This window comes from Jaculus jaculus, chromosome 9 (assembly GCF_020740685.1).
Source record: "Jaculus jaculus isolate mJacJac1 chromosome 9, mJacJac1.mat.Y.cur, whole genome shotgun sequence".
Taxonomy (NCBI): domain Eukaryota; kingdom Metazoa; phylum Chordata; class Mammalia; order Rodentia; family Dipodidae; genus Jaculus; species Jaculus jaculus.
In genome coordinates this window covers 13,082,456-13,154,544 of record NC_059110.1, presented here as the reverse complement: position 1 = coordinate 13,154,544, position 72,089 = coordinate 13,082,456, and positions in this window count along the sequence as shown.

Genomic DNA, 72,089 nt, shown 5'->3' with positions numbered 1-72,089 from the left:
CATATTAACCAATAAAACTAAAAACAAAACGAACAAGAAGCCTTCTCCACAGTTTCAGTTAGAATTGATCGAGGATAACTCAATGAATAGAGAGAGGGAGATTATTTTGTGCATTTGGCTTTACATGGGTGCTGGGGAATTGAACCCCAACCAGCAGGCTTTGCAAGTAAGCAACTTTAACCATTGAGCAATCTCCCCAGCCCATACCCAGAATTATTCTTTTTTTTTTTTTTTTTCCCTTAGGCAAGCCCAACACACTGGCCTGGCCTTTTGTTTTACTGACAGAGAGAAAGAAAGAGAATTGATGCGCCGGGGCTTTCGGCTATTGCAATGGAACTCCAGACACCTGTGTCCCCTTGTGCACATGCACGATCTTGCGTCCTTGCATCACCTTGTGCATCTGGGAGCTAGAGAGTCGAACAGGAATCCTTAGACTTCCCAGTTGAGGCCCTTAGCTGCTACGTCATCTCTCCAGCTCCATACCCAGGATTTTTAAGTGGGTTCTAGTAACTGAACTCAGGTCTTCTGGGTTATAAAGCAAGTAATTTACTGAGAGAAGAGCTGTCTTCCTAATCCCCCTTAACTGTTTTTTTTTTTTTTTTTTTTTTTTTTTTAGGTAGGATCTCACTAGTCAAGGTTGCCATGAAATTCACTCTGTATTTTCAGGCTGGCCTTGAATTCATATAAATCTTCCTCCCTCTACCTCCCAAATGCTGGGATTAAAGGCGTGCACCACCATACCTGGCTCAAATGTGTTTTTAATATAATGAGATGTATGTTTATATTTAGTTTGTGAATATGGAGCATGAATTAATAAGTTTTCAGTTGGATAAATTTTTCATTATTATAATAAATTGAACTTGATCATGATTAATTTGACAATGTTATTGAATTTGTTAATATTGAACATTCTTTAATAAGTTTATCCTTCTTTTTGGAATGATGCTTGATATTATTTAGCACTTATAAAACCGTTTGTCTGGTTATGTGGTAATTGTTATATTTGTGTTGTAATCTGAAAGCATTTTCTCTTTCTCCCAGGGAGTTTTGTGAGGTTTGCTTTTCCCTGAACACTTGGCAGAGCTCAAGGTCAGAGCTTGTGGTCCCCATGAGGTGGCTCTCTTTGGTCATCCGTCTCACTTGCCTGCCACACGCTCAGCCATCTCAGGTGTCCCACACATGGCTAAGCGCAGGAAGGCAGAGAGCAGCAGGAAAGATGCCCTCCCCCCAAAAAACGTAGAATAGAGTGAAGGTCCGAAAATGGCAAAAGATGAAGAAGCCAGTGCTATTCCCCAGAAGAAAAGGCAGGAAGGCTGCTTTGGGTCCAGAAGCAAAAGTGATGTTTTCCCAAGAACAAAAAGCCAGAGTTACAACCACTGTAGAGAGTGAAGTTGTTGCCCCTGATGAAAGGGTGGACCTCGCGTATGTCAAGAGGACCCTATCCATGAATTTCTCTTTACTCCTCTTGGCTCTTTCTTGTTCATTTCATTTATTTCCTTTCTGTCCTTCATGTTCGTGGGTGTGCCTTCCTGTGGTAACTGTTCTCACCGGGGCTGCTTATAATTTAACTTTCATTTCTGGAACATTCTCCGTTTCTTCTCTTTATCCTTTCCTGAGTTCCCTTAGTTCCCACTCGTCTCATGGTTCTGCTAGACCTTCGGGCACTTTAATGATCTTCTGTGAATGTGCCTTCTAATGTCTGCGTGGTGATGTTCGTCCAAATATGCAATTGCTCTGTTAGAATGATTGACAGTTTTGTTGAGATATAATTGCTATGCAAAGTGTCTGTGCCTAATGTATGCAATATCAGGAGTGGATATATATGTAAATCTAGGATGCTAACATTACAATTCCTGCAATAAACATCTCCAAGCCCTCTCAACTGTTTCCTGTGACCCTTTGCATAGTGTGTGTGTGCACAAAAATACTTACATTATGTTAATGAGCTTAGTATTACCCAGGACTTGTGTTTAGGTAACAGAAGACAGGGTGGGGGCAGGCATGCAGGCGCACGTCGTGTCTGGAAGATAGCCTTCCCAAGTACTCCTCCTTGTCCTCTCGTTGTCCCATCTTTCTGTCACCTTTTCCCCAGTGGTCCCTGAGCTTCATTCAGAGGGTATGAGAGAGATGTCTCATTTAGTGCTAAGCACTCCACTGCCAATCCTCAGCACTTTGGCTAGTTTTGAGTCCTTCCATTAATCACCACCATCTGAAGAGACACTTCCCTGACCAAAAATGAGAGCAGCATTAGTAGATGGGTACAAACAACAACATAAAGTCATCAGTTTGGTTGGCAAAATATATCCATTTATCCAAACAACAATAGTAATTTCCCCCTAGGGTTTGCGTCCCTCCCAGCCATAGGCAGTTGGCTAGGTTTTTCAGTATCAAGAATGAATTCTCTCCCATGGAACCCCAACTCCAATTAGTGAGCAGCTGGTTACCCCCACATACCTGCCACTATGCACTAATGAGACCATCTTGTCTGGCTCGCCTGTTGTTTGCTTGCCGGGGTCACTGCTATTTCAGGCTGTTGCTGACTTTTCTCCCCACATAGCACATAGCAACCATTCAGCAGGGAGGGGGCTTCCAGCTCAGTTCTAGCTTGCTTTTTCAGTGTCCAGCAATGAAAGCATGTGGTCTTGACACATTTTTAAAACACTTTTATTTATTTATTTGGGAGGGAAGGGGCGAGCCAGGGCCTCTAGCTACTGCAAACAAGCTCTAGACGCATGTGCCACATTATGCATCTGACTTACATGGGTCCTGGGGAATTGAACTAGGGTTCTTTGGCTTTGCAGGCAAGTGCCTTAACTGTCAATCCATCTCTACAGCCCTTGACACAATTTTAAGAGCACAAGGCCACAGTCACCAGAGGCTTTGTGTTGTATAACAGATCTCTTTTATATTACATGTTGCATTATAACCTTTCTTGTGATGAAACATTTAGGATGAATTTGATTCAGCTTTTCTTTATGACTTTCATGGCACAAATGGTCCAGTGGTTTTTTTTTTTTTCCCTCTGTTATCTATGTTTAAATGAGTTGGATTTTCTAATATAGCTATTAGTGGAGGATTTCTGCAAAAGCAGAAGTAGGGAACTATATCGGTTTCCTGGGGCTTACATAGCAGATTGCCCCAAATGTGGTGTCTTAAAACACCACTGATTTATTATCTAAGTTATAGAGATTAGACAGTTGAAATCAAGGTGTCATCAAGGATATGTTCTGTCTACATGTTCTGGGCCAACAGTCTTTCTTTCCTCTCCTGTTCTAGAACTTACTGTGGCTTGCATATATGATATGCTAATATCTACTTCCATAGTCACCTGGCCTTCTCTAAATCATGTGTCTCAGTCTTTACCCAAATACGCTTCTTATTATCTGCAAACTAGTTACACTGCACTTAAGGATCAATTGACACATTTTAAATTATGGCACCTGTGAAGAATCGGTTTAAAAATCAGATCATAATCCATGAGTTACAGTTAGATCTCCATACATGGCATTTGAGGGGGACACAATTCATTCCACAATAGAGATTTTCATTGTTCCTTCAGTTTTAAGGAACCCTATATGTGGATACAGTGATGGTTTCTTTATGATAACTTTTGTGGCCAGATTACCCATGAAGTTTCTGTATTGTTTCAGATTGGCTTCTACTGATTCTATTTACCCTAGCTTACTGCCTTCTTAGAATAGTCTCTGTCATCCATCTTCAATGTTGGAGTAGTCTCTGTTATCCATGTTTGATCTTGGAATCATCTCTCTCATCTATCATTTCATCTCTTCTAGAACAGGTGCTGACTTTGATCTGTCACCTCTCTCACCTGTATGCTCCCCTGTCTTCTCGAAAATCCTGTTGATTACCTTTTCTCTAACCCAATCATTTTCAGACATCAAATGTAATCCAGGCTAAGGGATTTACTGGTAGTGGGGTTAGTTAGGCAAAATGCCAGAGATGAGGAAACCAAGAAAATTATAGTAGCTATATCTCCCAACACTTAAAATGATCCTGTGTGGTTAAAAATCTAGAAGGGTTGGTTGAGTTCTCCATGCTATATCAGGAACTGAGGCACCAGGGCACATGCCTAGCTATGGTGAATACACACTGTGGAAATGTATGTCCTCAAAGATCTAGGTTTTAATAGACTATCATTAGCATTGCCATTTTGACACCTCATATGGAATTAGAAAAATATTGTTTATTTGGAGAGAGTGAGAGAAAAAATGGGTGTACCAGGGCCTTCAACCACTTCAAAGAACTCCAGACATGTGTGTTCCCTTGCACACAAGTGCAATATTGCACACTTGCCTGACAGTGCATCTGGCTATGTGGGACCTGGAGATTTGAACATGAGTTCTTAGGCTTTGAAGACAAGCACTTTAACTTTTAAGCCATCTCTCCAGCCCTCATATGGAATTTTAAAGAGGATTATGGGAAGAAGTGTCCTGGAAAGAAAGTCTGGTCCACCATGATTTGGGAGGGAGAAAGGGTCACCAGTCTTATGAATATGCCACTCATCTCATTGAATATATAAACATATTCCTATAAATATAACAAATGTGAGACCTCCTGAAGGTGCACAGTTGTCAGGTTAACCCACTTCTGTATCTTTGGACTGTATTTGCACTGACTGTGATAAATTTGGTTGCTAAGATCTCCTTGGTATCTGTTGTTGAATTCTTTGATTGGAAGACAAAATCTTGTAGGGCAGGTTAGCATGTGCATTCTCTTGGTCCTGTGTCTCTAACATGACTACCTGCAAAGGAAAAGAGCTTTCTTCCTACCCCCTGTCATCAGGATCAATAGAATTCATTGGCCTAGGGTTAATGGACAGAGAAACTCATCAGCAAGACTGGGCTGTCTCCCTCACAAAAAGAAAGTGAGGGCTTTAAGGCTGGTATTTCAGGCTTTTCTTGTTGTCTTTATGGACTACTGCTAGCTCACTTTCCTTGACACTATGGAGTATACACTCTTTCTCACAAGTAGCAAAGGGACAAGGTCATGGAGGATAACCTGAAGTTTCTCTTCTCCCCCATGGTGCCCACTTATTCTTGTCTCCCCTAGGATGACTCCCTTACACGATCCATTAGTCTGATCATGACTGAATTCAACCATCCCTCGCATATATTGCAACTCTCAGTGTAACTGTATCCTGAGATGAGCTCTGAAAGATGTCATTGAAGTTAAGTGAGATCATAAAGGTAGAGCCTCAATAAAAAAAAAAAAAAAGGCCTGGCGTGTTTACAGAAGGGACACTGGAGAGCTCAAGTTCTCTTTCCTTCAGTGTGTACAGAGAAAGATCATGTGAGGACATGAATATAATGGAGCTGTCTAAAAGCTAGAAAGACAAACTATAGGCACCTTGGTCTTGAGCTTTTGGCTTCTAGAGCTCTAAGAAATAAATTTCTATTATTTGAGCTACTTAGTCTGCTATTTTGTTGTGATAGACAAAACATGCATTCTAATACAGAGGCCAGTATTTAGAGAAGTATGATTGTTTATAGGTGCAGAGAAAAATCAATAGTCTGTAATGAGAATTAGGATCATCTCTAGGTTCTTTTTACCAGGCTGCAAAAGATTCCACTTTATTTTTAAAATTACTTTTATTGTTGATTTTTAGTTATTATAGCAAAAATCACAAAGATAATTGCCTTTTAGAGAGGGTAGGCTTATTTTGGCTCATTATTTTGGAGCTTAAAAAAAATTTTTTTTTGAGGCAAGCCCAACAAACTGGCCTTATTTTATGCATGAGAGAAAGAGAGAGAGAGAGAGAGAGAGAGAGAGAGAGAAAGAGAATTGGTAAACCAGGGCCTCCAGCCACTGCAATCAAACTCCAGATACATGTGCGGCCTTACAAGCTTGCCTCCCTTGTGCATCTGGTTTGAGTGGGACCTGGAGAGATTTGAGCATACGTCCTTAGGCTTCATTGGCAACTGCCTTAAGAGCTAAGCCATTTCCCCAGCCAGTATTTTAGAGATTTAAGTCCAAGGCCCGTTGGTTTCGTTACTGGAGAGTGCAGTGGGAAATTATAGCAGTGGAAGGCAATTCACTTCAGGGTACAAAACAGAAAAAAGCAGCATCCGACATTCCTTTGCAGGATATGCCTCCAAAGACCTAAGACCTCCCATTGACCACTTCTATCCCTTCCAATAGTACCAAGCAGGAGACAAAGCCGTTAAGCCATAAGCCTTTGGAGGGCATTCCAGATTCAGACTGTGTCTCTATGTCAATCAGTGGAAGATATTAAATGCATGTTGGCCTGCAGGTGTGTTGTATACTGACAGGATTTGCTGCTTTTGAAAGAAATTCTACTGACTGCTTGCAAATGAAACTCCAGTTATTTCTTTATGTCTATAGGCTTGCCACTTGAATTTTGGTCCTCCAGTAAGCTCTGACTGTAGCAAAACAGGGGCAATGTAAGGTGCATAAAATAGCATGACCAGTGTTGGGGTTCTTCACTTACCTTTGCATATGCTCTGTGACAAAGCCTTAGCTAATAAGGTGAAAAGCAGAGCAGTGTTGAACCTGTATTGTCTGCAAGAAGGCTGCATATTAAGAAAGCACTAAGTCCGAACCATATCCAAACATGAGCCCACTCTTCATTATCAAGCAACCACCAATCATGGGCTACAAGAGGGCCTACACCTATTAAATTCTCTATTAAAAAGAAATAAGGGTCATCCCATTTGTCTGGTGCTAACTGTACTCTCCATTGGAGAATCTGCTTCTCTTTTTCAGATAGACGCAGATCCTAAGTAGAGAGCCACCCCATCATACCTTGAAAGGGCCCCAGCTGAAACTAAGAACAATGGGTGAAACAAGCAAGGGTGCTGTTATCATGGTGAACCAGGTACCAGCACAAGGGTGAAGGAGATTGACATAGAGAACAATCAACTCCTACCAAGTCAGAGATCCAGAGACCCAGAGGCCCCCAACACCTCATCACTGAAGCAAACCAAAAATGAACCCAACATGGCTCAGGGAAATTTTGCGAAAGAGGGGGCAGAAAGAATGTTAGAGCCCCATGTTGGGTCATGATATGCAGAGACATTTATCCTACCCATAACTGTGGGCCAACTCCACAGTGCATGACCCATATACCTCAAGAAGGAGGGGTCAGGGGGATGGGGTAGGACATGGATGAGCCTAACAATGGTACCAACTTGACTGTATTCACTGAGTACAAACCTATTTAATAAAAAAAGAAAATGTAAAGAAGCTATTAAAATTACATATTACTATAAAAAAACAAAGCACTTATATCTAAGACACACAAGTTGCTTGCTGTTAGATACACATTCCTACCATTCCGTGTTGCCTTTGAAATCCTTTTGTCATTGTACGCGGAACAATTTTAAGTCCTATTGGCCCTCTGTGGGATTTTCACCTGACATGTTTTATGTGAGATAGTGCAGCCACATCTCTGCTACTGAAAATTATATACAGAGGCTGATCTTTGCCCTAAAGAGTTCCAGAGATCCATACCTGAGGATAGAGTCACATCGTGTGTGTGGAAATAAGAAGGTTTGAACATTGCTGTCGTTTTTTTTTTTCTTCAATTCTTGTTATAAAAATTGAAGAGCGATGAAGCAACATGGGAAATAAAACCAAGATGAACTCAGTGAAATATAAGATAATAAAAGGTGACCGAAGCCTCGCACTGTCTGGGTCTTACACACTGTTTCTAGTCCCATGCACTACCCTTTCCCTGTGCACTTCTCTTTCCTATATCATAGTGACCTTGGACTTTTTGTCATTCCCGACATGTGAAGCTCTAGTTAGGAAGCTGTGCTATTGCATTTACTTAGATTTCTTTTCCTGTTTTTTTTTTTTTTGGTCCTCCTCCATTCATATAGCTTAACCATTCTCATGTGTCATCACATATTGTATTTAATTTTAAAGTGTGTGGTAAAACCATATTTGAGTCATGTCATAATAGCTAGATAAATCATATCATAACATTTTGTGCAAAATGCCACTTTTGTTTTCTTTCTCATATGTATAAATCAGTTACAATGAACTTTTAATTGATGAGGTTTTGCAAAACAGAGAGATAAACGGATTTAAAAATAATGAAACAGGGCAGGAGACATGGCTTAGCAGTTAAGGCACTAGCCTGTGAAGCCTAAGGACCCAGGTTCAATTTCCCAGTATCTATGTAAGCCAGATGCACCAGGGGACTCATACATCTGGAGTTTGTTTGCATTGGCTGGGTGCCCTGGTGCACCCATTCTCTCTTTCTCTCTGTGTCTGCTTCTTTTCTGTCTCTCTTTCTGAAATAACTAAATAAAACAAAAGAATTGCTAAGATAGCAATGTAGATTATCAGAACATTTTCTGCAATAAAGTATTAATTTTTATTAATTTAACCCCAGGAGCCACATAAGCCAGATGTACAAGGTTGTGCATGCTTCTGGAGTTCATTTGCAGTGACTGGAGGCCCTGGTGTGATCTCCCCCCCACCCTCTCTCTCTCTCTCTCTCTCTCTCTCTCTCTCTCTATATATATATATATATATATATATATATATATATACATACATACATACATACATACATACATACATACATATATATTTGCCCCTCTATCTCTCAAATCAGTAAATCAATAAATTTAGAAACTACTTTTAAAAGGTAGTGAATTTGAAAACTTTATCTTCAACACTTTGGAGGAAGTGAGAAGGACTAGTATTAATTCTTAAGCTTTTGACAGAGTTGAGGACTTTCACGCAAGATGTTTTTGATTATTGTTTATTTTCCTTACTTATTCATGATGTGTTTAGATTTCTATTCTTCGTGATTAAGTTTGGCAGTCTCCTTTGTCTAGAAATCGATCTATTTCTTCGGTTGTTCAGTGTCCTGGTGTTTAATTGCTCAGAGCTGTCTCTTATACACACCCTTTCCATTATGCAGCGTCAGTTGCCAGGTCTCTTGAGTCAGCTTCTTGAGACTCTCTGAGTCGTTGTATCCTTTGGCTCCAGAAATTCTGTTTGGTTCTGGTTATCTTTTCTACCACCACTTTGCTTAACTCATACTTTGGTTCATGGTTTGCATTCCTATGTTTATTTTCTTATCTATTGTGTTTCTCATAGCTCACTGCATGACTTTAAGAAAATACTTTGAATTCTTTGCAAATACTTCATGAAATTCTTTTTTTTCTATGGCTGGCTAATAATTTTTAAACATTTTTTCTATGTGTCACATGTTGACAATTATTTGACTCCCTGCAGCCATATGTTTCTTATATAATTTTTTTAAAATTTTATTTATTTATTGTAATCTCCATACACAAATTCCTAGATTCCCCTTTTCATGTGTTTGTATCGTGTAATACTTCTTTTTTGTTGTTGTTGTTCATTTTTTATTTATTTATTTGAGAGCGACAGACATAGGGAGAAAGACAGATAGAGGGAGAAAGAGAGAATGGGCGCGCCAGGGCTTCCAGCCACTGCAAACGAACTCCAGATGCGTGCGCCCCCTTGTGCATCTGGCTAACGTGGGACCTGGGGAACCGAGCCTCGAACCGGGGTCCATAGGCTTCACAGCCAAGCGTTTAACCGCTAAGCCATCTCTCCAGCCCTCTTATTTAATTTAATTTTAATTTAATTGATTAGTTTATTTATTTATTATGTATTTTATGTTTTTTCTAGATAGGATCTTTACCCTAGGCTGACCTGGAATTCATGTGTAGTCTCAGGCTGGCCTTGAACTCCCAGCAATCCTCCTACCTCTGCCTCCTGAGTGTTGGGATTTGTCACCTCTAGCCATGTTTTTATTTTCAGAGTGAAAAAAATCTTGCTCCTATTCTTGCCTTGGCAGACTGGTTTCAACAGTAAAGCCATTTGCTATACAGTAAGTCTACAGATCTATCTGTCAGCAAAGATCCAGAGATGTAAGGCATCGAGTGAGGTCTTAAGGACATTTTGTGACTTCTGTTTGTTAGGTGATTCCTGGGCCCAGGAAAAACCTGGGGTTGTGGAGGCTGGATCTGAAATGGCTAACCTGGTACCTAAAGCCATTATCACAACATAGTTCAGTTATTGAGACTGTTGGTGTACTTTTATTGGTTCTTTATAACATTTATGACTCAGTAGTAAATTGGCACATATAAAACTTTATAATTTACATTAGGAAATCATGAGTTGTTATAGATGACTTCCCGATAGGGATAGCTCCATGGATCCAAATACTTCCTGGGAGAAAGAATTGATAGCTATTCCCCTTAGTACCAAGTACACAAACAAAACTGTAGCCCAGCTCTGAATCTCTCCATTCCCTTCCTCTGCTAAGCCTGTGGAAGATGAGCACCTGTTTTACAAAGCAAGACATCACAGAAAGTCTATGTGAGGAAGTAGCAATAAATGATGTCCTTGTTCCAGATTCTTCTGTGGTAAGCTTTGAGCTGAATAAGATATTTGATATAGATGCAACGGGGCATTTTCATATCTGAAAGTGAAATTGTTCATTAGCATCTCTCTATCTTGTAGTGTCTGTAAGCCTGAATATTATACATATATATATCTTGCCATGATCTAATTAACCAGTTTACTATGTTTTTTTTAAAAAATCAATCACTTTAGCATTTAATAGTTTAGCATTTAATTATTATTGACAGTTTTGCAAGACTCATTGTTCTTATTACTAGAAAAAAATTACAACCTCTGCTGTACCTTCTACGTCTCCATGAAAACCCACCCCCCACAAAAAGCCCAAGATGACATACATGTAATATGGACAAAAAATGGCATAGAAATGAAGCTTCAATAGCGGTGTACAAAGAAAGAGACCATTGAACTTCCTACCAGATCTAAGAGGACATCTAAGAGACTGGCGGTTAATGGGTCACAAGCATTTTTCCATCTGCAACACACAGCTTGAAAAAGGTCAAAAAACAGCTGGGCCTTTCTCCTACTGTTTACCTAATGGCTTAGAGAGCCAAAGGCATGGATGTCATCTCTAGGATTTGTTTTATGAAGTGGCCAGAGTTTGGCTTTTGATTTCTTTGCCAGTTTCCTGATCCATACCTCATTTTTAGAATGCAGTAAGGGATGATGACTCCAGAAAAAAAACTTGGGAAAATCATGCTCTAATTTTTAAAAATATTATTTCTTATAAAAGAGGAGAAAGATAGAAACACAAACAGATACATACCAGGGATTCAAACAGCCTCCAGAGACACGTGCCACTTGGTTTATAATTTACATTAGGAAATCATGAGTTGTTATAGATGACTTCCCGATAGGGATAGCACCATGGATCCAAATACTTCCTGGGAGAAAGAATTGATAGCTATTCCCCTTAGTACCAAGTACACAAACAAAACTGTAGCCCAGCTCTGAATCTCTCCATTCCCTTCCTCTGGCTTTATGTGATGCTGGGAAATTAAGCCCTGGCTGGTAGGTTTTGCAAACAAATGCCTTAGGCAGCTGAGCCATCTCTCTAGCTAATTCTTGAAAATTATCTATAGTAGCATTATTTGAGAGGAAGTGATTTCTAAAGAGACTTATGGAAGTATATCTAGCCACACACACACACACACACACACACACACACACACACATGCACACACTATATATATTTTTATATGCACTTTGAGATAGGCTATTTGTAGGACTGATATCTAAACAAGAATTTGAATCCAATCTCATTTTACATGCTATTTTCTATTTGCAATCATTAGTAAGCACACTGTATTTCTCTGCTCTGTTATCAGCATTTTATCAAGTGAAATCTGTTTACCACAACACATAGACACATGAGCAGATATAAATTGTATATTATTCTATGAGACATAGAATTTGTAACACATAGGCTGAAGAGGTGACTCAACAGTTAAAGGCATTTGCTTGCAAAGCTTAAAATCTAGGTTGGATTCCTCAGTACCCACAGAAAGCCAGATGCACAAAGAGGTGCATGAAAATGGAGTTTGTTTACAGTGGCAGAAGACCCCCACACCCATATTTTATGTCTCTCTCTCTCTCTGTCACACACACACATTATATCACATGACGGAAAAACATATTCTATTGCCTATTGTTTTGATCCATATATTCATATTAAAATTGCTTGCATTACTTATTAGTAAAGTATGGATTCTCAATCACTTGGAAGTCATTGTTGAATGGTTTTAAAGAATTCTAAATTTTACATATGGTTTTTAGTTACAAAGCCTAAACATTTTTCTCACCAATTTTGTTGCTTAATTTTCTTAACCAGCCAAATACACCTGTTTTATGCAGAACAAACAAGAAATATTAGTAAATTACCTTAGAACCTTCTCCATAACATTTTAAATTTACAATTCCCAATATTAATGTTCTCTCAAATGAATGCAAGCTTCTTAAGATGTAGTGGGATGACAGAAAATTAGAAGTCTAAGGCATTATTATTATTAATTAAATTATTAATGAAATAGTGATGATGGTAGGTAAACAGAACCAGTAATTGCCAGTGAATCATTAAAATCTATTTACACAACATGTAATGTTATGATGGACCATTGGTGAGAGGGATAATTTCATGAGGTCTATGTCTTGCTTTGAGACTAAGATTTTTTTATGAAGAGATATAGAGACATAGAGAGATTGAGATGGAGAGACAGAGTCAGAGAGGGGAAGCATAGAGCTAGAGCTTTGGAAGGAAATATCTGGAAGTATAAATTGTAGGCAAAATTCACAGGATAGTGAACCAAAGCAATTCTATTTGTGAAAATGAGCATTTTGACAGAAAGTGGCTATAGTACCAGCCAAAAAGAAAGGAAAGCTTTCATCATAATTGCTCTTAGGAAGAAGGATCAAAGATGACACCATAGTGGTAGGTCTGGAGGATTTGCAGAATAACGAAGCCACGCGTTGGTCCAAAAGAACATGAAAATATTACATAACCTACCGACTCTCAGCAGTCCTACAGTCACAGTCAGATTTTCATGTAGCCATCTTTTAAACCAACAGATGGCTTCCACAAGTATACTGAAAGACGCCAGGGAAGTGTGTGAATGGGGGAGTCGTGGAGAAATGTCCATCTGCAAGGCTGAAAGGAGGCCTCTGAAGAAACAGCCCAGTTGCTGCCTTGGCTTGGACTTCTAATTTCTAGAACTATGAGAAAAAACAACCAACCCTTTTCTGTTGTTGAAGTCAGTCTATGAGAAAAAACAACCAACCCTTTTCTGTTGTTGAAGTCAGTCTTTGCTGTTTGTCATGCAAGTCATAGAAAGCGCCTTGTAAGCCAAGTGAGTGGGGTTCCTTAGGATGCCTTCATTGTGCAAAGTCGGACACGTGCAATTATTTAGTTGTTAAGCCTATGTATTCTGCATCCTGTTCCCACTAGAATTTGTGAGGTAGAGTCGCATCTCTCCATAAAATTTCTAGCCCCAGCAAACACGACCTCTATACAGTAGAAAGCAGTGTTCTATTGTGGGTGAGAGGGTAGAAAGATTGCAAGAGACACACAGCAGAATACCGTGAGGCTCAGCTCCCCACAGAGAGTGACTAAGGCCTTCTTAACCCCACATACTAACCACTCCCCTGAGGAGGCCTTAAGGGAAAGGGGGTGAAGGTGAAGGGATATGGAGTTTAACCTTTCATAAAAACAAAAATAAGGGCTGGAGAGATGGCTCAGCAGCTAAGGTGCTTGCCTGGAAAGCCTGAGGACCTGGGTTTGATTCCTCAGTACCCACGTAAAGCCAGATGGACAGAGTGGCCCATGCATCTGGAGTTCATTTGCAGAGGCTGGAGGCCGTAGTATGCCCATTCTGTCTGTCTGTCTTTCTTCTCTCTCTCTTTCTCTGTTTGCAAACAAGTAATAAAATATATTTTTTATAAGAAATAAAAATAATAAGTGAGGTTTTTTTCTGAATAAATACGTATAAGCAAATTGCAAAGCAGTGGGTCAGAAATGTTAGAAGAATGGAATAGCTTTTGAATAATAAAAGAGTCAAACCATCCGCCAGCACAAAGAAAGCCTTGTCGGCAGTACCTAGACGTTAAAGAATCATGGATTGACATTGGAGCTGAATGACAGAGTTCTGTGATTTTTAAATTGCCTTACACACAAGCATTTGTATGTGTGTGCATGTGTGTTTGTGCATGTAAATACATGCATGAGGAGCCAAGAAGGTAACCTTAGGTATAGAACTTCTAATACTGTCGAACTTTTATAAGACATGGTCTCTTATTTGCTTGGAAGTCACCAGTTAGGCTAGATTAGGTAGCCAGAAAGCTCCAGGGATCTATCTACCATAGAACTGGCTTTACATCCAGCTTTTATTTTTTATTTTTATTTTTATTTTTATTTTTTTTAGATTCTGGGGATTAAACTCAGGTCCTCATGCTTGCACCTTTGCTGAGAGAACTATCTCCTAGCCCAACAAAAAATAATTTCTCAATAAAAAATTTTATTTCTGGGCTGGAGAGATGGCTTAGCGGTTAAGCGCTTGCCTGTGAAGGCTAAGGACCCCGGTTCGAGGCTCGGTTCCCCAGGTCCCACGTTAGCCAGATGCACAAGAGGGCGCGCGCGTCTGGAGTTCGTTTGCAGAGGCTGGAAGCCCTGGCGCGCCCATTCTCTCTCTCTTCCTCTATCTGTCTTTCTCTCTGTGTCTGTCGCTCTCAAATAAATAAATAAAATTAAAAAAAAAAATTTATTTCTCTCCAAGGGCTTCATGCTCCCTGGTTATCTACTGGTTAGTATTTCTCTCTCTCTCTCTCTCTCCAAGAATTTGTGCTCCCATTAAAACTTCTAAAATTTAAGAATACATTACAATGAATAATTTAGACTCAGTATTTTAATAAAATGATGCTTCATTAGGTTTTAATATAAGGAGATAAAGTTCAACTCTTCTCTATTCCTTCTAAAGTGAGTCTTCTATAATGAAAATCCATGAAGCTGTCATTGCAGAAAACGAATAATGAAAATTTTAAGTAATATTCATAGCAATTGCTTGTGGCATCATTATGAATTTTCCCATCCTGTCTATCATTCATGAACTAGGATATTTAGATTTAAGTACATTTTAATGGCATTAATTTTTATCACAGACATCCCAGTATAAGCAACAAAGAAATATATTCTTTGTCATACATAAATAGTGAAATTAAGCCAAAACCTCAGCGTTTTCTTGCTTGTTTGCAGGGAGGCATGCAATTCTACTACATATGAAATAAAATCTTTTTGTTCCATGAAAATTTTAATGATAACAAATGGAAAAGAAGCCATCTTTTTTAAAACCAAAAATCTCAACTTAAGCATTTAAAGTATTATGCTTTGCCTCTTTGATAAATATAATGTCCCTGGAACTAAAACGTTTCAGCATTATGAATTTTAATTATATTCTCTAATAACTCAATTTTATTTGTAGAAGTAATTGCAAAATTACATGTTTGTCTTACATAATTGGTATGAGGATAATAGAAATAATAAACGTTACTCATAAAACCATATCCTGGAGGCTGAGGAGATGACTGTCTGTCAAGTGCTTGTCTTCCAAGCATGAGGTCCTGACTTTGGTCCCCTGAACTCATGTAAAAATGCCAGGCTTAGTGGCATGTACCTAGAATCCCAGGCCAGAGGAGGGGACAACTGGATCCCCCAGCTCCCTGGCCATATGGTATAATCCACTGTGTAAGCACCAGACTGGCCATTGACTCTCTCCCAACGAAAGGTGGCGAGCGCCTGAGAGGAATGACATCCAAATTGTCTTTTGTCCGCAGCGCTCTCTCTCTCTCTCTCTCTCTCTCTCTCTCTCTCTCACACACACACACACATTTCAATGTGGCTCTAGATAAGAAATACATAGAAACCCACCACTGTGATATTTACACAACTTTACTGTACCAATTTTACCAACATAATCTACAAAAAATACCCCAGAACTAATAAATGAGTACCAGGACAACCGTAGGTAGATTCCATTCCTCTCAGATGCCATAACTCTTATTTTCAGACAGGGTCTCTCATTAGCTTGGAATTTTCCAAGTGAGCTAGCTAGCCTGGCTGATTAACAGGCCCATGGATCATCTTGTGTCTGCCTTACCACTCACAGCATTTAAAAATATATATATAATTTATTTACTTGCGAGAGACAGAGAGAGAAGGAGGCAGATAGAGAGAAAGAATGAATGGGCATGCCAGGGCCTCCAGCCACTGCAAAAAACTCCAGACACATGCCCCCCTTGTGCATCTGGCTTATGTGGGTCCTGGGGAAACTGAACCTGGGTCCTTAGGCTTCGCAGGTAAAAAACCACCTTAGCCACTAAGCCATTTCCCCAGCATACTCCCAGGATTGTAAATGAGGGGTCTGAGGATCAAACTCAGGTCCTCATGCTTAGAAGATAAGCACTAGTGACTTAACTATTTCCTGGTCCCAATAAACATTTAGTAACTTAAATTTGGATCCAAATCTATAAATTAGATTAACAGGGTTATGCTCATAGATTTCAAACCAAATTGACATCAAAATTAAAAAAAATAAAAAAGTTTATTAATCTTTCTTTCTCCATCAATTTGTTTTTCTTCCTTTTTTTTTTTTTTAAGAGAGAGAGAATTGGCATGTAAAAACATTTTATAGGCAGGGGAGAGGGCTCAGTGGCTAAGGAACTTGCCTGCAAAGCCTAACGATGGGGGTTCAATTCTCCTGTACCAAAGTCAAGCCAGATGCACAGGGCACATACATCTGATGTGCATTTGCAGTGGCTGAAGGCCCCAGAACACTCATTCTCTATTTCTCTACTTGCAAATAAAAATAAAAATATTTTTAAAAATAAAATAAATATTTTAAAAATATTGTATTTACTTAAGAGAGAGAAACTGAGACAGAGGAAGTAAGTATGAGTTCAGCAGGTCCTCTTGCCACTGCAAAGGAACTCCAGATGTGCTCACCACTTTGTGCAGCTGTCACTGTGTGTGGGTATTGGGGGATTGAACGTGGGCCTTCGGGCTTTGCAAGCAAGCTCCTTGAATCTCTGAGCCATCTCTCTAGCCCCCATCTATCTGTTCTTCATTCTAGAACTTTACCTAGTGTAGACTTCACTTCTACCCTGCTATGTTTTCATTGATTGATTGCTTGACTGGTTCATCCAATGATTGAAGTAAAATAACATTTTTCTTTTTTTGTAAGTACCATCAATCTCCTACTAAATGTTAGGACCATGTTAGACAATAGCTCTGTGAAGGCAAGTAACACAGGATCCCATCCCCAGAGAAGACACCAAGACGCTGATGATTAAGCCAGCGAATACGGAGAGTCACTCTGTGTGCCACGGGCGTGCATATAAGCAAAATCCACCCCAGGGATGCTGGAGTCAGGAACCGTGATGCTTGAGCAGGCTTGGTAGACAAGGAAGAGGTTAATCCGGTGAAGAAAATGGGAAAGCTCTAGTGGGGATGGTGGCTTGTTCTTCAAGAAGGTGGAAAGAGGAAGGAACAGGAAGTACCTGGAGAACACAAAGCAACCAGTGAGGTAGATAGGGCGCCAAGAAAGGAAATGGAGGTGACACACCAGGGCCAAACGTGGGGCTCACAAAAAAACCTTTGTTTTAAGCAGTATGAAATCAAACTAACCTAGATGGTAATAACTGATTATCAAACCTAAAGCAGAATAGCCGGTGTTCACAAGTTTCTAGGATAGAAACCAGCATGGCTTTGGTGGAAATATACTGGCTCAAGATCCTTTACTACTTGAGATGAAAAATTAGCTATGCAATCTAAGCCCTTTTCTAAATGGAAAAATGGCATTTATTTATTTATTTATTTATTTATGTATGTATGTATTTATTTATTTTTTGAGGTAGGGTCTCACTCTGGTCCAGGCTGACCTGGAATTAACTATGTAGTCTCAGGGTGGCCTGGAACTCTTGGTGATCCTCTTACCTCTGCCTCCCAAGTGCTGGGATTAAAGGCATGCACCACCACATCCAGCTACAATGGCATATTTTTTTAAGCTGGTGTTTTCGTTCTTTTTCCTTTTCCATTTTTATTCAAGCAGTATTATTGTTATTATCCTCTTTCACCTGATTCACCGGTTAATGAGATTGTGCAGTATTGTGCTTTAGCAAACGGTTGGAAGGATTTAAATCAAGACGTGAACTACACGGCTCCTCAAAAATAGGGCATGGGAAACAAGGAAAGGTTTTCAAGTTATGGGACACAGTTTGGGTGGTGATGCCTATACATCATTAATAAAAATGCATGTATAGGGCTGGAGCTACGGCTTAGTGAATAAGGCACTTGCCCGTGAAGCCTGAGGACCAATGTTCTACTCTCCAGATAACCACATTAGCCAGACCCACAAAGGTGAGGCAAGTGCAAGGTCGCACATTCCCACTAGGTGGTGCAAGTGTCTGGAGTTTGATTTCAGTGGTCAAGGCCCTGGTGTGCCAATTATCTCTCTCTCTCTTTTCTCTCTCTCTCTAAAAATAAAATAAAATAAATTAAAAATGCATGTGTGTTTGTGTGTGTGTGTGTGTGAGAGAGAGAGAGAGAGAGAGAGAGAGAGAGAGAGAGAGAGAGAGAGAAAGAGAGAGAGAGAGAGAGGGAGAGAGAGAGAGAGAAGAGAGCAACACATGAAGAGAAATCTGGAACACAGTACCTTACCCAGTATCCAAAATGAAATTATCATCATTTTATTGGATCTTATGGGGTAGTAGGTGAAACACCACATTCTTCCATTAATGCAGTTGGTTCTCTTCATATGCAGCTTGTGTTTGGAAGTACTTGCTGGGTAATACCCTCACCACGAACAGCTGCCACGCTGTGCTGTCGTTGGCGGTCATGTGTATGCGCACACTCCGAGCTGTTGTCTGAAGAGCATAGCTCCTGACAGGAATCCTGTGTCTGCTGTCATACTGAGAACAAATGTCCCTGGTCAGTTTAGTTTAGTGTCACAATTTGGACATTTTTGTGCCATTATGTGTTTTTTTTTTCCCCCCAGTTTTGTTCTTTAGGGTAGCCTTTAAATTTCATGTTGAATTGTCCCGTGATATTCTTAAGCAAGGGGAGGCTGCCTGGAGAATACAAGAGTATTCATTGTTTCATGCAGGCATAATTTATAGTGTTGTTGGCTATGGTTATAAGCCACTAGTCAGCAGTCGCGCTAGAGAAGGGATTTGGTGGTGGTCTGACTATAAATGCTGTCCCACCCAGCCTTTGTTTGTTTTTGCAATGGCCTGTATTATTTTGGAAACTTTTTATCTCCCTGACCAACAGCTCACTGTGGGGAGGAACCCAGATCTGGCCCTGGGAATTACCAGCCTCCATTGTTTATGCTTAGCCTTCTTTCTTGGTCCCTAGCAGGCAGAGCCCTGCTGAAGGAGGTGTGTCACCAGGGGCCTGATCTTGAGTCTAGCCTAGTGTGGGTTCAGAGCCAGTTGGGCTGCTCTTCTCTCCCTGCTGATGCGTGATATTGTCAGCCAGTTGCTTTTGTTTGCCATGGTGAAGCTTCCTTAGAAACCATTAAGTCTGAAATAAATCCTTTCCTCCTACAAGCTGCTTCTGGTCAGTTGTTTTGGCCCAGCAAGATGAAACTAACTTCTACAATCACTAAACAAAAGGAAGTGACGCATAGGCCTTGATGGATGGACGGATGCAAATGCTGCTCCCACAGCCTCCCAGGAACCCAAGCCTGTTTCTTGTGGAAGCAACGATCTATTAGTTCAGTGGTCAAGGACACTGAGAAAATAACCGCTGTGAGTGGTGAGTCATAGCGAGCATGATACAGTGGCAGTGAGGATTGTGAGAGGCTATAGAGCATGTACATAAGCGCAGAAGCGGTAAATTCTGGGGCTAGGAAGATGGCTTGGTAATTACTGAAGCTTGCTTGCAAAGCCTGCTGGTTGGGAGTTCAACACCCACTGCCAACATACAGCCAACTGCACAAAGTGGCACATGAGTCTGTATCGTATCTGCAGCGTCAAGAAGTCTGACGTTCCACACTCTCAATCTCTCTTAAAATATTGTTTAAAAAGTTTACAGGGCTGGAAAGTGGCTTAGTGGTTAAGGCACTTGCCTGTGAAGCCTAAAGACCCATGTTAAACTCTCCAGATCCCACGTTAGCCTTACACAGAAAGTGACACAAGCGAGCAAGGTCACACATGTGCACAAGGGGGCACACGCACCTGGAGTTCGATCACAGTGGCTGGATGCCCTGGTGCACCAATTCTCTCTTTCTCCATTCTGTCTCTCTCTCTCTTGCTCTCACTTTCTTACACAAAATAAAAGGTCAGTCTGTTGGGCTTGCCTCAATTAATTTTTAAAGATTTAGTTCAATAGAATAGTGTGCATGCTGGGGGGGGGGGCAGGGACTAAATTTGAGAGTAATTTATTATTTTATGAATAAGTAGAAGAGAGATGCTTAGAAGCTTCAAATAGTAATGAGATGACAAATTTAAATACCCCAATTGCTCAGTACGTATTATACACATATTCAAAATAGCCCAGTTTTGCCATGTTTTAAATTACTGATATTCATCCAAAAGCTTAAAAATGTTTAAGAACATAGAAACATCAACCATCTTTATTTGAATATGTATATATTGCATGTAGTTGCTGAATTATTACACTGTATGCCATAAATTTGTCCAATTAAAATAGTGTTTAAAAGGATCTAGGTTATGCATTTTATTTGGTTCGACTCGCTGTGGCTCAGGACAGAAAAAAGAGCATTAATTATATCTGAGAGCTGTTGACTATGAGTAACAAAGTGATCTGCAATTCTAACATGAATGACAAGAGTAAACAAAGGTCACATGTAATTTTTAAAATTTATTTGGTTAAAAGCATCTACTTTGTATTCAGAATATAAGAGCTCATTTGCCAGGAGAGAAATAAGCGGTAAGCCACAGGAGAGCAGTCACGGTCTTGTGGCAGACATAATCACCTCCCTTCCATGAGTTAGCACATCATTCAACGCAAGCGGTTTTTAATTCTGAAAAATTGAAAACTTTTATTTTGTTTGCCTAACTGTGGGGGTTGGAGCACTTGTCACCTAAAGGAAGGAGCTACATGAAGCCCAAAGAAATGAAGGGGGTTTGACGGGGGGAGTTTGTGACCTCCCTTGGACCAGCGCGTTTCCACACGGCATAACCTTGTGTTCTCTTCTGGGGCTTCTTGAGTAGCTATACAACCTCCCTGGCAGGAAGCCCAGGCTTTTGCTTCTGAAACAAGAGCTTGTCCTCTGTGATGGATGGTTAAGCAGCTGCCCTAGCGAGAGTCACGAGTGTCATCCTCTCACGAAGCCAGGAGGACCCCTTGTTGACTTTCCACTCTGCGAGGTCCAGACTTAACTGTATGCAATGCTTACACAGGCCGGGAAGGGATCTGAGAACTGTTAAACTGAGCCACAGACTAAACAAGTACAAGAGGCCATTCATCATCTTTGTACCATGAAACCTCAAAATGTTTAAAATTTCTGCTTCTACAAGCCTCTGTGTTTTAAATATCACCCATTACCCTCAGCAATGTTAAAAAAAAAAAAAAAACCTGAGAAAGAAGGCAATATCTTGTGTCATGTCATAATGGATGGTGATTCTCCAGAGTATAGAAGGTGACATTTCTGGGAGATGAGGCAATTATCTGCATAATGCTCCTCACCAAGCACTCTGTCCTCCTTTGAGATGAAACGTTTCAAATGAAGTACAATGAACTGCTTTCCACACTTGTGTGATATGATTCACCCCCTCTGAAAGGAGCTGTAACAAGGACAAGCAAAGAATGTCTCAAGTAATCCATGAGTTTGGAGTGCAATGGGAAATTCAAATATCACTTCCCAAATGAGAAGCATCTAACCCTTATAAAATGCCTAAGTAGGTGTGTGTGTATGGAGGGGGTGTTATTTAAAAAGAAAATGAAAGCAAGAGAAAGGAGAGAAGCCTGTAGTTTTCTTTGAGATTACAGATGGCACTGTTACATGCAAAGTTACTTAGTTCCAATTGTTTTTCAGAAAATTTTCATATCAATACTTAGAAACACCTTGAATTTTAGTTAGAGAGAAAGAGAATTTGGTGGAGTGGCCACAGAGTTCAGAAACTTCCAGTTTCATTTATGGTTTTTCTTTGGTGGTTGTACTTATCAAATTATAGCCTTTCTTCTCAGTGGCCTTTAAACCTCTACATTACTAGTGTCTTCATCTTGTTCTATTAATGTTATCTCTGAAACTCGCTCCTCACATGCTTTCGAAGTGCACGTCCACCTCTGTGGCTTCATCGCACAGGACTACAAAATCTACGAAATTCTCGCATCTTCCAGTTAGGTCTGGAATGCTAGGCCACACAGATATCTGTAAATACATTTTTTTTTTTTTATGTGCTTGCTTTTGGACACAGGGTCTCATGCATCCCAGACTGACTTGGAGTTTGCTGTGTACCTAAGAATGACCTTGAACTTCTGATCCTCCTATAGACTGCTACCTCCCCAGCGCGGAGACGACTCAGGTTAACCATCACACCTGGTTTTAGTGGTTCTGGGGATGGGAGCCAGGGGTTTGGTTTGAACATGCCAGAAAAGTAGTGTACTCCAACTGAGGGAAAGAATTCTTTTTAAGTTAAAGACATTTTATGCAGGTCCCATAGAAATCCTTTCAAGAAGGGAGTGTGTTAATCACCACGTCAATAATGCCTGACTAGACGTGCATGCATGAGCTCATCTTTGAGCAGACATCATAGACAAAAGATACTAAACTGCTGAGAAACTGTTTTCTCCCCAGAAGCCATGACTTCCATTCACCTTACTAGAATTATCAGTCCTAATGGCAGCAGCGGTGCACCGTCTTTTTATCCCCACTCATTTCGGAATATGGCTTGTTAAAAAAAAAATCAGTGTGTGATTTGTTTGTAAATATGATGTCTACTCGTTAGCAGTGAAGTAACTACGTAGAATCACTTGGTGTGGCTTTTGTCACTGAGCTTAACTGCAATGACAAAAACATTTATATGCTGCACAGCCCATTTCCTTTTCTAGTTCTTGAAAAGGGGTATAATTGCTTAACCTGTATGAGTGGTATGTTTGTATGTGAGTGTGTGGGGTGCCATGACACATGTATGTGAAAGTGTGCATGAAGACCAGAGGACAACCTTAGATGTTATCTCCAGAAACACATCCACCCTGCTTTTATTTTTAATTTTGAAACTTATTACAGATGAGAGAGGAAGAGAGAGAAAGAGACAGAGAAAGAAAAAGAAAAAGAATGGGCACACCAGGGCCTTTGGCCACTGCAAACAACTCCAGATGCATGTGCCACAATGTGCACCTAGGTTATGTGGGACCCGGAGAATCAAACCTGTGTCCTTAGTTTCACAGGCATGCGCCTTAACCGCTAAGCCATCTCTCCAGCCCACATCCACCCTCTTTGAGAAGGGGTCTCTCTCTGTTCTGAAGCTCACTCTTTAGGCTACCCTAGCCAGCCAAGGAAGGCAGCTCAGAAGATGCCCCTCCCGCAGCACTGAGACTACAGATGTGCATCACCATAACCAACATTCTATGACTGAGTTCAGACCTGGAGACTGAACTCAGGTCCTCATGTTTGCTAGGCAAGTCTTTACCTCTGAGATGTCACCCCAGCTTTTACTGTGAGAGTTTTGTTTATAATTTATGATTTCTGCTTATAAAAAGGTTGTACCCATAGACCCCTCTTTTTCCCCACCCCAACTTTGCTGAGGGTCTTCACTGGGGTTATTGGTCTTCGTTGTGGGAACAAAGAGGCCTCAGTCCCTGCAGGGATGGGGGAAACATGGTGTCTCGGGCTACTCCAGCCCACCCTTAGGCTTTTACAATCTTTCTGCCCTCTCTTCTACAACATTCAATATTTTGTTCATGTGTTTATTTATTAGGGAGAGAGAGAGAACAAGAATGGGTATGCCGGGGTCTCTAGGCACTGCAAACAAACTCCAGGTATGTATGTGCTGCCTTGCACATCTGACTTATGTAGGTACTGAGCAATCAAACCTGGGTCCTTATGCTTTCCAGGCAAATGCCTTAACTACTAAGCCATGTTTCCAGCCCCCACCCCATTAACATTTTGATTTGAGTTCTATCATTTCTGAAGAAGCCCAGGGACTTTAATCCCCAAGTATGCCAATATGATATGCCGATCTTTTAAAATTAAAACCCATAGAGCTCAGCCAGTGTTAGAAGCTTCACTCTGATATTCCCCTTGCCTGCCTAGAGACTGTGCCCAGCAAAGCTGAAAAGCAGTCTCTTCATGCTCTCAGACCTGAGTTTCCTTAACAAGACCCATAACTCAGGAAGGAAGACTGAGGAATATCAGCTCTCTTCTGCAGACTGTGGTAAACTACTTCCTGTTTCCCATAACCAAAAGGAATCATTTGGAATGGAAGCTACTTTTGGTTCTCTGGGTCCCCTGTTTCACATATCAATCACAGGCCACACTGAACTCACCTCCATCCCTCCGCCTCCCCCGAGTATCTTGGGCGCGTGAGCCTTTGAGCCTTTCTGAGGGTTAGGAAGCCATGCGCCTGTGATTTCCCCTTTGTGTCTTAATCTATCTGCACACTTTGTTTTCCCAGCTACTAGTCCACGTTCCTCCATTTCAGTGAAGCCATTTTTCCACGTGTACCTACATTGCCACTTCTGTCACTCTGACTTTACTTTTTCTGAGATCTAGGGTTCTCGTTTCTTCAATGTAGGTAGTGAAGCACAGCACTGATATATAATAGATCTCCCTGCCCAGAATGAAGAGCAGAAAGACTGTAGCCTAAGAAAGTGAGGCTTTGGAACGTGGAATTTTAACTCAGGCTCTCAGGCACCCTGCAAGAGGAGGGTGTCAGAGCAATTAGTATTTGTTGCCAAGAGATGAAATATTTATAATTTTGTTTTTTCTTCTTCTTCTCTAGGTGGGAATATGTACTGATGTTTTATAATTTTCCCTCTGTTGTTTGTGTATTTATAGGATGCTTAGATTTATCCTTGGACTAAAAAAAAAAAAAATAACACATGGTTATTAGCTGCTCGAGTTGTTTCCTCACAGGCTCATGAATCTGGACTGGAATGCACTATCACAATCCCGTACACCAGCATCTTTCCTGTTCTACCCCAAAATAGGAGCTAATCTGAGCATGAGTGCTTCTTCAGAGAAACCGGGTAACACGAATTCAACAGTGACATCCCTGCAGACCTGAAGAGGATGGGCATGTGTTTGAATCCTTTCCTCAAGCTACCCGAGCGTGATAAGTGTCATTGTGAATTCTAACAACGTTTACTAACAGGCAATTGTCTAATGAAAATACGTTCCACGGCCTCCTTAAATCCTCACCATAATCCTGCATGCTGTGCACTGTTTTATTCCCACCTTATGGTGATCTGAAAGTAACATGTCCTCCATCGTCTCATGTGTTTGTAATTAAGCACCCTGCTTAATCTCCAGCCAGTGAAACCTTTGGGAGGTGGAGCCTTGCTGGAGGAGGCTCTGGGAACAGCTTTGGAATTTAACAGTCCTGCCTATACAGCGAGCTCACGCCCGCCGCGTCTTCCCAGCACGATAAGATAGGATGCTCTGCTGCCTGGTCTTACTATGATGAGACCGCCCCTAAAAATCGTAAGACATATAAACCCCTCTCTTCCATACGTACTTCTGGCCAGATGTTTTTTGTCCCAGCAAAAAGAAGAAAATTGCAACCCATTTTATGCTTAAGAGCTTGAGACACAGATAACTTGCCCAAGGTTTCATTGAAAGTTCCAAAACCAGGGACCTCCTGCCAGACTGAAGACCAGTCTGTCTTCAGAGTGGATCCTTTTAGTCTTCCGTAAATTCTCATACCATTCCTGTTTCTCATCTGCAGCTCTTTTTAATGTATGCCTTGAAAATGTGAACATCTTTTCATGCCGGCAAAGCCTCTTATAGCGCATTATACAGATATCTGGGATTGTAATAAATCGCATTGAGGCATATATTTTATGCCCATTTAAAATATATTACTAAAGTTCATTATAACTAAATGAATTTATTAATGAATAAACTTATTTGCCACTATTAAATTTCTGGGGGGGGGGTCTCATTTGGTCTTTTTGTACTCTACTTTTAATCAATACTACATTCTGTTTGCCAAAGTGTTCCTTAGACTGTTGCCTACATTTTTCCCACTGACATTGAGGGGTTTTTTTTTTTGTTGTTGTTTGTTTGTTTTGTTTTTTTGAGGTGGGGTCTCATTCTGGCCCAGATGACCTGTAATTCACTGTGTAATCTCAGGGTGGCCTTGAACTCACAGGCATCATTCTACCTCTGCCTCCCAAGTGCTGGGATTAAAGATGTGTGCCACCATACCTGGCAAGTTTTCTTTTTATATTATCTTTTTTTCATGCATATGGTCTTGAAAATGCATGGGTGTGCATGTGGAAGACAGAGGACAAGCTTAGTTAACATCCTAAGGAACATAATACACTTTGTTTTCTTAAGACAGAGTAAGAACAGAGAGAGAGAGAGAGAGAGAGAGAGAGAGAGAGAGAGGCAGAATTAGTGCACCAGGGCCTCAGCCACTGCAATCGAATTTCAGACTCTTGTGCCATGTAGTAGACATTGCTCTTGCCTACTTTTGTGCATGTGGCTTATGTGGGATCTGGAGAGTTGAACATGGGTTCTTAGGTTTTGCAGGCTAGTGCTTTAACTGCTAAGCCATCTCTCCAGCCCTATACTTTAGTTTTAAAACCTCTTTTGAGACAGTCACTCAAGCATGAGGACCTGAGGAGGCTTGAGAGACGGCTCAAGTTCAGTTCATAGAACCCCCATTAATGTCTGATGCTTGCCGTGCACATCTGGACCCCTGGTCTTATGGGGAACAGAGATGGGAGAAGTGCCAGGAATTGTGAAAAAACAAAAGGCAAGGCCCAGGATCAGTCAGCATCTGTGGCCCAAGTGAGAGGAAGATGATGGAGGGGACACCGGGCTTTCCCTTCCTGCCACTACAGGAAAGCTCACAGAACATGGCATGGGCACGTGTGTGCATACACCATAGCACACCGCATTACAAGCTCAAATTAAGAAAATTTAAAATTTAAGGGCTGGGGAGATGGCTCAGAGGTAGAAAGCATTTGCTGGTAAAGCCTGTTGGTCTGAATTCAATTGCCCAGTACCCACATAAAACTTGACACAAAGTGACACATGTGTCTGGAATTTGTTTACAGTGCCATAAGCCCTGCCAAGCCCATTCTTTCTTCTCTCTCTCTTGTTCTCTAATATATAAATAAAATATTTACAAAATACAATGTAGGGATTCCATTTTTGATGCATCATTATGATGGCAATGTGCAAACCAAGGTGGATTACTCTGGAAGTCTCGATGGGTCTACTGAAAAGCAAATTTAGGCAGGGTGGGAGAGAAGGAAGGAGAAGAAATGCGGCCGTCAGTGGCAGCTGGAGCTTTGATCTTGCGGAGCTCATCTTGCTCACGAGCTGCTGGTCCTAACTGTCTGCTTTGTGAATTTCAGACTCACTCATTCAGCACAGCTGCACATTAATTCCATTTTATCTAAATTTCTCTATTCTACTAATCCTGTTTCTCATATTAAAACCATCCTATTTCATTAACATTTCCTTTAAAACCTTGCTGTCTACTCCCATTTACATTTTTTTCTCCTATATTTTTTCTAGAAACTTTATACTTTTAGCCAACACACTTACGTTCATAACCAACTTTGACCAATTTTCATTTATGTTGTGGTAATACCTGCTGTAAGCTGGATGTGGTTTATATGTTGAACATGTGGGAATGTGAGAGGTGGTGGGAGATTTAAGAGATGGAGTCTGCTGGGAAGTTTCTGTAAGTGATTCCCGTGGGAGGGATTGACATAATTCTCATGGATCTTCCCCAGTTCCGTTGAGAACTGTTGTAAAGAAAAAGATCTGGCTGGCCAGGTTTGGCGGTGCACGCCTTTAATCCCAGCACTCGGGAGGCAGAGATAGGAGGATGGCCGTGAGTTCAAGGCCACCCTGAGATTCCATAGTGAATTCCAGGTCAGCCTGGGCTAGAGTGAGACCCTACCTCGAAAAACTGAATAAAAAAGAAAAGAAAAGAAAAGAAAAAGACCTGGCCATCCTGTGCTCATTTATTTCTTCTTTCATCATGATGCCATGTTCCAGTGTGTGATGGTTTTAGAGTTTGTGTCATCTTTTCTCCTCTAAAACTGTAAGCTGCATTACAGACCAGGAAAACAGGTATTAAATATTTTTCTTTTTAAAAAATTTTTAAAAATTTATTTATTTATGGAAGAGACAGAGAGAGAAGGGGCGGGGAAGAATGGGCACACCAGGGCCTTCAGCCACTGCAAACAAACTCCAGATGCATGCGCCACCTTGTGCATCTGGCTTACATGGGTACTGGGGAGTTGAACCTGGGTCCTTAGGCTTCGCAGGCATATGTCTTAACCGCTAAGCCACCTCTCCAGTCCTAAAAATCTTTTTCTATTAGTGAACTTCCTTGTCACCTTTATTAAAACTTAATCAATTATGCAAGTTTTCACGTGGAGACACTTCTTTTGTTCTCTTTTTTCAGACTTTAATCCCATTTGTGTCACCATATTTACTACAGCCTTAGTTTATATCTTTTAACCATTAGGTTTAAGTCCTTCAATTTTGCTTTTTATTTTTATTTCTTCGAAATATTTTTATGATGTACATGTAAGGAGAGAGAGAAAAAGAAAGGGAGAATTAATGAGAGAATGCATGCACCAGAGCATTTTGCCCCTGCAAATGAATCCAGGATGCATGCACCACCTTATGCATCTGGCTTTATGTGGGTCCTGAGGAAACAAACCTAGGACATCAGGCTTTGTAAGCAAGTGCCTTTAACCACTGAGCCATCTCTCTAGCCCAATTTTGAGTTTTATAATCATTAACTTATTGGGCATTTTAGGTGTTTTGAATTTCTATGTAAACTTTAGAAACTGACAAATTGCACCATGCCCATATTTAAGTTACCTCATGCAAGTTTATAAAACAAATATTCTCATGAATAATTTCATAACTTTAATATAAGCTACTCCATGAAACATTACTCTATGATTTGATAATAAGTTATGTCAATTTCCAATACCTTGTGGAATATTTACTAAGCATCACAAACTTGCATAGGTCCCTGACTCATAAAATTCATCTATATGTTAATGGCTTTCATTACGGTGACACTGAAGTTAGGAATGAAGCATTTATTTTAGGCTGGTGCTAGGCAACCACCTGGTACCAGCTTTCTTCCTGGACTTGCACCTTTGATATTTTTAAAGTACTTATTTTCCTGCAACGTGCCTTTTAAATTAAGTCCTCTTCAGTGCTGGAGAAATGGCTTAGTGGTTAAGGGTGCGTGTTTGCAAAGCCTACTGGCCTGGGTTCCATCCCCATGCACCTACATAATGTCAGATGAAAAAAGTGGCACAAAAATCTGGTGTTCATTTACAGTGGGGTGTGTGTACACGTGTACACTCATAGGCATGTCAATAAATAAAATATTAAAACATAGAAATTAAATTAACTAAGTACGAATTTTTATGTTGAGCCTCAGTTACCATTTCCTTGACTTTAAAATGTTTTCCACTTGGATGTCCTTGAGAACCTGCTCTGAAAGGAACCTATTAAGGAAAATGTACAAAACAGCATCATGAATTTTACTCAGACACATTTTGCTACATAAGAAGAAGAATAGACTTTAAAATGACTGCAACTTACAAAATAATCATTTTGAAAATCTATCACTGCAATGTTTAACAGTTAAGAAGCTTCACATGAGGTCACATTTTATTAGTTTTATCTACTCATTACAAATTCCTCACTCTATTCTTGACACATCCAAGCATAAACAGTTGTGTTATAAATGAATGAACTGTACCTGAGTTAACTTTAAAAATATTGTTAAGGGCTGGAGAGATGGCTTAGCGGTTAAGCGCTTGCCTGTGAAGCCTAAGGACCCTGGTTCGAGGCTCGGTTCCCCAGGTCCCACGTTAGCCAGATGCACAAGGGGGCGCACGCGTCTGGAGTTCGTTTGCAGAGGCTGGAAGCCCTGGCGCGCCCATTCTCTCTCTCTCCCTCTATCTGTCTTTCTCTCTGTGTCGCTCTCAAATAAATAAATAATAATAAAAAAATATTTAAAAAAATAAATAAATAAAAATAAAAATATTGTTAATTAATTGGAGAGAGAGAAAGTGAAAGAAAGAGAGGGAGAGAGAGGTAGGTATGCCAGGGCCTCTAGTTATTGAAAAATGAACTCCAGACACAGGGACCTCCCTGTGCATCTGGCTTACGTGGGTCCTGGGGAATTGAACCTGGGTCCTTTGGCTTTGGAGGCAAGCACTTAAAGCATTAAGTCATCTCTCAAGCCCCCAAGTTCACTTTTAAATCTTCTTTTTAGATTTTATTTTTATTTTTATTTATTTATTTGAGAGTGACAGACAGAGAGAAAAAGAGGCAGAGCGAGAGAGAGCGAGCGCCAGGGTCTCCAGCCGCTGCAAGTGAACTCCAGACGCGTGCGCCCCCTTGTGCATCTGGCTACATGGCTCCTGGGGAATTGAGCCTTGAACTGGGGTCCTTAGGCCTCACAGGCAAGTGCTTAACAGCAAGCCATCTCTCCAGCCCCCAAGTTCACTTTTAATTGTAAACATTTTAGTAAAATTATGTTGTTATTCCATCAAAAGAAAATTTTCTGTAAATTTTATGCAACCATTTGTTCAAGAAAGTGCAAAAATCGTTTAACTGACAATCCTTTCTCTTACTGTTCCTCGGGCTCAGAGCTACACTGATTTCTAATCTTTTCCTTCTGTTGGACACCCTAGTATAACTTATCTCTGGCCAAAGTAATGTATTTGCTGATAAATTATCTTTAAGACTGACAATATGGTCTTCTGATCTTGTTCTTCTCAGCATTCAAGGAACATAAATCATAATTCTGACTGTAGAAATAATATGCTGAAGATTATAAGCTTGAGCCACTGAATGAAGAATTGAGTAAGCATGGTGCATAAGACCTTTTGACCTCCATCCATCACATTTGGCTCACTTTATGTGTCATGAATGGAGTCATGGAAGGTATCATGGAGAGAGTCATGAAGGGAGAACACAGATTAAACACTCAAGGATATGAGAATAGTGGCTAAATGCCACTAAATTTTCTTCTAAACTCACCAGAGGGTCTTGAGAGATGGCTCAGTGGTTAAGTTACTTGCTTGCAAAGCCAAAGGACCCTGGCTCAATTTCCGAGTACCCACATAAAGCCTGATTTACAAGGTAATACAAGCTTCTGGAGTTTACAATAGTCCCTGGCGTACCCATTCTCTTTCTCTGATTCTCCTTCTCTCTCTCAACTTGCCTCTTTATCTTTATCTCTCAAAAATAAATAAGTAAATAAATAAAATATTATATTTTTAAAGTCACATGGTAGACAAAATAAACTGATCCTTAATGTGAACAGTGGACTCTGGATGACACTGGTGTCTGGATATTTCTAACGTAGGATCCACAGTCTCGGCCAACACCCCACTCTGATGTGAGTTGTTCGTGGTGAGGAAGATGGTTCCCAAGGGGGGAACAACGGGCATATGAGGAATTTTGTAATTGCTGCAATGTTCATCTGAGAACCTAAAACTACTCTAAAAAGATAAAGCTTATTTATAAAGTTAGGAAAAGTCATACATTGCGATGCAAAAATGTTCCAAAACTGTTAGTTTTGACAACACAGAGAGCCAGATATTACTGTAATAATTCTTTCCCAGCCCCTCTGAAGTTTCATATGTCTACATAACTAAATCTTGGCCACTTCCATGCTTGGGCAGTAAAATCGTGTGTAAGATCTTTTATCTTTTACGTTTCTATTTTGGGTGTAGGTGTCCAGCATTTGAATGTCATGTCACAGATATCCATGTGTCTATCCGTCTGAGTACCTGAAGTGCTTCAGCTGACTCCTGTCCCCTAATTCTAACTAGCGTTCTGTAAGTGAAAGATACACTATCTTTGTCACCATACTGGATATAGATGATTATGTAATACAGTAGTTCGTACTGTTAATGAATGCAAGAGTCTTTTATATATTGTGTGTTTGCTGACTTATCTGATAAACAGAACACAAGAAATTAATCTGGGTGTAAATCACTTATATGAGAGGTTGTTATGAGATCATATGGTGGTGAGGGCATGAGTCTATTAAGGTAAAAAGGCAAATTAGTTAATATCCTATTTATAAGGTCATTGGTCCAGGATCAGTACTAACCTCTAGTATCTGCCAAGGCTGCAGAACTTCTCAGAGCCCAGGTTGATCTGGAATTCACTATTTAGCCTGAGAATGACCTCAAACTCATGGCATTCCTCCTACCATTGCCTCTCAAATGCTGGGATTAAAGGGGTGCTCCACCATGCCAGGCTTTTTTAAAAATAAAATATTTATTACAGAGAAAGAGAGAGAGAATGAGAATGGCCATGCCAAGGTCTCTAGCCACTGCAAACAAACTCTAGACACATGTGCCACCTTGTGCATCTGGCTTTACATGGGTATGGGTCTTTGAGCTTTGCAGCAAGTGTATGAAGTGGTAAGACATCTCTCCAGACCCAGTTGTCATTTTAGATGAAGTCTTATTCTGGAGATTTCAACCCACTGACCATTTCTTTCTGTGTTTATTTGTCCAAGTGCTGCTATGGGATGACATGCCCTCCTCCTCTTTCATATGCTGAAGGCCTGAAAAATCCATTTGAAAGCTGAGAAGAAAGGCCTTGAATATGCAACTTCTAGAATTCTGCGAAAATAAATCTGTACTGTTAAAGCCATCCATCGTGTGCTATTTGTTATGGTAGCTCACCGGATTACATGCATAATCACAAGGAAATGTGCCAAGCAATGCAGGTCCTTACGGAAAGGACCAGGTCCATGAACAGAGATGGGTGAGGTCATGAGGGCTCCTTAGCATCCCCATGAGTCGCTCATACAAATTTAGTCTGTCCTGATGTTGGCATTTCACGATTGTGACTTTTCACAATCCTCAAATCTTAAAAGCAAGTGAAGAAAACTGTTTCCATTTTGGCATTTGTTCCTGAGCACCATCTCTTTGCCTTACTTTCATTCCAGATTCTCCTTAACCTCACCCAGGGGCCATGCTTCAGCAGTGGGTCAGAGAGACAGCTTACCAGGCCTTCGTCACGTCATGGCTGCTTCTATTGCTCGTGCGCTCTGTCTCCATGCAGAGACATCGCGGTCAATAACCAGAGTTCCACACCAGCTCCCCATTCCTTCTCTGTAAAATTGTTCCTTTTTCTTTGCTCATGACAGCAAGGTCACATTACCTCAGCCATTCTTAGTTCCTCTTTGCTGATCTACTGGGATAAGTAGTCCAAAGCAACATGACGCCAGCACAGTTATAACTGCCATTCACTCCCAGAATCAAACACACCAAAGGTGTTGGGACCAAAAATAGTATCCTAGATTATCACTGGAAATTAAAAGGACAAAAGGCAATTCTCCCCCTTCCCTTTCAGTTCCTGATCCATCTGCAATTCATGGCTCACCTACATGAAAGAGACCAAACAGGCTCTGTTTATGCATACACACAAGCATCAACAGAGTTGGGCAGCCTGAGGAGTGAGGAAATTTTAGTAGGAAAGCGGAAGCTTTCAGGTACTCTGATAAAAGACTGTTTACCTTGGTGAATGAGAGGTGGGGTAGCTGGAATCTCATGTGGTTGGGATAGTGAGCAAAAATTTGCTTTCTCTGCTTAGTTCGACATTGGGAGAAGGGATTTGGGAAGCTGGAAATTGTTCAACTATCCACTAAGTCCTAACTGTGTTAGCTAGAGACTTCAGTTTGGCTTCTGGTCATGGGTTCACAATTCTACTTTGACATATCACCCAGATCTTGTTCTTCTGTTCCTGTAGTCTGGTTAGAAGGGACAAAATCCACCATGTAACTACTCATCCAAAGTATATCAAATGCATCTGTGAGGACAGAATACAAACCATAACATCCCATGCCCAACTTAGAATGATAGCTTTGTTTATGAAAGATCAGAAAGTGTACAGGCGAAATGGTTCTGGTTCCTATGGCATATGAATGGCTCCCACAACCGCTGCTATATCCACTGCTGTTCCCTTTATCAGAAAGGGGGTCATTTTGGTGAACTCAGAATCCCCAGCTCTGTAGAATTTTGTAATTTTAAGCCAAATATTCTGTGAGTACTAGAATACTTCTACTGCTCCCAAAGATGTTGCCTGAGAAACTATTCTGTATGCCTGGATTTCAGTATGGAAACATTTTTACTCTATATATCAAAAATGTGTCAACCATGGGCTGGAGAGATGGCTTAGCGGTTAAGCGCTTGCCTGTGAAGCCTAAGGACCCCGGTTCAAGGTTTGATTCCTCAGGACCCACATTACTCTGATGCACAAGGGGATGCATGCATCTGGAGGTTGTTTGCAGTGGCTGGAGGACCTGGAGTTGCCATTCTCTTTCTCTCTCTCCCTCTCCCTCTTTCTCTCTCTGTCACTCTCAAATAAATACAGAAAAAATTTTAAAATGTGCCAACCATTAAGAAAATGAAAGCTTAGAAAATGAGCTGGGTTATGTATATTAACTGTTCCATGAAAACTTATTTAATTAAAATCAGTGGACAGAATATTAATTGAATAAGACAATGTGGGCTCATATTAATGAAAACAGTAAAACATTTCACTGGTTGATTAATGTATGAAATTATCATCACTGTATTACTATAGAATGTTGAAACTGAAATTTCTGAAATTAAGTCAGAGGGAAAAGATTATTTTTTTCACTTTATTAATAATTTTTTAAATTCATGATACAAAACAACTTACACATATAATTGTTAAAAACAAAACATAGTTCAGCAGAGGGTTTTATTTTAAATTTTTCAAGGTAGGGTTTCACTTTAGTTCAGGCTGACCTAGAACTCACTATGCAGTCTCAGGGTGGCCTTGAATTCACAGCGATCTTCCTACCTCTTCCTCCCAAGTGCTGGGATTAAAGGCATGTGCCACCATGCCTGGCTCAGCAGATTTTTTAAAAATATCTTATTTATATGTTATTTGAGAGAGAAAGAGGGAGAGAGATAAAGAGAAAGATAGAGAAAAACTGGGAACTCTAACTGGGAACTCTAGTGCCTCATGCCACTGCAAACAAATTCCAGATACATGTGCATCTGGCTTACTTGGATACTGGGGAATTGAACTAGATTCTGAGGCTTCACAGGTAAGTGCCTTACCCACTAAGCAGAGAGTTTCTTAATCACATGTTATGTTAGCAAAAGTAATTCACTTTCAGTAGAGCATTTCACAACTTCTTAATTCCACATAGTTATTCTGATATTAATTTGTCCAAAATATTTAAGGTATTACAAGTATATGCATTTTCTTGAAGTATATGTAACAGAGAATCACTGACTTTGAAATATAGCCAAGAAATATTTATCTAATGTAGCCTGTCGGTTAATATAAAAATTTATGTATCTTTTGTTCTTTGATGTTACATAAGAAAATTGCTTACACTCTGTGTGTTTTGCCTAAGTCATTAAGAAATAGTTGAATGCATTCATTGTGAAGGGAAATAGTATTAAAAGTTTTCATTCATCAAAGCACAGAATACAAAATAATCGCAGACAGCGGGCGGGTGGGAGTGCGCACTTAGAGCACAGTTCCTGCTGCGAGGGTTCATCCTACTCCTGAGTTACAAGATTGTGAATAAGAAATTTCCAAAAAAAGAGCAATGCAGTGCAGATCACAGGCACTTGACAAACGTCTGATAAATCTGAAAATCCATAAAGGCCTATACAATAGACAGCTTCCCTGCTAATTCTGGAAAAAGAAAATCTGTCATTAGCCAGGGACATGGATCATGTGTACACCACATGCCACTACCTTGTTCTGTGATGCTTATCTCAAGGGATGATCGCACATCCCAGTGAGGACACACATGGACATGTGTGCCACGTCAGTTTCCCTAGATAATCACGTGCCTACCTGCCTATGGCTGCAGTAATAAGATATCTCACACTGTATGGCCCCAACCACAGATATCTTCTGTCTCATGGTTCCAGAGACTGAACATGGGACATCACAGAGTCCAAAGGGCTGACGGTTCCTTCTGAGGGCTGCCAAGGAGAACCTTCTGTGCCTCCCTTCAAGCTTCTGGTGTTTTACCTTCAGCCTTTGACGTCTGACTGACATGTCTGTCACTCTGTCCCCTTCTATCTTCATAACCAGGTCTTTCCGGATCTTTGTGTCAAAATGTCCTCTTTTAACAAAGGCTATAAACAGACTATATAAACAGACTATATTAGGCCCCACCCTAATGATCTCATCTTAACTCAAGTCTCCAGCAACCCTGTTTCCAAATAAGGTAACAGTCAGTGACACTAGAGATGAGGATTTCAATGGCCTTTTATGAGACACAAGCACTGTGACGTGTGACGTAAGAGATATAAGTGGCTCAGATGAAGGAGTGCTAGTGTGAGTCAAAAATATGACATTGAGAGCTGGAGAGATGGCTTAGCGGTTAAGCGCTTGCCTGGGAAGACTAAGGACCCCCGTTCAAGGCTCGATTCCCCAGGACCCACATTAGCCAGATGCACAAGGGGGCGCACACGTCTGGAGTTAGTTCGCAGTGCCTGGAGGCCCTGGTGCATCCATTCTCTCTCTGTCTCTATCTGTCTCTTTCTCTCTCTGTCACTCTCAAATAAATAAATTTTAAAAAATGAACAATTTTTTTTAAAAAAATATGACATTGAGTTTAACATGCTTAAAATTACCAACAGTTTATTATGATTTAAAGTAATAACTTCAAAATACACAAAAAATGTACTTCTTCGTTTATAAGTATTCATGTCGTTTTTATGACAATATGCATGTGCCAGAAAACTTTGAGGATGCATATGGGCAGTAGAAAGGAGTGTGTTCTGAGACTAGGACAATAGAATGAAGCACATCGAACTGAATTCTTAAATAAAGTCATAAATGAGTCTTTCATAATGGGTTATAACTGCCAATCATGTACTGAGTGACATTAGTAACTTAACCTTATGGTCATGAATTGTAAAATATAAACCAAATACATTGCTTTCCTTTGCTAGAAAAGTTCAAATCCAGCCTTCTTAATATGTATTCTTTTAAAAAACTTCTTTTTTTTTAAAGGTAGGTGCTCACTCTAGATGATCTGGTATGCATTATGTAGTCTTAATCTGGCCTTGAAATCACAGTAATCCTCCTACTTTTGCCTTCTGCAGGCTGGGATTAAAGGCATGCACCATCAAACCCAGGGATAGAGAAAGAGAGAGCAAAAGAGCAAGAGAGAGAGAGAGAGGGAGAAGTAACAGAGCATGGGCATGCAAGGGCCTCCCACCAATGAAAGTGAACCTAACGGGAGTGAACTTCAGATGCATGTCTGGACCTGGCACTAGGGAATTGAACCTGGACTGAAAGGCTTTGAAAGCAAGTGCTTTTAATCACCAAGCCATTCCTCCACCACTCTGTATTCTGACTCTGTATTCTTCTGTAGCCTGGAGCGCTATTCCTAAGTATGTCTATGAAAATGGAGTGCTATGGCATTCAACTGGTCTTCACTTCTGTTGTCAGGTGAGCTCCTGTCAGAATTCAACGTTGCTTGTTGTTATGTGTCTAGGAGAACACTATTTCTTTTTCAAGGTAGGGTCTCACTCTAGCCCAGGCTGACCTGGAATTCACTATATGCTCTCAGGGTGGCCTCCTCCCTTCACCTCCCAAGTGCTGGGATTAAAGGTGTGCGCCACCAAGCCTGGCTTAGGAGAACCCTATTAATCAATGTCTATGAATAGATAAGAATCATAACCCTGACTAGAATGCAATGCTTTTCTCTGCATTTTTGTACACAAGACTTCAGCAGGTTACTTTAATCGATTCTTCAACATCTTGGCTTCGATCTCACTGCTCACCTCGCTATTGTCTCCGGTTTGAAGTTCATGAATGATCGAACTCCTTGGCTTCAGATGTTTATTTAATGTTCACACTATCTTCTGCTTCCCATACTGAGGACATATCAGGTGGCTATGAGAGCTAGAGCTATGATAAATAATACTCTTATTTTATAATATAATACTTTTGCTTATTTTGTATAATGCATTTTTTTTCCTGGTCAGTAAAACCTAACCATTGCAGTTAAATTCTTGTTGCTGGGACAAAGTACCTGAACAAAAGCAGTTAAAGGGAAGAAAAGGCTCATTCCCACTTATAGTCTTGAGGGGAGGCTTCACCATGGAAGGGCACTGAGAACAGGGAGCTGGACTATATCTGGGTGGAAGGAGCCTGAAGGGAGCTAATGGCAATGGCAAGCTGGGCTAATAAGCCCCAAGGTTTCCTCCCTAGTGACACACATCCTCCAGCAAGGTTCCACCTCCCAAGTTGCCACCAACTGAGCACCAGATGACCAAGATGCATGAGGTCTTTGGGGGACATCTCATTCAAACCATTATACCAATCTTCTCTGACCATCAGGCAGTTTTAAATTCTGTAAACTCACATTCAAATAAAAATGCTTTGAGGGCTGGAGAGATGGCATAGCAGTTAAGGCAGTTGCCTGCGAAGACTAAGGACCCAGATTTGACTCCCCAGATCCCACATAAGCCAGATGCACAGGGTGACACCTGCTTAAGGTCATGCATGTGCACAAGGTGGTGCGCGTATCTGGAGTTCAATTGCAGTGGTTGGAGGCGCAGGTGCACCAGTTCCCTCTCTCTCTCTCTCCCTCCCTCCCTCTCTCTCTCTCTCTCATTAAAAACAGTGCTTTCACTCTCTTGTCATGTACCCCTGGGGAATATCTGTACTACTTGAAACTGCTACCAGCAGTAAAGGAAAGTGTCTATTCTCTTTCACTTCCTCTTCTGATTTGTACTTCCTTTAAGTTTTTACTTTTAAAATGACATAAATCATCTACTCATCCCAATAATTGTTGCAAGTAAATGTAACACACATACATTCTTCACATTGGGAATTCTTGGCAAACTTTCTTGATACAGAACTTTTCATTTTGTACACTGTTGAATTTGATTTATCGGAAGCACTCATAAGAGACCTGGGGATTGTTACATAAATGCTATCTCATTAGCAGGTCAGCTCTCTTTGGATTTTGTGAAAGCCAGAAAAAGAAGCCTTTAGGCTTATTACTTTGAGGGTGATTTAACCAAAATTGCCTATCTTCTGCTAGAGATGAGTGGTGACTCATAGAGGTGATATAATTCAAATCCCACTAAAGTAGAGTCACATACTTTTATATTTAGAAGTAAATGAATCACTAAGAAAAGGAAAGCTAACATATAAGGGGAAAAAAAGAGACACGAGAACGAAGGATTCTTTTTCCTTCTTTCAGTGAGGACAAAATTCAAACTACATTCCTTTCAAATAACTTCACTGTTGAATTACCTTTATTTACAAGCAGAATTACAAGTAATGTACATAATTATGAATTTGGTAGAGTAAGTAAGTAATGAATGTGTATTTTCAACATAGCAAAGAACATTCCTTCCAGTTGTTGACTTGACTTTTTAAAAGTATGTTATTTATTTGCAAGCAGAGAAAGATAGAAGAGAGACAGTCAGAGAGATGGGCATGGCAGCACCCACAGCCACTGCAAATGGACTCCAGATGCCTGTGCCACTTGGCGCATTTGGTTTTACTTGGGAACTGGGGAACTGAATTCCTGTCATTAGGCTCTGAAGGCAAGCACCTTCACTGCTGAGCCATCTCTTCAGCCTAGATTACCTTTGAGAAATGACAGTGCTTTCATTTTAGTAAAAGACCTGAAACCTGTACAAAATATGAAGCTTCCTTCCAAGTTCGGAGAGTTCACTGGTAGGGTGCGAGCGAGTCCTCATGGTGTGCTTATGTATATGGACTCTTCTCCGAGTCTCGAGGAGAGCAGCCATGGCCCTTGACTCCTCTCGCCTGCTCTCCAACCAAGCAGAGCCATTCCTCAAGTCTGCACAGTGGGGAAGAGTTACACAACCTTGCCTCCCCCCACCAGCATGCCCCCAGTGGCTGCTGGAGATAGTAAGGAACCCAGTACATTTTCCAGATCTGTGCATCCAGTACATCTGAAGAGAAAAAAGGAAAAAAAAAAAGAAAAACCTTATACTTATTTTATACCACTGGCACTTGGGGGCTGTATGCTTTTTAGCTTTGGGCTAGAGTCTACAACCCAGGTTTGGTTACTGAACTTTCCAGTTTTTTGCTAGCTGCATGACAGAAGGTCATTACATATCACCCGTCTTTTCTTCATCTTAGAAATATAATACTGTATTATATTTGACTATTATTATTTCTGAACCATTACTTCTGCTTCCCTCTTAGGGACACACAGATGTATTGATATGGAATTTCATTATTTTTATTCTTGTTTTTCGTTCTCATCACTAGTCACATTTTAGCCGACATTCTGAGTGTTTCTTAGGTATTACTCAATATCATTGACTCAGTTTTCATTATGTCTTTGTTTTCCTTTTCTCAGTGCATTATTTAATAGTTAAAATTATTTGTCATTTTTATTTTCCTCTATTTTTGAACTGAGAATACAAACTATTCCATACATAAGATGTTCTGCTTAAAAAAAAAAAAAAAACAAGTTTTAGGAGATGGACTAATTGTTTGTTTGGGGATTGAATCCAGGGCCTTGCATACACTAGGCAAATGGCTTGCCAAGAAGCTTTCTGTATAGATCAAAACAAATTCTTATTGGTACTCTGTATTATTCTAAATGTGCTCATTTAAGTTGCTCTCACATATACTTCCTACAGTACTTTTAAATAAAAGTTTATGAGTTTTTGTCCTTGTATTTACTTCTGTGGTATACTTTTTTTTCACCACTATGGATTGATCCCGGTGTTTCATACAGGCTAGGCAAGGGCTTTATCATAGAGCCACATTCTAAGACCTTTGATGTATTTTTAATTCATTGTTGTAATATAAGATCAGAGAAAGATTATATTTTATTTTTTGCCTATGGATGCCTGGTCGCTGTAGTACGACTTACTGAAAGTCTATTTTTTTTTCCTTATTGGATTAGCTTGGCATATGTTTCTAAAATATGTGGCCATATATGTGTGGCCGCATTACTGTACTTACTCTAAATGTCCACTCGTATCCAACACCAGATGTCTTCACTGTTACAGGAAACTATTTTCCTGATTCTACTTAATTTCATGTCCACATTTTCCCATGTGCTTATTAGCTCTTTATTGTTCCGTTTTTGCTTTATAAAAAGGTAATCTATTTTATCTGGGAAGGTTAATGCTTTTCTTCTTATTGTATATGAATATTCTTTCTGTATTTTTCCTGTTTGCAGTTGTGTCAAATATTGTTTCTGGTCTTTTATAATTAATGTGGAAGCTTTAGAAATACTTTCTGTATTTTTTAATTACTTGTATGCTTAGGTAAACCTTTCCAAACACGAGCTTGAGCACTGTGCATCTACATTCCTCTGAATAAGTATTTCTAGTGAAATAACCTCTTTTTCACTTTTCTATATCACTTCCTAAAGTTTTAAAATTTTGTCAGTCTTGTGTGCATATGGCCTACGTTTTGTCCATGAACATTCTTTCCAGAATTTTTTTTCCAAACATAACTCTAAAGTTCTCTCTCGCCCACCGCTTTAGTGGCCAAGGTTTATCACAGAGCGCACAATAGCTTTTCTCAACACATGAAAAAATCCATTAGAGAAAGATGCTCAGGTATTCACAAGAGTCACCTCTAATGATCACTGTCTAAAGCTTTGAGTATAAAATGGATCACATAGTCCTATGCATGACTCCATAATAAGTCTCCTATCTTATTCTGATGTGACTCCGTAAGAGTCCCTAGGTTCAATCCTAAGCACCAGATGCTTATTTTTCCTCATAAACTGCAGTGTCTACAAGCTGGGACATGAATATATCTTCCCCGTTTTGGTGGAACATTAAAGTGTGTTTTTTGCCACTTGAACTCAAGCTTGCTTAGGGTATACATCTCTTTCTTACAATTATTTTGCATAAATAAATAACTTTGTTTTACTTTACCTAGGGTTGGAGAGATGGCATAGTGGTTATGGCACTTGCCTGTAAAGCCTAAGGACCCAGGTTCAATTGCCCTGTACCCATGTAAGCCAGATGCACATGTGTCTGGAACTTGTTTGCAGTAGCTGGAGCCCATGATGTGCCCATTCTCTCTCTCTCTCTCTCTCTCTCTCTCTCACACACACACACACACACACACACACACACACACACACACAGACACATAAAAACAAATAAAATACTTTTTAAAAGCATTATCTAACCATGGGAGGTTTCAGGGGATAAACTGTGCATTGTCCATGTCTGAACTCTGGACTTTGGAGAAGATGGGTCCAAGTTTTGACATCTCGTCGACCAATCCATTGTGCCTGTAGTGAAATAAAGGAAATGGACTTCCCTCTCTAATGCATGACTGTTTACTTGGACCATCAGGGTTCATGGAAAACAGCCTTTTCCATGTGTGTGGCCTGCATAACGCTTGTGTGCTCTACTCTGCTTTAGCAAGTACTTTTGTGGGACACATTTTCTAAAATGCAGTGCCGTACGCTATTAGTTATCTCCTGCCCTGCGCCCTTTCTTGCCTTTGTGTTTTCTGGTACTTTGAGACTATCTGTTGATGCTAAAGAGGTTGGCTGGGAGGACGAAGCAGAAGAGCAGAGTGCTCCTAGAGAAGAGCATCCATCACGTTGAGCCCAGGCACAGTGAGCTGCTAAGCTGGTTAGTGCAGATTATGGCAGGAAGCTCCTGTGGTGGAGGTTTATTTTTTGTTTTGTTCTGGCCCAGGCTGACCTGGAATTCACTATGTAGTCTCGGGGTGGCCTCAAACTGACATCTGCCTCCCAAGGGCTGGGATTAAAGGCGTGCGCCACCACGCCCAGCTCTGTGGCAGAGTTTTACTTAGGAGCAGATGTCTCATTCTGCCACAAGTCATGTCAGAGCTATATTCTGCCCGGCTTCCCTTCATTCACCATGTTCCGCGTACTGTAAGAGGCCCTGTGGAGTAAACGTCACATGAAAAGCCTCGCCTGTATCCACTGTTCCCACCAGGCTCACTGATTAGAACTTCCACGACTATGAGAGTTGGAGTACTGGACGTCCAGAGCCAAAACATGTTGGGGTATCTTTAGCCCCCTTACTAGCCATTTGTTGCCCGTTTCTGTGTGCAATCTAACATTCACCTTTGTGATGACTATGTAAATCCTTTTGAAATGTGCAAACATATTCCTAGCATCCAGCAACCCAAAGGTTAATTCTGTCTTCATAAAACATCTGCAGCCTGTAACAGAGACTTTCCTCACTTTGTCATGACCCACCAATGTATTTAAAAAGTGCCCTGGCAGAAGCCTGTCTTGTTTCTGGTACTGCGGGTTCTGTCAAAACACTTGATTATTCACCTGAGGAAAAGGTAAGACCCTATCGCTGCTGACACCATAGGCTGCTAGCGCAGAGCTTGGAGAGACCTGGCTGGAATTCAGAAGAAAGCCAGTCCCCAGACAGTTAGCCTGTCTAGTGCTGGAAAGCACTACATGAGTTACTGGGAAGTGGCTGAGATCTCAAAGCTACTCAGAAGCAAACACCTTGACACGATGTACACGCCAGTGCAATAGGGGCACATAGCCTCGGTGGGTGACCAGTAGCTTTCTGACAGGCTGAGATCTGCTCAGTATAAAGGAACCCATATCTGGAATTGGAAGCCAAATCAGAATCCTACGGAGATAAAAGATTATGCTCTCCAGGGTTAAGCTCTCATTAGTCTTTGGCTAAAAGAAGGGTTACATACATCAAATTCTCCCTAAATTAATAATGCTTATCCCATTTAAACTACGCTGACTTCACTCTCCATTGGAGAATCTGTTCTTCTTTTGCAGAAGGTAGTGAAACTCAAGGAGATAAACTACCTCTTACACTTCAGCCAAGCTGCAGTTGAATCCACAGAGGAACGGGAAGATGAGCAAGAGTTCTGCTTCCTTAGTGAACCTGACAATCAGTGCCAGGGTGTAGGGGACAGACCCCGAGGATGCTCAACACCTACCAAAGCAGAGATCCAGAAGCTCCTAAGGGCTCATACTGAAGTAGACTTCAAACTCACCCACCATGACTGAGGGAATTTTGCAGAAGATGGGGCAAAAAGATTGTCAGAGCCATAGGTTGAGATATCATGCCCAGAGGCATTCCCTCCATCTCCCCCCTCCAAAATAACTGAGTGCTGCTTCCACAATGCATAACCCAAAATGCCATGGGGAATACTTGCAACCCCACTGAGAAGTGCTCCCAACAGAATGGGGCCAGTTTAGGAGGGAAAAGAGCTTACCAACGCATGATGCATCTGTACAAAATATGTTAATAATAATAAATTTGAAGAAAAGTGACTTGGTTTATGACTTTCTTCAGTTCTGTTACTATAAAGACTTCATAGGTTGGAGAAATGGCTTAGTGGTTAAAGTGCTTACCTAGGAAGTTTGAGGACCCAGGTTACATGAACCATGACCCACGTAAGACAGATGCAGACCATGGCACATGCATCTGGAGTTCGTTTGCAGTGGCTGGAGGCCCTGGCACACCCTTTCTCTCTCTCTTTCTCTCCTCTCTCATAAAAAAGAAAAATATAAAAGCAACTTTACACAAAGTGAGGATTTGAGATGAGCTGAATCCATGTTCCTGGGATTGGCCACTCATATATGGTTTTAGAATGGACGCTCTTATTCCCTTTAAGGGGAGAGCTGTGTCTTTGCACTGCCTTGAAAACGAGAAGGAATGATTCTCTGTGGAAGGTTTCTGAACATTTGGTATCTAGTTACTAGGGTGCCTAAAGCCTAGTGACAAGGACACCATAAGAAAGGCAAGAGACTTGGTTCAGGAAACAGAGGAAGCCATTTTACCACAAAACAAAGCATCCATGATGGCAATGCACAGGGTCCAAGGGTCCATTGCTGTGTGTCACTAGGAGGCATGGGGCCTGCAGATCCCTCAGGATACACTCTCTTTAAAAAAAAATATTTTGGCTTATTTATTTATTTATTAGAGGGAGAAAAAGGGGGATAGACAGGAAGATGCAAGCATATATAAAGACTGGGTGAACTAGGGCCTCCAGTCACTGAGAAGGAATTCCAGATGCATGTGCCACCTTGTGCACCTGGCTCATGTGGCTACTGGGTCCTTAGGCTTTGCAGGCAAGTGCTTTAACCGTTAAGCAATCTCTCCAGCCCTTCTTTTCTTTTTTCGTTCTTTTTTTAATTTTAATTCTTCTACTTACAATTCTTTCCAGAAGTCAATGTATTGTTTTCAATTCCATGTTTTAATGTAAAATGTTAATGTGAAGGTTTGAAAGACATGTGATTTACAGGTCTTGTATTTAGATTATTCACAGTGAAAAATCTGCAGGATATTACTTTATGATGATTAAATGCTTTCCATTGTGCACATCCCTAAGAGGCTTCCATGGAAGTGAAGCTCTTGTCTTAGAAAGTAAAGCAACAGATCGCAGTGAGGTTTTCTGTGTTCCAAACCATAAGCACTCACTAGGCACATTAAATCAGTTGGTCACAACTTTTTGTTCTTGTTTCGTTTTTTCTAGGTAGGGTCTCGCTCTAGCCCAGGCTGACCTGGAATTCACCGCGTAGTCCTAAGATAGCTTTGAACTCATGGAGATCCTCCCACCTCTGCCTCCTGAGTGCTGTGATTAAAGGCATGCACCACCACGCCCGGCAAGTACTCTTGAAGTATATTTTTAAAATATTTTGTTTTTATTTATTTATTTGAGAGAAAGAGAAAGGCAGAGAGAGAGAGAGAGAGAATGGGCATGCCAGGGCCTCCAGCTGCTACAAACGAGCTCTAGATGCATGTGTCACCTTGTGTACCTGGTTTACATGGGTCCTGGGGAATCGAACCTGGGTCCTTAGGTTTTGCAGGCAAGCATCTTAACTGATAAGCCCTCTCTCCAGCCCAAGAAATAGATTTTCAATTATATTTTTATTTTGCCTTTTATATTCCCACAATACAAATTTATGACATTTATTGGTTCTTAAAAGGTAGAGCTAATATGTCAGAATCATTTTTTTTCCTAATAGGTACATTCCAAACAAAATCAAGAAAGGTGGTTTTATTTCTTTCATTACTTTTTAATACTGTATTTTAAAGATATTGGAGGTATGTTCAGAAAGTCTTCATTTCTTAATTGGCATACAAATGTGGGAAAGATGTCTTTATTAAGTTTGAGAAATTTAGAGGTAAAGACCCTGTCTCTTCCTCGAGGCTGAAACACTCCACCGCCTTCTGTCATGGAAGACCTGTAGAAAATGCTGGCTGTACTTTTAACTTTCGTTGTTATTCATCATTCAGAAAAACACTTCCTCAAATAACTATGCTAGAAATAGAAGCTTATATTTTATAAATTATTTATCCCACAAGTCACCTTTCTGTCACTGTGACAATGTAGCCAAGACCATCAATATGTAAGGAGAAAAGCTGATTTTTGTCTCTCAGTTTTAGGGGTTCCAGTCCTTATTGAGTTGACCCCATGGATGCTCAGATTCAGTGAGTCAGCCCAGCACCATATCAGCATGCGGCAGTGCAAAGCTGCTCACTGCATGGCTAGGAAGCAGAACCAGAAAGAGAGAAAGAGGAACGAGCTCGGTTTCCACTGAACTAAGGACCTCCCTGACTAAGCCCCATCTCTTCAATGTTCCACCATCTGCCCAGTAGCACTCTCCTGAGAAGCAAAGGTCTATCACAATAGTCTTTGGGGACAATCATGACCCCGTCTAACATGTAAACAAATGAGAATAACTTACTGTCTGTCACAAAGGTAACTGCGCGGTGATTATCACCATTCACCCCATAGTTCATTAATATCCAACTTCCCTTCCGCTCAGTACATACAGCAATAAGGCTGTGGCCAACTAAGCCAAGCTAATCCAATAAGAAAAGACATAGCCTTTCAATAAGTTATACTACAATACAGACAAAAAAATAAAATGCAATCTTTTTGTCAGATCTTATATTCAACAATGAGCTTAAAATACATCAAAGGGCTTGGAATGTGGCTCAGCGGTAGAGCCCTTGCCTAGCCTATATGAAATGCTGGGATCAATCCCTAGAACTGAAAAAAAAAATAGATCAAAGAAGCAAATACAAGGACAAAACCATACAATCTTATTTCAAAGTACTGTAAGAAGTATTTGTGATAACAAATTGGATTAGGACATTTTAGGACACACAGAGCTTGGGCATTAAAAAAAAATGTAGGTTTGGGCTGGAGAGATGGCTTAGTGGTTAAGTGCTTGCCTGTGAAGCCTAAAGACCCTGGTTCGAGGGTTGATTCCCCAGGACCCACATAAGCCAGATGCACAAGAGGGTGCATGCGTGTGGTGTTTGTTTCCAGGGGCTGGAGGCCCTGGTGTGCCCATTCTCTCTCTCTCTCTGTCGCTCTCTCTATCTGCCTTTCTCTCTCTGTCACTCTCAAATAAATAAATAATAAACAAAAATTTTTTCAATGTAGTTTTAAGCTTCATTAAAATATTATTTCTTCCAATAGTTTGTGCGTTTTCTTCTGCATTTTGTAGCAATCATCATGAAGCATATATTGATAGTTTGCATGCTTCTTTGTCTACCAATTTCTCTGGATCTGTTTTTATAGGTTCTATGTGACAGCAAACTAATTAAGACCAGAATGCCCCTCAAAACAATTAATTAAATATCTATTTAGATTTGTCTTAAACATCAGCACTAGACTATGTTTTCACAAGATATTTTTTCATTGGTCCTCTTATTTTTTTTAAGTAATTACTTACAGTTCATTGTTTTATTTTAATTTTAAACATTCTTAACATTCTTTCCTTGTTTTGGCATACATGTTGGGGTGGAGACATTTGTCTGAAAGCCCTCAGACCCCATCCACACACCATAGGACCCCTTTGGTTCTCTGCCCTTGCCAGAAAGAGGCAATTGCTCTCCCTTGGTAGTTCAAATATTTTTCAATATCATTTTCATGCTTTTAAGTTTGTTGTAATAATGTTTTCATTAAGGAATTTGAAAAAAAAAAAAAGGAACTATCAACAAGGCCAAAGGCTGCTAAGAGGTTAGATTTAAGTGCTGACTTACTACCTTTTTATCTAGCAGCAGAACATAGACAACTTGTCACCTTAGCAACAGTTTTAGCGATCAATTATTGCAGCACTGTAGGCACTTTTTATATCAATTTGTCTAAAATTCTTAAGAAGTTACTTGTTATTTATTAATTCAAACCTCTTCATTTATTATGGTAGATGTGTATGCATTTGTATGGGGTGTGTGTGTGTGTATTTATTGTGGTATGTGTGTGTGCATTTGTATGGTGTGCATATGTGTGTGTATGTGTGTGTGTGTGTAAATGTATAGGTCAGATGACAACTTCCTGGCCTGTCCCCACCTTCCATTTCATTTAGGCAGCAGGCCCACTGTCGTAGGGACGCTTGCAGTACACTGCCTGTGTCCTACTTAATTAGTGTTCTGGGGATCCGAGCCCAGATCCTCATCCACATGGCAAGGGCTTTGTACAGGGACATCTTCCCAGTGCCAAGCCCATTTCATTAAGGATTAAAACAAAGAGTGAAGAAAGTCATTTCCCTAACCATGACAAATTTCAAGGAACTGAATTCACACACAGGTGTATTCCAGAGGTCATTTACTTCTCTTGCAGACATATCCAACCTGTGACCCAGGCTATCTATGGGTCAGCCCACTATATTTGCACAGGACAACACTATGTTGCAATGTCAAAGGTTAGACACCCTACTTTAGAGAGTGCATACTAATATATATGCACATATGTATTACATATTATCTGAAATTACATTTTAAATATCAGCGTTAAAATTTATTCCTAGATTTAATATTAGTAATCAGATGTAAATTACTTTATGATGTTTTAAGTTTATTTATGCTTACATTATTTTATCCATATAGTTTTTAAATATTTGATGTAAACTTAATATTTAAGAAATAAATCTTGCATTATAACACTACTAATTCTGAATTGTTAGTGTCCATGAATTTTATTGTTGATGTAATCACTTGAATTATGCTTTCTTCCAGTTAAGATAAGTTGTATAATGTGGAATGATCTTAGGATAAAGATGGGCTACACTATATTCCCTGTGTCAGTGCTCAGTCTCTAAAGTTAGGTGGCAGTTAGAATTCGGGCCACTGATTTGTTGGTCTGAAAGTCTAACCTTATTAACACTTCACATCTAGATATTTTTCTTCTCTAACCAGAAAATTTATGAACTTTTGTCCTGGAAAGATTAAAATCATTGGATTCAATGAGCCAAAGGAAAGCCTGTTAATTAGCCTAAACATTTTAGATATGTGGGCTTGGTACATATTCATTATCACTCCTACATGGCATAAAAGGAATTAGAAGAATGGAAGGTGTCAAATAACTATCTCAAAATTTTCCTTTATATTAAAGATTTTCCAGCAAAATGCAGAGAAAGGATAGATGATAAGGAAGAGACCACACAGTCTTTCTTTTTTTTTTTTTTTTTTTCCTGGAAGTCACTCTTACTTTATTTTATTTATTTGAAAGAGAGAAGAAGAAGGGAAACAGTCAGGTAGGGAGAGAGAGAGAAAAAGAGAGAGAGAATGGGTATGCCAGAGTGTCCAGCCACTGCAAATGAACTCCCGATGCATGCTGGGTTTCATTCTCTTCTAAACACATTTCCTTACTCAGAATGTATAAAGCATGCTGCCTGAAAGATTATAGTATAGGATGGCACAAAAATAATGGTATTTATTCTTGTTAAACAATTGGGTACTTTTTGTATAAAATCAATATTATCATTACATACAGATAACTTGTGCAAATAGAAATTCAATAACATCATAGTGAAAACAGTTAAATTATTTTGTCATAAAATGAATGCTGGAAGTGTTTGTAAGTATGGATGAATTTTAATAACTTTGCCTATTCATTAACATGCTTCTGGAAATCTAATTTATCTTGTCAGGAGTACAAGGCAGTGTGACAAAACACTTTTTATCTAAAATATATGAGCAATTAGATACAAGAAATTTCTATCAAGTGCTGATGTATATTTTAATTATGAAAACATCATAGATTATTATCAATCTGTCCAAAGAAATACCTCTGAATATCCATGCATGAGTTAATGCAACTACACAATATAATTAACCTGCAGACACATTACAACAACACAAATTTTATCCTATAAGCTTAACTTCTACCCAAGTATTATGTATACAAAAACTCATAAATTAATCAGTGTCTGCTTTCCAGAATTAGCTTTATGGTGTTTTTTTTTTATTACTTTTAACCCTATATTATTGAATGTTTCTTTCTGTGGAATTAAGATAATACCTCAATGGAAAATATGGTCAAAACTCTTTTGTCCCATTGTCTTTCAATCTTCTATTGCTCCAGATTTTTCTTGCTGTGCCCTCTCGCTTCTTTTTTGGAGTTGGAATATTTGCTGTGTGCCATTGTGGGTTGGAATGGAACTTATGTAACTTGTATTTTGATTTTGCCTAGACTCACAGTCAAGAGGTTATCTTGAGTCTCAGATGAGACTTTTGACATTTAGTGCTGGGATTGTTAAAGCCTATGAGAACTTTTAAAATTGAGCTGAATGAAGTTTGAACCATGAGATGGCCATGAACCTATGGAGGCCAGGGGCAGAATGTGGTGGTTTGAATGCATATATTTAAATACAGTAAAAGTTCACTCCCACTTTTCTGTACATATTTATGTTTGAGAAAAAGACTCACTCTCACAGAATTGGCTTGGGCTTCTCAACAGCTGTGATTCCCACTATACCAGGTTCAAAGTTTCCATATGTTTAGGTTGGAAATTATATTTTAAATTTGAGGACTAGAAAAGGAATTATCACAATTATGCATATTTGGACCTGAGCTAAGTGCAACTATCACATATGAAAGCACATCATACTGAACAGAAATTATACTTAGAAGAAAATAAGAAAACCTAGACCTATCAAAGCACATAGTCAAAACAAGAGCAAGTAACATGAATTTTTTTAAGTATAAGTACTTCTAAAAGACATGTCACATTATGACATGCAGCTCATTTTGTAAAAATAAACTAGAGGTACAGAGAGAATGTGAGTCAGTCACTAAACAACCATAAATAAAGACCAAACTTGACTTGATGGCTACCTTACCTGTCGTCCTGACGCATCCCAGTCCTTCCTTCCACCAGAAGTTCATCTTTCTCCTCTGCTGAGGACAACTTGCTCTTGAACCTAAAATGCATTCAGAAAGTGGATCTCTGTCACTTCCTTCCAAGGTCTATGTTGAAATGAGCGATGAATAACTCCAATCTATGTGTTAATCTTTGGTTTGTCTGTTAAAAGACAAAATAATGCTTGAAAAAAAATCTCCACTTAAAAACACCCATAGAACATTCTCTGCTTCTGACCTTTTCAGATGTTACTGTCTGGAAATTCACATTTCTGGGCTACCTATTGACTAAAATATATAAAATCTGAAATCATTTATCCCTTTCTTATCTAACGTTTCAGCTTTCCTACTGGCCATATCGCCTACAGAACAATATCACAAAGCATTTTGTTCTTTTTAGGGAAAGATCTTCATGATTTAAAATCCTTGTTTAGTAAGCTTGCTCAATTAAGCAATAAATACATTTGGCTTAGGAAATTTAATTATCTCTTTTCTTGTTTTTCTTTCTCCTCCAGTCTCTATCTATAATTCAGAAATATTTTGGGGTTATTTTCCAGACCACTTTATTTCTCTCTCTTATTGTAGTGAAGCCCGAGAACTAAGAAGTAAAATAAAGTGAAAACAATAATAACGACAATAACAAAGTCATGAAAAGAAAAAGGGAAAGATTATATTTGCTTAGTAATAACAATCTGGAGACTTCAGAATGGGAAGATTCTACTTCTATCATAATCTTATTGCCTTTCAGCATTTCAGCAATGCCATTTGAATGATGCATTTGTATTAACACTTTTAATTTTGTAGCCAGAAATATTCATTTCTTAAAGAAAAGCACATATATCTTAGAACTAAAAATATTGCAGTGAAATAAATAAAATGAATAAAATTTGGCAATTATAGCCATTTCTTGGTATCTACTAAGATTTGATCTAGAATCAAATGTAAGATTTTTTTATGACACCCCCAAAGATACTTACAATTGAAACATCCCTATAGTATACTTTATATCAAATCTAGATGAACAGAATGCTTAAATGATGGGGAATATATGTGGATAATTGTATTGCATTGTTCTTTTAGGTTTATTATAATTTTTGAAAATTTTAAATATTTTTTGTTCATTTTTTATTTATTTATTTGAGAGCGACAGACACAGGGAGAAAGACAGATAGAGGAAGAGAGAGAGAGAATGGGCGCGCCAGGGCTTCCAGCCTCTGCAAATGAACTCCAGATGCGTGCTTCCCCTTGTGCATCTGGCTAACGTGGGACCTGGGGAACCGAGCCTCAAACCGGGGTCCTTAGGCTTCACAGGCAAGCGCTTAACCGCTAAGCCATCTCTCCAGCCCAATTTTTTGAAAATTTTAACATATATTTGGTAGAATTTACAGATGTGAAATCTGTGGATTTGACACCAACAGTACATTACAGCTAAGTATAAAAGGTTGTAACTGGAGTAGAGAGGTGACTCAGTAGTTAAAGGCACTTGCTTGCAGAACTTGACAGCCTAAGTTTGATTCTCCAGTACCCATGTAAAGCCAGATGCATAAAGTGGTGCATACGTTTAGAGTTCATTTGCAGAGGGAAGAGGCCCTTGCATGCCCGTTCTCTCCATCTTTCTCTCTCTCTCTCTCTCTCTCTCTCTCTCTCTGTCTCTTATCCTCTTTTTCTGTGCTTGCAAATAAAGAAATAGTCAAAGAAATATATAAATAAATAATTTTAAAAGGGGTTGTAACTTAAGTCATACTACGTAAACTTTTTCCAGCTTCCCATTTGTAATATTTAAGATCAAGTATATTCTCATGTTTTATTTATTTTGGAATTGTTTTTTTTTTTCATTACTTTTCTCTCTATGCATAGTTTATTTCCTTTCATTGATTATTTACGAAAGCTTTCACAAGTGAGGAAAAGCTATTTTAAAACACTGACGCCTACAGAGTTTGAATAGCATTAGTGTAATGTATTTCTTCAAATTTGTTTTGAAATTCCCTTTTTCCTTTGTGGTTTTCAGTAGAAATCTCAAACACAAAAATGACGTTGTTTCCTTACACATTTTGTAGAGTCACGAAGAAAAATATAGCGACCTGAAAGGCAGGATCTTCCACCTAAGAAAACAAGTACCGTCAGTGGCTGATGCCACCACAGAAACAAATGATGAGTAGAAGGTGGCCACCGAAGAAAACAATGCAAGCAGAAGCTATGTCATACGTACACTTGCTGCATACATGCGAGACAACCCAGAGAAACCAGAAAATCTCCAGAGCGGTCCTCAGAGAAGCAGCTATGTGTCTAAACTGAAATACTATCGCTTTCTCAAGAAAAAAAAAAAAAAAAAAAGGAAAAAGAGTATGGAAAAGCACAGTTAGGACTAGATGACCAGGAAAGTATATAAATCATCTTTTAATCCTTCTAATCCTTTAGCCATTGACAGCATGTGTTTTCTTGGGTGAAAGAGCCTAGCCTTGAAGCAGCTCTGTCTTGGTTACTCTAGTGCAGAGAATGAGAGTCACGAATGATTCCCTTATAGATGTACTTTCCTCCTACCAGAGGAAAACCTTAAGAGCATCAGAGCCTGTGAGTTTCTGAGAATAACCAGCTCATAATAAACCTGAGATGTATATTCTGGTCTCCTCCAGTGGCACTGTGGGGCTCATGAATGGAATGCCAGGCTCACTTGGGCTTTAGTTTCCTCATCTGTCGATAGGTGTGAGAAGTAAGTGTCTCTGAAGCAATTGTGAGGATCAGATGGATGAGTGCAGGAAGCAGTCCCAAGGTTAACTGGTACATAGTTAGCCTAATAAACAAGCACATTCTAATGTTAAGTTGATGATGAAATGAATTTAGATGAACTGGAAGCACAAGATCAAGACTTAATGGAGAAAGCAAAGATCCCATGTCTACTTGTGGGTTTAATATTTTTACTTATTTCTTTATGAGCAAGCCGGGGTGGTGCTCCAGGTCCTACAGTCACTGTAAGTAAACTCCAGATGCATGCACCAATCTGTACATCTGACTTTACATTACTGGAGAGTGGAACCCAGGCCATTAGACTTTGCAGGTAGGTGCCTTTAACTGCTGAGCCACCTCTCCAGTCCTACTGGTGTGTTTAAAGGGTAATAGTGAGGAAGAAGTTTTGGGAAACTATGAAAAAAAAAAGCCTGCACAGATATTTTAATAAGAAGTGATGAACATTATGTTGGGAAATTTAAACGTGTCAAAGTACAATGAAGTATAATTAGAAATAAAGAAATATTAAACTGAAGAAATAATTTATTTGACAGCTTGCCATGACATCTTGTGAATTCCGTTAAAATGTAGCAAATATTATAAAAAGAAAATTTTAAAGTACATATAGACATAGATTGATGGAGAACATGTTTGTATCTGTGAACTAATTCAGAGGAAGGAAGGTATGAAGAGTGCTCTGAATTATCCACCAAAAAATATGAATGTAGTATGGACTTGAATACTCACCAGATTCCCAACATGCCCTTTAGGCATTAAGGATGGGCTGGAGGTGATTATTTTTTGGGGAGGAAAGGCAAATACTTAAATCTCTGCGAAAAGTTGCTTTTCTATAAAGAAATTTATCTCTCTCTCTCTGTTTTATTTCTCTCTCTACCTGGACAAAGATGAATAAATCACTGGAGACTCATAGATGGAGAAGGAATAAACTTAATTTAGTCATTGCTTTGGGTTGATTGTGTCCTCAGGTGCCCATAGGTTAAGGACTTGCTTCCCAGCTTGTGCACTATTGGTGGGGGAAGTTGGACATTTGAGATGTGGGGCCTTATGCAAGGATGTTGTATCACAGGAGATGTTCCCTTGAAGGGAATGCTGGGATGCTGGCCCCTTCCTCTATACCTCTGTTTGCTTCCCAGTTGTCATGAGTTTAATTTCTTTCATCATGAATTTTCCACCATGACTTACTGCCTCATTGCAAATGCAAAGGAAACCACCCTTACTCTGGAGGCTCTAAAATCATTAGACAAAATGAGCTTTCCTTCTTTTTAAGTTTATTTACCCTGGGTATTTATCACCGAAACAGAAAGCAAAGCTAACGAAAGCAGAACATTATGACCAAGACATGCAATCATTGCTGTGACTCTGAGATGATGTGGAAGAGCCTTGCCGAAAGGTCTTTGGGAAGACTTTGGAGTCATGAGCTAGGGAAAGCCCTGATGACTGTAAGAACCAAGTACTGCCAGACACATAGACAGTAGGAACTGAGAAATAGAGTTCAGCTTCCCAGACCCCAGCTGGGAGGAAGTTAGACTGCTGGAGAGTGCTTTTTAAGAGGATACTTAGACATCTATCTAGTGTCTATTCCTCTTGCTCTTTGCTTCCCTGGGGCTATGAGATGAGCATCTTTGTTGGTCCTTTGTTCCTCCCATAATGTGCTGTTGTGCCTCAGGCTCCACCTTAAAAGAGCCAACTGAGCCAGCACTCGGGAGGCAGAGATAGGAGGATCCCTGTGAGTTCGAGGCCACCCTGAGACTACATAGTGAATTCCGGGTCAGCCCGGGCTACAGTGAAACCCTACCTCAAAAAACAATAAATAAAATAAAATAAAATAAAAAACAGCCAACTAACCATTAACTGAATCCTTTGAAAGTGTGAGTCAGTATAAACCTTTCCACCTTTAAAGTTGGTTATCATAGATATTTTGTGATATCAGTAGAAAACTCACACATACTGAATATTAAACCTTGCTTTTAATGGCCACTTCTCATCATAAGTGAATATTCTCACATCATCTTTGCTTCAGAAAAAAAAACCTGTCATATTTAATTCTAGAGACAAAACTATTTCTTTGGGACCTACCATTGAGATTTGTTGATTTCTCAGTTATCTCCTGTGTGATAGGATGTATATGTGTTATTAAATTAGTTTTTATTTTGCTTGTTAACCTGCCCTATTTCCCCATGTTCACATATTTATTATCATTTTAAATTAATTATTAATTTTACTGTATGACCTTATCCCATGTTGGTCATTTTCCATACCTCCAGCCCACGGAAGACCCTCCCCAGAGGGGTTATTGGTGTCCACTGTGGGCTCATGAATGCACTGTGCTCTGTCTCTGTGGTGCACAATTCCTCAAGCTATTCCTTCTCACCCTTACCATCTTTCCACTCCTTCTTCCACCATGTCCCCTCTGAGCCCTGGTGGATGTGCTGTAAATCTCTTTTAGCGTCGGGCTCTCTGAAGCCTCTCTGTTTGCTTTGATGGGTTCTGAGTGTCCTTATTTTCTACCACCCCCTCCCTTGAGCTTACCTCCTTTGTTATAGGAAAATCCTGGGGAAGCCATGAAGGATGGAGGAGCACCATCACATTTCTTCCCTTGGGAGTATGCTTCAGTAATTTTGGATGAAAAATGATTGAGAGTCACCATTTCATAACACTGGATGTAGTGGCTATCTCTAGTGTAGATGAACATACGTGCTAATAGACACTTAGTACTGGCTTTTAAGTTTTCTGATGATCAAAGAAGTCATTACTTTCTATTAAAAGCCATATATATCTGTTTTCTTAGTCTGCCTGTTTCTTACTTTGAAACGTGTAGACCAGGGTTTGACAGCTAGACTTGACTTAGTATTTATGATCGTCATTGCAACCATTATGCATTTTCTTGTGCCCTTCAGCAGAGATAAGATTGTCGATCTATTCTCTGGGGCAATCTGCATTTCATCTGCATGTGTCTGTCTTGAGTGATTCATCACACAGATCTCAATTGGCTTCCTTGAATGTGTCAGTAAGTACAAGAGAAAAAGGTCTTATTGTATTTTTCTGATATTTTGGAAGTGTTCATTTTGTCTCCCCCCCCCCTCCCTTTTTGGCAAAGAATAAAATGTAAGAAAACCAGACAAAATAATTCTACTTTGTTTTCGGTATGAAAAAGATAGAAATTTTGCAAGTACTTGAATACATTCTGGGATGTGTTTGTCTCCAATTTGGCTCTGATTTGCCTACAGACTGATTTTAGAAAGCATTGGAAGTAAGAAAAATAAATAAATAAAATCCAGTCAGTATAATGGAAGCTTTCCTTCTACTGTTTGCTAGTTCGGGTTGACTTCTAAAGAAACAAAGCCAGCCACATTTGCATTCTTTTCCAAATACTTAACATGAATTTGTAGTGCTTTCAATCTGTTATTAGCTTTGTTTTCTGGAAGCCTATTGCTCTTTTCACAGCCATTCTTCCTCAAGAAAAATAAGAAAAATAAAAATTCCTCCCCTTTTGACAGTAGCACACTTCTAATAAAGCATCACACAAAGTATTTATCAAATGATTACTAGGTGAACATTTTTCAAACTTAAATAACAAATTTCATTGATTAAGCTGTATTTGGAAATAAATCTTGTAATTGCTAACAGTCTATTTACTCCCTAATTAGTTACTAAATTACCCAATTACTTCTCAATTTCTTTCAGCCCAATTTCAAAGTCCCAGTTCCATTTTTAGATACTTTTGGCACTAGCACCTAGCTCTTAATCCTACATGAGTTTCTAGTGCTGTGTAGAAATTACCATAAGCACAGAGGATTTAAAATGCAATATTTTTAAATGTCACAGTTCCTTATGCAGTGATCAGGGTGAGGTCTTCTCTGGAGTCTAAGCAGAATTCCTTCCTGTTGCCAAATGCTCAAGCTGCCAGCTGAGGGCCCCAGGTCCTGCTGAGCCTTTTCTGAACTCTTCTACCTCGCTCATTCTTGGAGCAGCCATGATTCATCTCCACTTTGTCTCACCTTCACCGACTGCTTCTGTTGCCTCCAGCCAGATAAAACTCTCTGCTTATAAGAATTCATGTTATTGGATGTGGCTATAATCTGTCCATTTCCAAGATCATTTTAAAAAATTTATTATTATTTTTTATTTATTTGAGAGTAACAGAGAGAGAAAGAGGCAGTGAAGGAGAGAGAGAGAGAGAAAAAAAGAAAGAGAGAGAGAGGATGGGCACACCAGGGCTTCCAGCTACTGCAAACGAACTCCAGACTCGTGTGCCCCCTTGTGCATCTGGCTAACGTGTGTCCTGGATCACTGAGCCTGGAACCAGGGTCTTTAGGCGTTGTAGGCAAATGCTTAACCGTTAAGCCATCTCTCCAGCCACCAAGATCATTTTGTCATGTTATATAACATACTGGCAGATCAGAGAGGTTGTTAGATGGACATCTTTTCAAAGCAAATGTTAACCACATAGATAATTTGGTTTTATAAGGTCTAGGAAGTCTGGATTTCAAAATCAGGAAAACAATACAAGAAAATAATATTATGCATTCATTTAACTTATAAAGGACAAGACAGAATTACAAATAAACTAATAGATAATATGATGAAAGAAGCATAGAAAGTAATGTGACATGATCAGGGGAAAGGGATTCCAGTCATTCATTAATGATTCAATATCGGTAATTAATATTTTTTAGTTTATCAAATTGCTAAACTAAGTGTGGAATAGGAAGTTACTATGCCAATATAGGCATGGACCCTCTTTGATAAAGTTGAATACCTTGTGATTTAAAAACAAATTTTTTAGTTGCTTAGCAATACAGTAGAACTCTGAGAAGTTGATAAATTTTATAGAAAGATTTCCTTGAGCAAATATTTTTAACTAGTAATCTTTAGAGTTTTTCCCCTTAACTTACAGCAAAAGAAGACTGCTCACCATGGCCATTACTGTTTAACATCATTTGAAAGTTTCTGGCTATTGCTGCTGTGAGCAATTAAAACAAATGAAGAAAAAGAAATTCAAGTATTTGAAAAAAAAAGTTTGAAAAGTATATTTTATCTATCCCTATATCCTTCATCTATCTATCTATCTATCTATCTATCTATCTATCTATCTATCTATCTATCTCATCTATCTATCATCATCATATACCTATATTATGGCCAGCCATGCACCTGAAAACAAAAACCAATTGACATTCTGTTTAAATAAATAAGAAAGCTCCATGGTGTCTTCTGATATAAAACAAAGTTTTTTAAAGTTAAGAACAGTCAATTATAAGAAAAAGAAATCATATTGCATTCAACAACAAAATCTGTAAGTTCCTTGATAATTAAGCAAGAAAATGTTAGTATTATTTGAATAATATGTTAAGATTTCTAATAAAGAATTTAGAAGAAAATTCAATGGGATGGCATTCCATTTCTTGGATAGATTTCATGCTATAAAAATATAAATTATTTTATTTGCCTATGAATGGTATGTGTGGTGTGGTGTAAGCACAAGCCCAAGTCTGTTAGCATTCTTCAATTAGTTCCTTGAGATGGGTTCCCTCTCTGGATGTGGATCCAACATTTTCAGGAAGACAGGTTGACCAGTAAGCCACACTGATGCCATTGTGTCTGCTCTCCATAAGTCTGGGGTTTCAGTTTTATGTGGCCACACCCAGATTTTCACATGGATGCTGGGAAATGAACTTGAGCCATCTTAGGCCATCTCAGGCTCTCATGTTTGCTCTTGCCTTCTGAGCTATTTCCTCAGATTCTCAAATTAGTCTTCATTCCATAATTTCATAATCTATCAAAATCCCAGTTGACTTTTTGAAGGGCCTATTAAACTATTGATAAAAGCCTACCAAAAGTATATGTCCACAAATAGCTAAGCAAGCTTTACCAGAACTAGAAATAGAGATGTTGCCTTAATGAGTACATATTCTAGAGAGTCATATTAATATAAACTGAAAGACATTATCATGATATGCTTCATTGTATAAAACAAACCAACATGTTCATGCCCCAAACCCACAACATAGAAAAAGATGGCATCACACATTAAGTTAGAATGTTTATATTATGTAATTGAAAAATCACTACAACTTGTATATAACAGTTTGCTAAATCTCAACAAGAGGTGGGCATAACCTATATGGAAGTATTGAACGTAATAAAAACAAAATAATACCATATACTGAGTATGAGAAAAATGGAAAAGGCCGTCACTTATCCTGGGCACAATGGAGGAGTTATGTAAGAATCATAGCATTTACGGAAAATCTGATGAGTCTTGAACATGATATTACAGATTTCTGTGCAACGGAGAGCACGTGTACACAGGCAGCAGAGGTAATTGACCTTAAGAAGACAATGGCCAAGTCCAAAAACATCAAAGAGGCATTGCCCAGGAATGTCAGGAGGCCCAGCAAATCCTCTGGAGAATGGTTCCAAGGTGAAGAGTAAATAGGGCTATTGAGGAAGAGAAAATATCAAACGCCAAATCCATTAAGAGGTGTTCAAAAGCTTTCGCAGTCAGGTACAAATTAAAGCAATAAATGGCTCTTATGTTACATATAGTTGCAGATGATGAAGCTATAACTTTTCCGGTTAATATTTAGACTTCAGCTTTCATTTTCTGTATTTCCATTCCTCCTATTCTGTCACAGTGAGTTGAAGTGCAATTATGACCAGCATTTTTATATCTTCCGTGAGTCAGTTCTTCTCCCTCCACCCCTCCATCCCCTCTATTTGCATCGAATTTCCCTATCATGAATACAAACCAAACTAAAAGCCAAGCATGCCGTTGACTAACTGGGCTGGGCACGCTCTTGAGGGAGTGCTGTCATTTTTCCCGTCTCAATCCCTTCCTTCTGTGCTTCACAGCACATTGACACCTGTGGGTTTGTTTTTTTTTTTCTCTCCCTGAATAATTAAATAACCAGACTGTTTCCACTTCGATTTCAATAGAATCAGGACATTCTGCTCAACCCTGGGGAGGTAAATAAATTAATTTGCTATTTATTATTATCATAAATACACTTGATGTATTTGCTCTGATTGGTTTCAGTGACCTACAGGTGACAATACCCCTGATTTGGAGGACCCTTCACTTGACAAAAAATAAATTATAACTGAGTCTTTGCCAGAGAGAAAAGACAATGAGGTATAGTTATTAATATTTTCTCATAGCAAATGAGTAGTTACAAGCCTTATAATAGATGGCAGTTTTAATGATAAGAAACTATTGATGTCAAGTTTGATTAATGCTGATGCCTTTATATGAACCAGACTTAAAATGATTGTGAGATATTATTTTGCCATGTCCAAGAAAGAAGCAATTGTTGGAAGAGAGTGAGTTTGAATTAAATCTCCCTTGATAAAACAATAAATAGACAAACAGCCCAAAATCAAGAGGCTTATTTATTTCCCAGGTGAGTAAAAGTAATTAAGCAGTTTCTTCCCTCAGCTGCCTATATAGCATGTAACATCATTCAAGTTATTACAGTTATTACTTGCTTAGAAAAGCAGGCACTGTTTTTTCCCCACACTGTTTGTTCATTCCTTTTTTAGGCAGGGTCTCATGTACCTCAGCCTGGTTCTAGACCCCACTACATAGCTGTGGATGACTTTGAACTTCTGAGCTTCCTGCCTCTACCACCTTTGTGCTGGTATTATAGGCATGTGCCACTATGCCTGGTTTATTTATGTATGTGGTGTGGATGGACATCAGAAGGCAAATGCTCAAAGGATTGAATTCAATCCCCTGTCCCTATATTCTATTTGAGAAACTCATCTCTTTCTTAAATTATTATTTATTTATTTCTTAGAGAGAGAGAATGTGTGTGCTAGGGCTTCCAGCTACTGCAAATGAGCTATGACAGGTGAGCCCCCTTGTGCATCTGGCTAACATGGGTCCTAGGAAATTGAACCTGGGTCCTCTGGCTTTGCAGGCAAGTGCCTTAACCACTAAGCCATCCCTCCAGCCCAAGAAACTCATTTCTTCTAATTCGATGTAGATTTTTCATTCACATTCAAAACCAAAAAGTGATTCTTCTATGTCAAAATATGTATTGGCAGTACAGGTCTTGTGAGAGTATCAGCAACTGCTGTGGGTTGTAAATGCATCAGTTGGTTCTTTTGTGGAGGACAGTGCCCCACAGTATGCCTGCCTACCCTGGGGCTCTTCCATTCTTTCTGCCCTCTCACTCACAATGTTCCCTGGGCATTATTTGACATAGAGGACGGAGGGGGACAACAGGAATGAGACAACAAAATAGAAAGAGAAGGGTCCTCGGTTGAGTGGGGTTGGGGAAGAGGGAACGCAAGAGGCAAAATTCTGTGGAACATGACCAAATGGCAGTATGCTCATATATTCATGTTCTTAATAAATAAATTAAAAGTAATTCCAGGGCTGGAGGGATGGCTTAGAGGTTAAGCAATTTGCCTGCAAAGCCGAAGACCCAGGTTTGATTTCCCAGGACCCACATAAACCAGCTGCACAAGGTGGTGCATGTGTCTGGAGTTCATTTGCAGTGCCTGGAGGCCATGGTGCACCCATTCCCTCTCTCTCTCTCTCTCTCTCTCTCTCCCTCCCTCTCTCTCTCTCTCACTCTCTCTCTCTGACTCTCTCAAATAAATAAAACTTAAAAAATAAAAAATAAAGTAATTCCAGATTGAGTTAGAGGATGTGTGCTGTCCCTGGCAGACATGGTTCAGTGAGAGGCCATGATGGACAGACTAAGGCACGAGGGTCCTGCTAAGACCAGCAGCCAAGCAGTCAGCGGAGTTGAGCTCAGAACAGCCTCCTTCACAGCCCAACTAATGAATCTCCTGTGTTGTTGGGTAAATTCACTACAGAAGTGAACTCTGTCTCTGCTTTATTTTTTCCTGTGAGTGAATCCCTTTGGTGTTACTGTTTTTTTTGTTTTTTTTTTTTTCGAGATAGGGTCTCACTCTAGCCCAGGCTGACCTGGAATTCACTATGTGGTCTTAGGGTGGCCTTGAAGTCACAGCGATCCTCCTACCTCTGCCTCCCAAGTGCTGGGGTTAAAGGCGTGCACCACCACGCCCGGCTGGTGTTAATTTTTAAATAATATCCTATGTACAGCAGAAGCAGAGCTTCTGTTGCTCCAATACTCAGTGAAATGTCATGTCCTGTGTGCTCTGTTTTTGCTATTTCCTCTAGTTTGAACTGAACATTTTATCTGATTCCACTTTCTTTTCTCAGAATATTATATTTCTTTTACATATTGTAAGTGGCTTATCAAGGTTTTCTGAATTTATTGATGACCGATGACTAACGCATATCATTTCAAACAGCATTGCGCCCGTCACAAGTAGAGGCGGCGTCTCAGCACACAGCGCTCCTCCCTCCTGCCTGATCCCCCCACGGCACTGCCGTGGTTGACCCGTTCACTTACAACCCATAACCCGCAAGTGCTTGTTGCTACTATTACTATGAGCAAACTGCTGTCTGCTACATGAAGTGAGAATAAGAAAAGTGAAAAGAATACCTTATTTTACTTTTATATGCTCCTCACTGAACATTCTTCCTTTTAAAGTTTTCTCTCTCTTCCTTCCTTCCTTCCTTCCTTCCTTCCTTCCTTCCTTCCTTCCTTCCTTCCTTCCTTCCTTCCTTCCTTCCCTCCCTCCCTCCCTCCCTCCCTCCCTCCCTCCCTCCCTCCCTCCCTCCCTCCCTCCCTCCCTCCCTCCCTCCCTCCCTCCCTTCTTTCTTTCTTTCTTTCTTTCTTTCTTTCTTGTATTTATTTATTTATTTTGAGGCACTGTAGCTCAAACTGACCTGGCATTCACTCTGCAGCCCAGGCTGGCCTTGAATTCATGGCGATCCTCATACCTCAGCCTCCACAGCCAGTGCTAGGATTCAAGCAATGCAGCGCCATATTGAACTCTAATCTTCCTTTATGTACATTCAGGTTATTAGCCATATAGTCATGCTTTAGGAAGCTCTTTTAACTTTTTTTTTGGTAAGGAAGGTCTACTAACAACACATTTCTTTCTTTCTTTTTTTTTTTTGTTCAAATTCTTTTGAAAATTCTTCTTCATTTTGGAAGTTAAAAAAATCACACAACACCTAATTCTAGACTGGTGATATTATTTCCAAGATTGTGAAGTGTTACTCCACTCTGCGTGTTTTCTTTCTAAAAGCAAGTCCAAAGTAGCTGGTAATCTCCGTTCATTAATAAATAAGGTAATTTCCTCTTCAATTCTCTTTTGCCTTTGTGTTTACTAGTTCAGGCAGCGCATATACCTAGGTGTATAGTTTTTTTCTATATTTATTCTGTTTTATGTTCTCTGAGGATCCTGAATCCGTAATATTTATTAATTCTGGAAAATGTTGCAGTTGCACTGTTCATAAGTAGTTGCACTGTTTTGTTTTTTTGTTTTTTGTTTTTTGTTTTTGCATTCTCTTTTTACTTTGTATTTCAATGAGGAATTTCCTGACATTTCTTCAAGCTCAATGATTCTTTCTTTGGTTGTGACATCTGTATATAGGTTTTTCAAGGCAGGGTCTGGCTTTAGCCCAGACTAACCTGGAATTCGCTATGTAGCCTCGGGGAGGCCTGAACTCAAGGCGATTCTCCCGCCTCTTCAATGATTCCCTCTGCAGCATGTTCAGCCATCAAAGGCGTTCCTTGTTGCTATGATTTTGGTTTCTAGAATTTCCATTTGATCTTTCCTAGAGACGCCATTTCTTTCTGTTCCTGTATATTGCTCCATTTTATTCTATTGTTCCCCTTCGCACATCAGTCATAATTATGTTTCAAATCTTGTTCCCATGACTCCAGAACCCGCTTTAGCTGAGGCCAGTACCTGCTTTGCTTCCTAATTTCACGTTGAAGGTCAGGTATGGTTTATTTGGGTAAAGGGAAAGGAGATAACTAGGTTTTTATTGTGGGGCGGTATGGTGGTTAGTTTTTTTTTTTTTGAATTTTTTTATTAATTAGTTTTGTACTCAGTGAATACAGTCAAGTTGGTATCATTGTTGGCCTCCTCCCCATTCTCCCCCCTTGCCCTGGCAAGTGTGAGGCCAAAGAGAATGGCTCAGGTATGCTGGCTGCAGCCAGCTCTGGGTCAGGGGCTAAAATTTTCTCCAGAGACCTTATTTTCACCCCCTGGCTTCTTAACTTTGGGTGTTGTGAGAGTTTCTTCTGGGAATGAGCGTTCACAGTTCTTTTATCTCTAATCTCCATTGTCATGGGAAAAGCACTACTAATGTGATGGTGAGGTATGGGGGGTGGGGGGCGCAAAAACAATTTCCAGTCCTGGAATGAGGTCCTGTCTTCCCTCTGCCAGTGAAGTTTGCCTCAGATGCTGCACTTTCCTCCATGGCTAGAGGGGCTTCAGCTGGACTTGGAAGTCGGGGGAGCGCTAGACCTGGATCAGGGACCTCTCCTAGGACATTCAGGACGTGGTAAGGAGAGAAGCAAGCTCTGTGCGAAAGTGGGCGCATGGGGAGACTTCTCTGGCAGTCAAAGGAAAACTGCAGGGCTCTGGGGGTGAATCTCAGGAGCTCAAAGACCAACCCTTGTAGGTCTAGCTCAAACCAGCCACCCTGAGCCCTTTGTAGACCAGTTACCCCATGAAAGCTTCCTTCCACAGCTCCAACTGCAGAAGCCTGTGCCGGGCTTGCGTCCTGGGACTGGAATGTTTTTGTATCTGTCACCTATCATCTTTTCTGGGTAATGGATTTTCCTAAGAGCTCAATTCTCTGATGTATTTGAGACAAATTGTGGATTTCAGCCCCCTTTTTATTGTAGTGATCAGTTTTGCTAAATTATTAGGTATTCATTTTATTATATATATGCTTATACACATATATATACATTATATATATATATAATATATATATGTTATATATAATATATATATTTATATATACTATATGTTATATAATTTTATATCTAATATATATAATATAGAATATAATATACATATAAAATATAAATATATAATATATATAAATATAATATATATATTATATTTTAATTTACTGCTATTTAATTAGATTCTATCCCATTCCTTTTCTTCTGAATTCACAGGCTTTGTGAAATATTTGATCTGTAGTATAACAGGTCTTTTATTCATTGTTGTTTCTTGAATATTCTTTTCCCTTAAGTATTTTTCTTTATAGTTTTAGCATTCACTTGTCTCACACAATATAAGTAGTTGGCTTTTGATTTTATTTTTTCATTGTATTTTATAAAATTCTTAAATTAACCCTAGGAAAATTATATTTTATGATCAAATTATAATTTTGATTCATTTAGGATTGTTTTAAAGTTTCCCCCTTTAGATTTCACATGTTTCTATTAAATAATCCTAAATATTTAAATTTTTTATTGTTATTTCCTAAATTTTTTAAAATTTTTTTCTTTATTTATTTGAGAGTGACAGACAGAGAGAGAAAGAGGCAGAGGGAGAGAGAGAGAGAGAGAATGGGCACGCCAGGGCTTCCAGCCACTGCAAACAAACTCTAGATACGTGCGCCCTCTTGTGCATCTGGCTAACGTGGGTCCTGGGGAATCAAGCCTTGAACTGGGGTCCTTAGGCTTCATAGGCAAGTGCTTAGCCGCTAAGTCATCTCTTCAGCTGCCCTAAATATTTTTATTGTTATTGTAAAAAGGATTAACTCCACTTTTATTTCCTATTTGCATATATTTTTATATTACATGTTAGTGTGTAATATTATATAACATATATTATCTTATATATTATTTAGTATATAATATATATTGGTACAATATAATCTATTAATTGTCACCAGGAAAACACTTACAATTACAACCTACAGAATTTAATATGCATTTGGTGAGTAAATGCAGATTTCAGTCAAAATGGGAGTAAGAAGAATAGAAAAATAAATTAACAAGAAACCAGTCTAGAGAGAAAAGGCTTTTGAAAAATGAAGACAGGGTTGGGAAGGTGGCTTAGAGGTTATGGCGTTTGCCTGCAAAGCTAAAGGATCCAGGTTCAATTCCCCAGGACCCACATAAGCCAGCTGCCCAAGGTGGCACATGCATCTGGAGTTCATTTGCAATGTCTGTAGGCCCTGACATGACCATTGTCTCTTTCTCTACCTGCTTCTGACTCTTTCTTTCTCTCTCTCTCAAAGACATAAATAAATAAATAAATAAATAAAATGTTTAATAGAAAACACTGAAGAGAAAGAGAGGGAAATTAACTTTACAGAGAATAAGGGGCAATAGTTGATAAGATCTACACTAAAGTTTCAGGACAGAGTTGAGAACATGGGGGGCATGACACTTGTGGGAACCAAAAATGATGATTGTCATCAAATGCAGTGAAGTCCATGTACAGCAGATCACGTATGTTCTTTGATACTATAGTGAAAATGTAAAGCAAAACACACAGGCATGCACACATGTGTGAGTGCCAACACTCACACACACACACACACTCACACACACACACACTCACACAAGCACACAGAATTAAATAGAAGGCAGAGAACAATACAGATTGCCCATGGTGAAATCAGATTTAGAATAACTGTAAAATGATTATGGTAATCTGTACCATATAATCTCTAAACTTAGAGACTGGAACTCCCAATGTAGAATTTATTCAAGATAGAATATTATTTTGGGACTCATCATGACAGTCTCTGAACTATAAACTCTTAGAAAGTTCCCCCAGTGGGAATCTTACTAGGATTATTAAGATTTTTTTCAGGCAGGTGGGACAATTCTTCTTTACAAAGTATAAACTTCAGAAAGGAATAGTTAAGAAAAATAATGTTTAACCTATGAGAAAGTTCAGTCATTTAAACATTATTTTAGAGTGACAGAAAGAGAGGAAAGGAGAGAGAGAATTAGTGGGCCATGGCCTCAGCCACTGCAATTGAACCCCATATGCTTGCGCCACCTAGTGGGCATATGCGACTTTGAGCTTGCCTCACCTTTATGCATCTGGCTAACATGGGATCTGGAGGGTCAAACATGGGTCCTTAGGCTTTGCAGGCAAGTGTCTCAACTGCTAAACCATCTCTCCAGCCGTCAAACAGTCATTTGAATTGTGCTGGAGGTCACAGGGCAATACAGGACGACAGTAGTGAGAAACAGTTTGGAGATCAGCTACCAGAAGAGAAGAATGTGTAGGTTGGATGATGGCAGATCAGAGTTAGAGAAGTCTAAATTATTTTGAGCCATTTGAAATAAGAATATGTGAATTACCTTTAACCATCATCAATTATGCAAGTTTATGATATTGGAGTAATAACTGAAAGCGACAGAATATGTAATTTCAAGACATATGGGAAATTCTAAAAATAATTGACATAAAAAAAGGTAAAAGGTATTTATGTACAAGAAGCAAATAAAAGGGAGATAAAATTAAAACAGTGAAATAGATACAAATAATTCTAAATACATGAATAATAAGCACTGCTAATGAACATTTAAAAGCAGAAAGCATTTTGTTTAGCAGCGCAAAATTCTGTCATACCTTATGTGAGGCCGACCAACCTGAGAGATGAGCACATGTTGATTTTATAGCCACAGCATGGACAGAGCTCACTGGGCAAATAGATGTTCCTGAAGTGTTAGTGTAAATTCTGTAACAACAAAACAAAAGCCAGGTAAAACAAGAGAGCAGAACTCATTCATGATTATTGAGAAAATTGAATCATTGCTTAAAAATATTCATGAGGGGCTGGAGAGATGGCTTAGTGGTTAAGCACTTGCCTGTGAAGCCTAAGGATCCTGGTTAGAGGCTCGACTCCCCAGGACCCACGTTAGCCAGATGCACAAGTGGGCACATGCGTCTGGAATTGTTTGCAGTGGCTGTTGGCCCTGGCAGACCCATTCTCTCCCCCTCTCTCTATCTGCCTCTTTCTCTCTCTGTCTATTGCTCTCAAATAAATAAATAAAAACAGCAAAAAACTTTAAAAAAAAATATTCATGAGGCCTAAAATTGTGGATCAGTAGTACATATGTATTTGCCCATGGGATTAATCCTAGAATCTGCACCAAACAAGAAGAAAAGGAGGGATGGAAGGGAGGAGAAAAGAAAGAGGAAAAAAAGAAATCCAGGAGAATATAAGCCTAGAAAGATGCATACTTTATAATCAGTTTTCCCAAGCTTTCAGAGGACAGAAAAATCCAATAACAAGTAAGATATTTCAATAAGTAGAAAGAATGAAGGTTTATTGCTTTTTAAAAAAGGGTAATATTTCTTTCAGTTCAAAACCTGGGTAGAACAATATCTTTGATTTAAAAAAATATAAAGAAAATGTTAGCCTAAGTCCAATAATATACACAATAACATATATTATTAATTTTTTTGCTTATGTGAATAATAAATGTTGATCTTTAGAGAGAGTGAGAGACAGAGTGAGTGAACTGGTATGCCAGGGCCTCAGCCACTGCAATTGAACTCCAGAAGCTTGTGCCACCTAGTGGGAATGTGCAACCTTGTGCTGGCCTCACCTCTGGGCATCTGGCTAAGGTGGGATCTGGAAAATAGAACATGGGTCCTTAGGCTTCATAGGCAAGCGCCTTAACTGCTAAGCCATCTCTCTAGACTGTAAATGTTAATTTTGTCAAAAGGGAAAATGTCATAATTATCTCACTATGCCAAAAAATGGTTCAAAAATGTCTCATTCATTTGTCATAACATTATATTTGAAGCAATTTTTATAAACTGAGAGAAGGCATTTATAAAAACAAAATAAAGTAAGTTAGCAATTCTGTAATTATTATAATTATTAGGATATTAAAATTATTTTCTTAATCATGAGTGAAAATTTCTGCCATTTTATTGTGCTTCTATCTTGTCCCGCAATGCGTCATGTGAAGAAAGAAATGAAAAATCTAAGAACTGAGAGAAATGTCATAGTCGAGGCCAACCTGACACTATATAGTGAATTCCACGTCAGCCTGGGCTAGAGTGAGACCCTACCTCGAACCCCCCCAAAAAAGAATTTATATTAATAGGGCCACATATGGCTCAGCAGTTAAAGGCACTTGCTTGCAAAACCTGACAATCTGGGTTCAATTCCCCAGTACCCACATAACATGTGTTAAGTTCATCTGAAGTGGCAGAAGGCCCTGGTGTGTCCATCCTTTCTCTCTCTCCTTGTGAGTATAAAGAGATATTTAAACATATTTTAAAAGAATCTATATTAATGATAGCTACTATGCAGATACTTATAATTTTTCCCAGAACTTCCTTGTGAAATTTCACAAAGAATAGCCATATTAGGGCTCTGCTTTTAAATATATATATATTTTTTACTTTCATTTATTTAACAGAGAAAGAGGGGGAGAAAGAGAGAGAATGGGTGCACCAGGGTCTCTAGCCACTGCAAGCGAACTCCAGACATGTGTGCCCCCTTGTGCATCTGGCTAACATGGGTCCTGGGGAATAGAACCTGGGTCCTTTGGCTTTGCAGGCAAATGCCGTAACTGCTTAGCCATCCCTCCAGCCCATGGACTCTGCTTTTTTGTTTGTTTGGTTTTAAATAAAGAGTGTAGAGACTAATAAAGAAACCATGCAATATAGACAGCTTGTAAGATCCAACAGCCCAGTCTCCCCATAGGCCAAGAGCATGCATGGACCCAGTGAGTCTCTATTCCAGCTTCTACCACCAAGGGCAGTGAAAGGACTCTTTACTTCAGAGAATGTAAAAATATCATGAGACACAATTTGTCAGTATTAGCATTCTACAACTGAATGCTACTAACTATATAGTGTCAGGGTGGCCTCGAATTCATGGTGATCCTCCTACCTCTGCCTCCAGAGTGCTGGGATTAAAGGCGTGCGCCACTACGCCCGGTAATTCTTTTTTAAATCAGTAAGCATACAACATAGATCTTATATATTATAAGTGAAATAATTGGAATTCCACTCTAGAGTAGAAGGTTATCTATTTGAAGAGATTTTTCCTTTTAATGTTAACAAGTTAATAAAAAGAATGCAGGTCTGGAGAGATGGCTTAGTGGTTAAGCCTAAGGACCTCGGTTCAAGGTTCAATTTCCCAGGACCTACATAAGCCAGATGCGCAAGGGGCTGCATGCATCTGAAGTTCGTTTGCAGTGGCTGGAGGCCCTGGCATGCCCATTCTCTCTCTCTCTCTCTCTCTCTCTCTCTCTCTCTCTCTCTCTCTCTCTTTCTCTGTCACTTTCAAATGAATAATAATAAAAAAGAATGCAAAAACAGTTTAAAATGAGTATGCAAATTAAAACACAGTGATACTAACATCAATGAGTAAAAATTATATTCCATTTGCTCAAAACTAAAAGCATTCATAAAATAAAAGTCACAGTACATTGACCTTAAGTAAATTGGTTTTAGTGAAACACTCCACACCACACTACATGAATGTTAATTTTCACAGTGCTTTCAAACATTTTTTTTCTTTCTTTTTTAAGGTAGGGTCTCGTTCCAGCCCAGGCTGACCTGGCATTCACTATGTAGTCTCAAGGTGGCCTTGAAGTCACCGCAATCCTCCTACCTCTGCCTCCCAAGTGCTACTTTAAAACATTTTAAATGAAATTTATACATATGCTTTAGATTTGCCATTATATACCTTATATTTAGTAATGCAATGTGCAACTTTATGTGAATACATACCTAAATGGCATCCTGATGACAACTTTGTCACCAAAGCCAGACAATCTCTTTTTCAAATAATTATTTTATTCCTCACCTTTGAGAGCCAAATAATTCCTTGTCCTGAAATTCTAAGATTTTTTTCAGAAAAATCACAGCGTGGAACTGGTTCTAATTGAGATAATGACAACGTGATTCAGGCAAAGGAAACAACAAATGATGTCACCCGCTGAGATGTAGTGAGGGAAACATCTTGGAGTTTACATAAATCAGGACTAAATATATTCCTTTGAAATGGAATTTAGCCTGCTTAACTCCAGGCTCTCTTACAGGTATGATGAAAATGAAAGTTTCGCAAGTAACTACCACAAATGTCTTAGATTTCACAGTTTTTTTTTTAAGACAAGAATGTGTCCAGAGCAATGATAATGTGTTTTTTTGAGTAAAAAGAATATTTCTCATCAATTTCTGAAGCATATCTATCCAGTGTACCTTACTAAATAGATTTCAACCAAGACATGTTTTTAGTTTATGATTTTGAAATTTTGTTCCTTATTTATTCACGCATTTCATAAATAGCCTTATTTACAAAATA